This window comes from Conger conger, chromosome 19, assembly GCF_963514075.1.
Source record: "Conger conger chromosome 19, fConCon1.1, whole genome shotgun sequence".
Lineage (NCBI taxonomy): Eukaryota > Metazoa > Chordata > Actinopteri > Anguilliformes > Congridae > Conger > Conger conger.
Window position 1 is genome coordinate 12,321,204 of NC_083778.1, and position 72,089 is coordinate 12,393,292.

A 72,089-nucleotide genomic window follows, 5' to 3' on the forward strand; every position below is an offset into this window, starting at 1 on the left:
ACTCTGACCTTGAAAAAACCTTCAAAGTCATGAAACTGCAACGGGTTAAAACCTGTTCCTGTTAAAGCACCGATGTGTGGATGGGCCCTGCGGTCTGGTATCTGTTAAGGCCGGTTGAATATGATCGGCTAAAAAAGAAAAAAATAGGATGAATCATTAAAATATTATTTCTGTATTTATCGCTGCAGACCACACACGTCATACTGTTTCCCGAGACCTGAACTGGGTGTTTCAGTCCCTTATTGAGAACACAGCCTTGCTTCTTTACTTCAGTGTCTTACGGGGGGGCCGTGACTAATGTTTTACATCTGATCTGCGCCCTGTACATGCACTTTTTTTTTAATCTACACATTAAATTAATCCCATAACCGGTGTTATACAACAACCTCCTCTCCAGATCGACATCAAGCCAATCCATTAAACCCATCCCAATTTCCAAAGCCTTAACACAGATCCGTTTAACCTTTTCAATAACCGTTCAATAATCCGACTCAACAAGCGTACGCTAATCCTTTCAAGGGTGAAATAAAGAAACCCCCCCCAACCACCTCTCCCCACCGGGCCGAGCTGGAGTTTAACGGGGAAATAAACAGGACAGACCAACTCCATTTGGACACACACTCATTCACACACACACACACACACACACACACACACACACACACACACACACACACACATTCTCTTTCACCTGCAGGTCAATAACCTTTCCCACAGATATATGTCTCCTCTCTTATACACACATTCACCTCAGTGAGACACATGCACCTAATACACACACTCTTCTATACACACACACACACACACACACACACACACACACAACTAACACACACACTTTTTTATACACACATATTCACCATACAGACATACGCTACTAATGCACACACACCTTTATATACACACAGATTTACTCTACAGACACACACACAACGAAAACAGACACTCTCATATGCACACACATTAATATGCATTCTCTTTCACAAACACACACACATACACCCACACACACTCACACACATGCTCTCACACATACACACACACACACTTACACACAAACACGTATGTACACACACACTTACACACAGACACACACACACACACACAGACACACACATACACACACATACACACACACACACACACACTTACACACAGACACTCACACACACTTACACACACACACACAGACACACACACACACACACGCACAGACACACACTTACACACACACACATACACACACACACACAGACACACACATACACACACACACAGACACTCACACACACTTACACACACACACCCATACACACACACACACACACACACATACAGACACACACACACACATACACACACAGACACACACACAGACACACACACACACACACATACACACACACAGACACACACACACACAGACACACACTTACACATACACACATACACACACACACAGTAAGTCACACACACACAGACACACACTTGCACACACACACACACACACGTATATACACACACACTTACACACACAGACAAACACACACACACACACACTTACACACACACACACACACACTTACACACACGCACACACAAACACGCTCCGTTTCCACACTTCTGACATCCTTTCGCCACTTCCATCTCCCCCCCCCCCCTCCCCCCAAACTCCGTCCGTGGAGATGAAATCTTTTCCGGGCCCTGTAAGAGGATTAGTCCGCGGCAGATGCACAGCGTAAACTCCTCTCAACTTACATCTCTTACCTGCGTGCTCACCGCGGTACGGCGGCTGCGATAAAGCTCACATGGCTCATGGTCGTCATTCCGCATAAGCGTATCTGATCAACAGGGTTAAACAAAGAAACTACTTCCAGTTGTTGTTGCCAAAACTGTTTTATTGCTGCTTCTTGGTCAGTTAATGTGATTAAGGGTTCAGGTTTTATCTGTGTGATCGCTCCAGCACCTGGAACCGTACTTCTCTCTGGGGTATTCCCGCGCACTTGTCCCTGGTTAGGATTTGCGCTTTGTAGTACGTCGCTGTGGATAAATTTGAGGTTGGTGAAATAACGCCGCACATTAAAAAGACACGGAGAGGTGAAAAGCGAACAGAAAACCGGTGAAAGGTTTCCTCCGTCACCTCGCGGCGCCCGGGGGGTAAACATCAAGCTCGCTGCACTACAGCCAATTACAGCCGTCGTCGTTAACCACCGAAGCGCGGGAAGGCACGCGCATTCCCTCACGCGCCGTCGAGCGCGAAAGCCACGACACGATCGGCCACACCTTTCTACCCCCGTGGGAGACGTTTGAGGAAATGACCTGGGCGGGAGATGAGGGCTTTGTCGGACGATGTAAACATCGACACGTCATCCGCGTGAGGGGCAGTTAGGGTTGACGACTGATTCGATCCGACGTCGCCGAGGACTGGGTTTTCAGGCTTCAGGCTGATCCTTCATTTGGGCGACGGCGTTCCGCGCCCGTTCTGTGGGAAACGGAGAGGCGCTCGCCGTCCGCCGCCTTCTAAATGACCCCGTGACGTTTTTATCCGTCTGTAAGGAGATCAGGGCCGGGGACGTCAGCGTTTATACCTCGCCTCCGCTTCAGCAGACAGGCTGACCCCTCCGTCCCCTGAACCCCCCGTCTCCTCACTCCTCTGTCCTCCTTCTAGAACAATCTCACCGATGGCACATTTTCATATTTCCCTTCTTTTTAATACGGCCTGCAACCATGGCGGTAAACGGGAAATGTGCGTGTGTGTGTGTGTGTGTGTGTGTGTGTGTGTGTATGAGAGAGAGAGAGTGTGAGTGTGAGCACTGCAAAAACCAAAGTCTCAAGTATTTTTGTACTTGTCCTTTTCCTTTTTTTCTGAATAAGAGTTTGAATGTGTTCATGTGCTTATCTGTGCATCTACATGTTCATCTTTGGGTCGAGACACTTAACGAACACCCAAATGCCCCCAATCAGTGTGTTATGAGGTCCACAAACACACACACACACACACACACAGATCAAGAAATGGCCCTGTGCACATGTAATACTTTATCACACACACACACACAGAGATCAAGAAACGAACCGTGTCGGACTTTGACGGACGAGCGGGAGCAGAAAGAGTGACATCACCCCGCCGCTGGCGTCGTGGTTACGCGGCGGTGTGTCACATGACTACCGGAGCAGACCGCTCCTTCACCTCGCCATTGTCTGTCCCGCTGCGCCCCTCCGGCGGATTCCTGCAGCGGCTCGAATGAACTCTGAGGCACCGCCGTCTGGAGCTGTGTACATTACCTTCATGTCCAGCTTCCCCCCCACAGTGAGTCCTCACATGTGGAGGGGAAAACCTCTGTCCTGTAAAAGGGCTGCTTCTCTGTGAACTTTAGTGAGTCCCCGTAAGTTTGAGTGACTCAGTGTGAGTTCGAGTGATTCCACGTCAGTCTGTGGTTCCCCGTGAGTTTGAGTGATTCCCTGTGAGTTTGAGTGATTCCACATAACTCTGTGATTCCCTGTGAGTTTGAGTGATTCCCTGTGAGTTTGAGTGATTCCACATCAGTCTGTGATTCCCCGTGAGTTTGAGTGATTCCCTGTGAGTTTGAGTGATTTCATATAACTCTGTGATTCCCTGTGAGTTTGAGTGATTCCCTGTGAGTTTGAGTAATTCCACATAACTCTGTGATTCCCTGTGAGTTTGAGTGATTCCCTGTGAGTTTGAGTGATTCCACATAACTCTGTGATTCCCTGTGAGTTTGAGTGATTCCCTGTGAGTTTGAGTGATTCCACATAACTCTGTGGTTCCCTATGAGTTTGAGTGGTTCCCTGTGAGTTTGAGTGATTCATAATGACTTTGAGTCATCCCCATGAGACCCAGCAAATTCCCATAATGATTGCATGTGGTAGCTTCCTATCGACCGTAGCCGTTGAAAGAGGTTTCAGTAATTTCTAGCGAGTTGTCATTCCATGAGTTTCAGTGTGGAAGGATTGGGGCAGCAGGTGTAAATTGGCATGGTCCAAGAAGACTGTGGTTTTAAAATATGCAGGGGTGAAATAAGATGTGATAAATTGCAATGTCTAATCCACACTAGTTATACAAATCAGGTTTCAAAGCTCTATGTATGAACATTTAGGGCTTGATACCGTTTTGCTTTTTATTTGTCATCATGTGAACTTTATTGCAAGTTTTAACCATGTGGCACGTTATTGAACATACAGTTCCCAGCGCACATTGCACCAGACAGGCAAGTTTGCAGGGAGGTTCATCACCCAAATGCACTTCCTTTTGCTCAAAAGATGTTCCCCAGATGTGATGTGATCTTACGGTGTGTGGTCGTACTGATGTCAGTGCAGATATGAGTGGATATGGAGCTATGGGGGATGTGGAGGTGACAGCCTTTGTGCAGGTATGCTGGAATTTAACCTATTACTGTCTACCTCTGAACTACTGAAGCCAATTGATGCTACATCTCTCTCTCTCTCTCTGTCTCTCTCCCCCTCTCTCTGTCTCTCTCTCTCCCTCTCCCCCTCTCTCTCTCCCTCTCTCTCTCTCCCTCTCCCCCTCTCTCTCTCTCTCTCTCTCTCTCTCTCCCTCTCCCTCCCCCCCCTCTCTCTCTCTCTCTCTCTCTCTCTCAGTGAGTGCTGCCTTCTCTATTGGCAGGGCACCCAGTGCAGCTTTGCCAAAACATCTGCGTTCCTCTATCTGTGGCTTCTGCCGCTGTCCGTCACCGTCAACGATGAACAGCGTTACAAATCCCAGCGTGCTGACAGAAGCTTTGCGCTCTTTAAAGCTACCACCGTGTTAGAAATAATTTGTGAGCTGCGTCGCTGATATATTCTGTCATCGCCCCACGAGAGTATATCGCTGTGTAGAATAGACTACCAAGTGATGGTAATGTAAAGCAACTGGACTGTTTTAGGAGCTGGTGTGTTGCACAGAAGGGAAATGTGTTTCATAACACCCACAAATGGTGTTTTCCGGTGTCCGATATATTGAGACAGATATAAAGAGGATAAATTGATCATTGGCTCTTGTTCTCCTGGCAGGCTTTGCTTACATTTAAAAAGATACAGTATATAGGGAGTTTGTAACCAATATTTTACTAGTAAGTTCATACCAGTCACGTACAGACTGGATACTTGGTGAATCACTTTACAAAACTATGAAACATATTGGCGGTTTATAAGTTTCCATCGGGGAATGCTGAAATCTAGCCCTCGGAGACAGGAGTACGGGTTTTGTTTTCTACCTGCCGCTTAATTGATTGATTGTAAAGCCGCTGATTGGCCAGATTGCCCCAGGTTAAGTCAGTCCTGATTCGTTGGGAGAATGGAAACCAGCAGGACTCCTGGCCTCGAGAGCCAAAATGGAGTGTCCGTGCCCAATGAATTATGGGTAAATGATGGCAAAGAGGAGTGTATAAAAATAACATGCCTTAGAACACCACATTGCTCCCCGGGCGCTGCACTGTGGCTGCCCACTGCTCCTAGGTAACTAGGATGGGTCAAATGCAGAAGACAAATTAACCCACAGGGTTCAATAAAGGATATCTTATCTTATTATAGAACAGGGGTGGGCAGTTGGTCCAATTGGTTCTGAAATCCAGAAACAGACACGGCCCGCCTTGCCCATCCCTGGTTTAGAACGAAGCTGTGGACAGAATACTGGTCCATGGGGATTCGGGGAGTAACAGCCCACTAACTAAGGGAAAGCCTTAACTCTCAAAACCCCAACACATGCCTCTAATCCCCCCGCCCCCCCGCTATAATATCTGAACTTCTCCTCTGAATGGCCCAGGGTGTGCGTCCACGCGGGCGGGAGGAGCAGGCAGCGGCTTGCAGAAGAATGAGCGCTCAGTCGCCCCGGGCGACCGGCTCAAACACCGCCACACTGTTCACAAAAGCGCCGTACCTCTGAAACGCCAGACGGATCGCTGGGCGAAACGCTCAGCGCTCCCCGCGGTTTTTTCAAAAAAAGGCTTTGAAGCGAAAGGAGAGACCGCGGAGCGTCTTTGACGGCTAACGCCCCGTCTGTCTGTCCGTCCGTGGAGCTGAATGGAAGCTGATTGGCACGTACTGTACCCGCGTGTTGCCGCGGGAACGGCCCGGGCCGTTCCGTCGTCTTTTATCTGAGGCCGGCGCGTCAACGCCCAGCTGTGCAAACCGAACCGCGCCGCGGGCTGCACTTTGAGCCGTCCGTACCCTGTTCCCGATCCGACATCCGCTCCTCAGCGTGGAGTGGCCCAGTACAGAGCTGCAGCTTCCTGCTTACTGTCCGTCGGTTGTTCTAAGGCAGTGGTCCTCACTCCTGGTCCTGGAGAGCCGCAGGGTTTGCTGGGGTCCTCACTCCTGGTCCTGGAGAGCCGCAGGGTGTGCTGGGGTCCTCACTCCTGGTCCTGGAGAGCCGTAGGGTGTGCTGGGGTCCTCACTCCTGGTACTGGAGAGCCACAGGGTGTGCTGGGGTCCTCACTCCTGGTACTGGAGAGCCGCAGGGTGTGCTGGGGTCCTCACTCCTGGTCCTGGAGAGCCGCAGGGTGTGCTGGGGTCCTCACTCCTGGTCCTGGAGAGCCGCAGGGTGTGCTGGGGTCCTCACTCCTGGTCCTGGAGAGCCGCAGGGTGTGCTGGGGTCCTCACTCCTGGTCCTGGAGAGCCGCAGGGTGTGCTGGGGTCCTCACTCCTGGTCCTGGAGAGCTGCAGGGTGTGCTGGTTTGGCTCCCCGGAAAGGGCAAGGAGCCAGTCCCAACAGTCTGACCCTCTTCACCAATATTTCATCAAGTTGTTATTTATCCTAGAGTTCTACGCTCTGGCTAATGCAGATAATGGCTGAACCACCGGATTAACCGACCGATTCATCACCGACAGGAAATGACACGTCCAAAGCACTTGGCAAGAGGATCAGAGTTCCTTGTTGTGCCTTCTGCCACAGTGCGCTGAACGCGGCGGTGTTGAAGTAGGCCGATATCACGCAGAAAAATAATTATCTTGTCTTCCTTCCAAATGGAATCATACCACTCGTATCTGGAGATGATTCATACCAGGAATTAATCCAGAGTGTCAGCGTTGCAACTTCACTGCAGCCATTTCTCATGATTCGAAAAAGGCTTCTTGTGTGTTGTGTTGGAGACTTTTTAGTGGGCCTGAGCAACATGGGTGTGTTGCTCATCGTTTCTTGCAACAGCATGTAGGATTAAATATGTTTTAAATGGACATATGGTTGCGCTGAAACTGAAAAAGATTTTTGTGTTAAAACACTGTTACAGGACCATTGTAAATCCCTTCCTATCATTGAAAAAGGCTCACTGATATGTTGACTCACCCTCTGCCTGTGTTTATAGTCCTTAAGTTCAGGTTTCAAAATATGCAGTTGACGGACTGACACTCCGTACCGAAACAGCTGTACGGTAATTCAAGCTCATTGGGTGAAATTTGGTTCTAATTGCCACAGCCAATGACATTTCAACATCGGGGATAAACAGTGTTGTTTTGAGGGCGTTTGTTGCTGCCATTCCTCTCTTGACCGTTAGGAGAAATTACCTTTTGTACTTTTGAGGAATTCAAATAAATGTACAGAAAAGCCACTGTAAATCTCACCTGAGGGCCTGGTAGAAAGCCGCACATACATTCTCAGCCCAGACTCCGTAAAGGCCGTCGTTCAGGGGAGGGTCTGACAGACGGAGGGGGGGGTAGGGCTCTGCGCTGTTCCGAATCAACTCTCCGGTCTCGATCCACCGCCGTTTCCTGTCACATAACTGCTGTTCTAACTCTGCCGAAGCTAAGCCCCCAGGCTCCCAGTACATATTATCCCTAATGGACTCAAGAGTTCATTAAACGCTGAATGTTTTATTGTGTACTACTGTACACCAATGGGTTCCTTCCAGAAGAACATGCTGGCATTGAAGAGAATGTGAGTGTGTGTGCGTGTGTGAGTGAGAGCATTTGCGCATGCATGTGTGTATGAGTGTGTGTGCACGTGTCAGTGCGTACAGTACGTGTGTGTGTGCACGTGTGCGCATTTGTTTGTGCACGCGTGTATGCATGCGAGTGCCTCCATATGTGTGTGTATGCATGTGTGTGTGTGTGTGTGTTTGTGCGCAGGTGTATTTGCATGTGTATGTTTGTGCGTGGGTGTGTATGCGTGTGTGTGTTCATTGTGTGTGTGTGTTTGTGCGTGGGTGTGTATGCATGTGTGTGGGTGTGTGTTTGTGCGCAGGTGTGTTTGCATGTGTGTGTGTGTGTATGTGTGTGTGTTTGTGCATGGGTGTGTATGCGTGTGTGTGTTCATTGTGTGTGTGTGTTGGTGTGTATGCGTGTGTGTGTTCATTGTGTGTGTGTGTTTGTGCGCGGGTGTGTATGCGTGTGTGTGTGTGTGTGTGTGCATGTGTCTGTGTGTGTGTGTCTGTGTGTGTGTGTGTGCGAGAGAGAGTAATGTCATGGCTTGCCCTGGCTGGATGAGGACAGTATGGGGGCGGTTCAGACACACATAAGAACACTCAGAAAGAGCCACTCTGGCTCCCTGCTCTCGCTACTCTCTCAGACACAAGCCAGGCATCCCATCAGAGCCTGAAATCCACGTCAGGTTTCCTGGAAGAAGGCAATAAATACTTAAAAATGAGCCCAGGGGGAGAGGTTTTTTTGTGTTTGCCGGGTTCAAGGGCTCACCAAGTCGAGACACGTCGATAAACACACAGCACGGCTGCACTCCACACAGAGACTGTGGTGCACTGAGCAGGTAGGTATGAGGTCTCCCACATGCTGAAGACACACCACAGTCCACAGTCTGGAGAATGACCGGATTCCCATGGGTAAGGAATGCCAGCTATGCTCATGCACTTGAGTCTAAAGGTATTCAGCTCGTTTGGATAGAGACGCGTTCTCAGCAAGATTTATAGTGATCTCCTGCCCGCCGTACAGAAATAACATGGAGCGAAACCAACCCTTTTATGCTCAAAGCAGAGTTTGCGTACGCTTTCGCTGCAGATTAGAACGCTTGAAGTTCTGGCAAAAAATATTGTTTATTTCCGAGTGCCTAATACTACCCCCCCCCATCCCCTCCTCAACTGTGGGAGAGAGAAAGAAAAAGATGGAGGGATAGAAAGGAGGGAGGAGGGAGAGAGGGCAGTGTAGGAACCAATGCGTTTTATCACAGAATGGAGAAAACCAGAGTCGCCCGTGTATGTTCCCCGTCCAGGAACCTGGTCCTGGAAGCCGGATCACTGAGTTAACTGGATAACTGCACTGAGTAAAACCTGGAACAGCTCATTTCACTTCAGTCCATGATCCACATTTGCAGGGGGGTCTGGGTTATACTTGATGCAGTTATCCAGCTAACTCAGTAATTCTGCTTTGTGGAACATTACATTACATTACATAACATTATTGGCATTTGGCAGACGCTCTTATCCAGAGCGACGTACAGTTGATTAGACTAAGCAGGAGACAATCCTCCCCTGGAGCAATGCAGGGTTAAGGGCCTTGCTCAAGGGCCCAACGGCTGTGCGGATCTTAGTGTGGCTACACCGGGATTAGAACCACTGACCTTGCAGGTCCCAGTCATTTACCTTAACCACTACGCTACAGGCCCTGATCTAGCTTTCAGCTCAGATTTGGCAGCATACTGTATTTCTCTAAAAGCAGATTTTATCAGCCCTAAATTAAATAATAATTATAATTATACTTTCAGTAAAATTCTCAGTTCTCAGTGTGCACCACTGGAAGGTTGCCCTGTGGGTTTGAATAAAAGCCTTTAGAAGTGAAGGGAATGGGCCCACGGGTTTAATCATTGGCCAGATTATGGCCAGGCCCACTGAACTCAAGATCGGGGGGTGTGTGCTCGCTTTATTCACTGTGTGTGGAAGAAGAGGCGGACCCCTGCAGACGGTTTGCAGCACTCTGACCGGCCCTGTGGTCAGTAGACCTCCTCTCGGGCAGGTGGGCGGGAGGGGGGCCAAATTGGATTTGAGGCTTAGCTCGGAGCAGCCTGGAAGAGGCTTACGGCCTAATGTCTCATCGGCCGCGCGTTTCCGCTCCGACTCCCGATTGTTCCCAATCGCAGAAAAGTGCCACTCCCCCCCCCCCCCAACAAAAAAAAATCATTTCCTCCACCGTTTCCTCAACCTCCTTCCCCACGTCCTGGGCCCACAGTGACATCTACACTTTTTAACTCGGCTTAGTCACAAAGCCGTAAAACACCGTACGTTCGTCTCCCTGAATTCAACAAGGGCCAAAAGGGCCGACAGAAAGAAAAACACTCGGCAGTTCTAGAAAACATAATATTTATTTATTTGCACATTTCACACAGACCATGAGATCCCTGCCCCAGCTGGGAAGGGGCGGGGGGGGGGGGGGGGGGAGGGGAGAGAGTCATTCATATTCATAACATCTTACAGCACAAAAACAAAAAAAACCCTGCGCACGGCAGTCAGTCAGTTCCCGACCCCACCGCCCGTTCAGTGCAAAACCTTCACAGCGACAGTCAGTCAAGCAGCTCGCTAAAGAAGTACACGGTTTCCGCTCGTCACATCCGACATTTCCTCCTCCGGACACTTGGTCTATTTTGTTTGGCACAGTCCGTTCCGTGAGAAACGGCCGGGCGAGGAGCGCTGCCGCTAATGAGCCGTGGCACCTTCGGCGGGAGAGAGCGGTGTCCCGGCAACCGGAGCGCGGCGGATGTTGACACACGCGCCGCGACGCGACGCTACGCGGGAGAACCGCCAGTGACGGAGATGCAGTGTTTGCACGTCCAGAGTTCAGACAGAACGGCGGCGCTGAGCGCGCCTCTGCAGAGGGCTGTGTGGGGCGAACACGCTCGCCGAGTGAGGAAAGCACCCGAGGGGCGATGAAGCCGCACAGTACTGCCAGCCCATCTCAGACATGACAACTGTCACGTTTAAAAAGCGACTGTTTTCAATGGTACAATAGGTTAGATTTTTGTGTTAAAACATTTTAACAAGACCATTGGGAATCCCTTCCTAGCATTGTAGAAGGCTCACTGACATGTTGATTCACCCTCTGCCTGCGTTGATAGCCCTTAAATTCAGGTTTCAAAATATGCAGTTGACAGGCCGGCACTCTGTACTGAAGCATTGTATCGCCGTACAATAATTCAAGCTCATCGGTTCAAATTCCTACAGCCAATGGCGTTTCAACTTCAGCGCGTTCACAGAGAAGGGGGAGGGATAAACAGTGTTGTGGTTTGTTGCTGCAATTCCTCTCTTGACTGTTAGAAGTCTGAAATGACCTATTGTACCTTTAAAGGCTGCCTTAAAACTTTAAAAGTTACTGTTAGTGAACTTCAGAAGAGAAGTGAACTTTATGAAACAAGTTGTTTACACTAACTTGAAATTTGAAGGCATCCAGGAGACCCAACTTATTTAAGCTGTCAAGCTAGAGGCTAGAAACCTTTTTAACCCTTTGGTGGAGTAGATGTTTTTGTAAATTCTTTATCCGTGGCCAAAGCAGGCTGACCCCGCGCCATCTGTGGTCAAGCTCAAGTGGGCTCATGAGATGACCGCGGGCCAACCTGGTTCAGACCACAGGTCTGTTGAGTGACCGCAGGTAGAAAAAATTGTGGGTTCAAAGTCTGTGGGTTCGGTAACTGACTGCAGGTAGACTCGGGTCAGACTGCAGGTTGAGCATGTGACCACAGGACAGACCTGGTCCAGACCACACGGTCGTAGAGAGGTTCCAGAAAGGTCACATCCCTGCAGATTAAACCGACGGAGTCTCGCTTTCTGCATTTCCCCCAACCGGGGCTGAAATGGCTATTTATATACCCTGCGCAGTACGACCCCCCCCCCCCCACCTTCATATATCCAGGACTACCGCGATGGTAGATGAACCTGGACAAACCCTCTTACGGAGGGAGATTACACACTGAAATCCCAGCTCTGCGTGCAGATGGGGTTTAAGACCGCCGTGACATTACACCTGCTATCTCAGGGCCCCGGTCCACGTTCAGTAGTGGCTTTGAGCCTCCTGGTGCCTCACTGTACACTGCAGCTGATACTGGGGCTGTATCGCTCCGTGTGTAAAGGCACAGTGCACGGTTGTCATGGAAGCCAAACCGATGAGCACATTAAAGGGGCAGTTCACCTAAAAGTTTAATCGGGGTATTTTTCCACTTATCTAGAGTCGTATCTGACTGTCCAAGATAGTTTCGCTGAAGTGTGACGAGTTCTCTCGATATTCACTGCAGATCATCCTGATAAAACACCTTGTGGGTCCATCTTCCAAGACAAGTCGCTGCTTAATTTTTTTGGCTCTTTGAGGCCACACAGGTGGATCCACAAGGTCTATTTTATCAGGGTGAGCTCCAGGAAAAAACTCATCACATTTCAGCTAAACTATCTGGACGGACACATACTACTCAAGGTAAGTGGAAGCATACCTTAATTTAGTTTTCGGGTGAACTTCCCCTTTAATCATTCCACATCAGTGAACGACACCATCGATTGTTCAGTGCTTAGAACAATTTAATGTGATTGTGTTTGATTTAATTGGTATTTTTCTCTTCCCTGTCCAGGCCTGTTGAATAAGTGGGTTGAAATTGAATTTACATTGCTTTCTTTGGTTTCAATTTTAGTTTAACTTAGGAATACCTCTGTTGAAGGAATTGATTTATGCATGCAGTCAATTGACATTTTTTCTCACGGAAACTAAATTGGTAGTGAATGGAGCTTTTAAAAAACGCTACTTGCCAGTCAACAGTCGACTGTAGGCTTGTCTGCATATACAAACTGTTGAAATGGCAAACAGACGGTTTTGCCAAATGAATAGTGGTAGAATGGTAGTTTGCAGGCAATGTGTCATTCACTGGCCAACCTGATACTGAACTTCAGTCAGGCCTTCTGCGCGCTTTATTCAGTCATGAAAAGGTTCAATGGGACATTCCAGAAATTCCCGCCAAGTCCCTCATTCCGAAATTCTATCATTTCTAACCGCCTTCCACCTGAAACGTGTCTGCTCACGTTGGCTGAACACATATATTTGCATTTAAATGTCTCCGAGTTAAAAGGACTGCCGTGCGATGTGCCTTTTTCTCGTCTATACACGTACATATAAATACATATACTTGTCATGTTTCATTTGTGAAAGGAGCAGGCTGAAGAGCCAATGGGGTTACAGGTTCTGAGCATGTGCAGTAGAGGGAATGGGGCTACTCTGTACTGACAGCTACAACAGTGTCAGCTAATTTTCCTTGTCGGTGGTCTGTCACACTATGCTGCCCAAATTGGTGTTTGGATGACCAGTACATATTGCTAACGTAGCCATGCCTAGCCTTTGGTTTCGATCAGTTACTTTTCTGATGAGCTTTCCTCGCTGAAGGAACCATTCCAGTTGTGGTCAGAAACTCGGGTGGAAACTTCCTTTGAGAAAACGACACACCTCTCGCACGGCATCTTGAATCATCATCGATCGCCCCCCCCCACATTTCACACATTCATATACAATCTCTCATTCTCTCTCTCTCTCCATCTCTCCACAGTAGCTCCAGGAGGGCTGCATTAGCATCGTTAGCGTGAACGGGATGAGCGGCTGAGCAGCCGCAGCCACTGCGCTAATCGCCTAGCGTCCAGTCGAATGCTCTCTCCCGTTTGTTTAGTCCTGTAGTCCAGAGCTCGGGCTCGAGGGACGCAGAAGCTCGCCGAACGCCGTCCCCAAGTCCCCAGCGAAGGCACGTTGTCCGACCGTGTGACCATTTGATGTCTTCCACAGGATTATGCACTTTCAGGCTTTTCTTTTCGATTTGAATAAATAACACACACACATTTATGCATATATATATATATAAAGTTATGTACTACATGCTGTTCATATAATTTAAATAATTTATATTTGTGGCTCTCCCACACACACACACACACACACACACACTTAAGAACCCTGTCGCATACACACTAAAATGGTCCCTCATATACACACATGGAGGTATTCTCCTTCACATTCTCCCTCAAATACACACAATCTCTGTCAGATACACACTTTTGGGGGCTGTCTCACACACAACTATGGGGACTGTCTCTCACACACATCTATGGGACTGCCTCTCTCACACACACTTATGGGGACTGCCTCTCTTACACACATTTATGGGGACTGTCTCTCACACACACTTAGGGGACTGTCTCTCTCACACACAATTGTGGGGACTGTCTCACACACACACACACTTATGGGGACTGTCTCTCTTACACACTTAGGGGACTGTCTCTCTCACACAATTGTGGGGACTGTCTCTCTCACACACACACACTTATGGGGACTGTCTCTCTTTCACACACACTTATGGGGACTCACACTTATGGGGACCCTCTCTCTCTCTCACACACACACACACACACACACACACACACAAACACACACATACTTATGGGGACCCTCTCTCTCACACACAAACACACACATACTTATGGGGACCCTCTCTCTCACACACAAACACACACATACTTATGGGGACCTTCTCTCTCTCACACACACACACACTTACGGGGACCTTCTCACACGCACACAGACACACACACCCATTACATCCAGACGACGGACCGGACCCTCCCACACAAGAGGGCACTTTGCCACAATCGGCATCTCCCTCACAAAACAACACGCTTAAACACCCCGCCCCCCCCCCCCCCCTCCCCCGCGGACGCGCTCGGTGGCGAGAGTCCGGCCTCCCCCCCTGGCGTCTCACGTCCGGCGCTTCTTGCGCGACAGGGCGCAGACGCAGGACGTGTCGATGCGTATCCAGCGCCAGCCCACGGACTTGCGCTCGGCGGTGAGCGCGCGCACGTAGGTCTGCGCCGTCTTGCACTGCGAGTTCCAGTGCTTGTCGTCCACGCCGCGGCAGCCGCTCCGCGTGGGCCGGGCGTTGCGGCAGTTGGTCTCGTAGAAGTACTGCTTGACCTCCAGCCCGTTGGCCCTGACCGAGCCCAGCACGGTGACCGGGCGGCCGCGGATGTCCGTGGCCGCCGTCTTGTCGGTGACCCACTGGCTCTGCGGGTCGCACACGGAGTACTCGCCCCGGTAGCTGCGGTGCTGGGCGTGGCGGCGGCGCCGGGTCCGGTTCCCCTCCCCGCCGCCCGCGTACTCGTCCATCAGGTAGAGCGGGGGCGGCTGCAGGGGCGGGCGGTCGCTCAGGAGGACGCGGGGCGAGCTGAAGCGCTTGCTCTGCTTGAGCAGGTCGGGGCCCACGTCCCGCGGGGAGCGGCCCTCCCCCTCCGGGTCCCACGCCTCGTACTCGGGCGGGCGGGGCTCCTCGGGCGGCCCCGCCTCCCGGGCGGGGGGCTCGGCCCCCCCCGCGCGCTGCCGGTCGCGGGACAGGCCCTCCTGCAGGAGCTGGATGATGAGCGCGTTGACCGGGTCCTGCGTGGGCGGCCGGCGGTCCGAGGGCATGGCCTGGAATCCGAACAGGTACGCCAGGAACATCAGGTACAGGAGCACGGACATCACAAGGTTCACCTGTAACACCTGGAGAGAGAGAGAGGGAGGGAGAGGGAGGGAGAGGGAGGGAGAGGGAGGGAGAGAGAGAGGGAGAGAGAGAGGGAGGGGGAGAGGGGGGGAGAGAGAGAGGGAGGGGGGAGAGGGGGGGAGAGAGAGGGAGGGGGGAGAGGGGGGGAGAGAGAGGGAGGGGGGAGAGGGGGGGAGAGAGAGGGAGGGGGGAGAGGGAGGGAGAGAGAGGGAGGGGGAGAGAGAGGGAGGGAGAGAGAGGGAGGGGCAGAGGGAGAGAGAGAGGGGGGAGAGGGAGAGAGAGAGAGAGAGGGAGGGAGAGAGAGGGAGAGAGAGAGAGAGAGGGAGAGCGAGAGAGAGAGAGAGAGGGAGGGAGGGGGAGAGAGAGGGAGGGGGAGAGAGAGAGAGGGGGAGAGAGAGAGAGGGAGAGAGAGGGAGAGGGAGGGAGAGAGGGAGGGAGGGAGGGAGGGAGAGAGAGAGAGAGGGAGAGAGAGAGAGGGGGAGACCAGGAGACCAGGTTCAAGGTCAAGTCACGGTCATGCCATACAGAGCAGAGAGGCTAACAATGCTATCATCCTCTCTTTCACATTTTAAATTTACAACCAATTAACTTGAATGAGTTATTATTCTTAAATATTCAGTCAGTTCTAAGATATTTTTAATGGAAACCAAATTGATAGTGAATTCATTTTTTGTATTCAGTTGCTTATAAAATGCTACAGAAAACAATTTTCAGTCTTGTGAATATATGGAATGCATATGGCATATGCCATATAGTATGTGCAACTGCTGAAATGGCAAATGACAAGAGAGAGAGACCGTATGAAAGCTTAAGTCACCGTTAATCCATTCAGTTTACCTGATACACGCAAGTGCAGGCTAACAATGCTATCGTAAATGGTTGGCATTTATAAAGCGCCTTTATCCAAAGGGCTGTACAATTGATGCTTCTCATTCACCCATTCATACACACACTCACACACTCACGGCAATTGGCTGCCATGCAAGGCGCTAACCAGCTCGTCAGAAGCATTTGGGGGTTAGGTGTCTCGCTGAGGGACACTTCGACACAGCCCGGGCGGGGGATCGAACCAGCAACCCTCCGACTGCCAGACGACTGCTCTTACTGCCTGAGCCATGTCACCCCAAATCGTTTAACCACCGCTCAAGATTTGACCAACATTATGACCATGTATTCATTTCCACAGGGACTGAGAGACCTGTTAGGGCAGGGGTGGCCGACCCTCAACCTGGAGAGCCGCAGAAGCAAGGCGTGTTAACTGTGTAATCAACTGCTTAAATTGATCGATTAACTGCTGAGTAACGACAAAAACCAGCACACCCAGCAGCTCCCCAGGACCAGAGTTGGCCACCCCTGTGTTAGGCATTTGGAAGAACTGAACTAAGCATTTAAACATGAAAGCGTAGGCTTACGGAGGCTAATAACTCAAGACAAAATGGAGAAATGTCAGCGGAGCAGCTGTATGACCTCATCAGAGGTTGAGTTCAGTGTTGTTGTTGCCGAGGCCGGGCCAATCCAGAATAACATCCCTCACAGTTAGTCACGGAGCTGCAGCATTTCTCCAGTGTCAAAGTAGCACATCAGTGATTTATTCTGCGATGTTAACACTGTGCTACGGCGCGATAGCATCAGCCGCCCAGTTAACGGGACAGAGACGCATCTACAGACCCACTGCCACTTCTACAGACGCTCTCTGTACAGACCAACACTACAGACGCTCTCTGTACAGACCAACACTACAGACGCTCTCTCTACAGACTCTGTGCTACAGACGCTCTCTCTACAGACTCTGTGCTACAGACGCTCTCTCTACAGACCAACACTACAGACGCTAGCGCTACAGACCAACGCTACAGATGCTCTCTCTACAGACTCTGTGCTACAGACACCCTCTCTACAGACCAATGCTACAGACACTCTCTCTACAGACCAACGCTACAGACGCTCTCTCTACAGACTCTGTGCTACAGATGCTCTCTCTACAGACTCTGTGCTACAGATGCTCTCTCTACAGACTGTGCTACAGACAAACCGCCACAGTAATTTTCTGATTTACCGGACTACATTTTTACATTCCTTCGACTGAATGTAGTTCATTTATAAACGCATATTAATGGCTGACGGACACAAAAAGAAACTAAAGCAGTTTGGTTCAGCTTCAAGACAAAAGACAAAGGAGCATTTTGCTTGATATAAGTGGTTAAGTTCTGAGAGAGTGAGAAAGGGGGAGTGAGAGGGAGAGAGGCGGTGGAGCTTTGAGGGGTTATGTGGGCAGGCGTAACAGTCACTTCCGCTTTGAGAGAAACACGCTGCTGGACCACCCAGTCTCAAATTGAGGGGGAGTCATATTAAATAATTGGGGATGACATGTCTCCCTGTCTTCTTCCTGAGCATGTAGTATGCATCGGAGTCCCCTCGTACCCAAGTAATTTGGGGCAGGTCAAGTCTCAAGCCTTACAGGGCAAGTCCAATGAAAGGATGCAGAATTCCTTCTTCACTCCCATTGGATGGCGCCCAACAAGTTCTCAGTTCTCAGTTCTCTCCTGCACTTCCTCTACTACCGTCTACTACTATGGATTACCTAATGCTTGGAAATCCGTCCTCGAAAGTGCAGTCGACAAGAGATTTTCCTCTTTAGACCCCTTTTCACAATATGCCTTTTGCTGAATCTAGATTGGGCGAATAGCTTTCGTGGTCAAAGGACACCTTTTACTTAAGGAGCGCGTTATAATGTTTTCGGAAGAGGAACACGCACAAAATTCCCATAGGAGGGAAAGGGAATTGTGTCGACTATCCTTCGTCGACCGCGGGCGGAAAATACGGCGACAAAGGCGCCATTTTGTCCGTTCAAGAGCCGCGTTCGTCACTTTGAGATGAAACCCTCGTCGACCCGTTCGTCACGGCTCCGGATTGGCTCCCTTAAACGCCTTCAGCCAATGAAAGGAGCGGCGGAAGGCCGCGGCTCGATGGGCGTAAGACGGCAGCTGTGGACCGCGTGTCCGTAGCGGGGCTTCGCTGAGGGGCTTAGGTGCTGTAATTGTGTAATGGTGATTTACTGCTCTCCGGTCCAGGAGCATATGCTGGGGCCCCTCATGCGAGGGATGAGGTTTTAATGATGTCACAGGGAGACCACTCGCCATCTGCTCAGACGGGTTTGAGGATGGGGGAATGCCTGGATCAGGTGAACTTGTGTACGCGCACGCACACACACACACACACAGACACACACACACACACACTCACATAAACACACACACACACACACACACACACTCGCATAGTGAAAATGCTTCCGTTTTTCATTCTCTTCTGATTTAGTACAAAATTTTTCGTTATAAATTGTGTTATGAGCAGCATGTACATTTGTATTTGGTAGGTCACCCTTTCACTTTAATGGCAACATGCACTCAAACTGGCTCGAGCAATGTGGTCTCGGTTGTTTTGACCCCACTGTACGTACACACACACACACACACAGGCCTACACATGTACACACATGCGCGCTCACGCAGACACACACACACACACACACACACACACTCACATAAACACACACACACACACACAGACACACACACACACACACACTCACATAAACACACACACACACACACACACAGGCCTACACATGTACACACATGCGCGCTCACGCAGACACACACACAAGTCACTTGCTGAAATATAATGAACAATATTTATAGAGTGGCAGCCTTTTGCCCCCTCCAGACCCAGGGTGAGCGTCTGCTCCTCACAGAGTGGTTACCTGCCTGTGCCTCATCCTCCCTGATCATCGGCGTTATGCAATTAGCTTAGCAAAGCCGCGAGACTAGCTTACGCCGTCACATGGCTGATGGCTGGCGGGCGTGGGCATTTTCACCGGGGATGAGAGCGCGGGATTGTCCCCCCCCAAACCCCCCGGGACCTGTTTACCGTCCGCATCGTAACCCCTCTGAGGACGGACTGCCAGAAAGAATGCCACGGCTCCTCATCGAATCGTCCACGTTCTTCGAAAAGCACAAGGGAGCCCTGTGAGAAAACGCTCCTCGTCTCAGCTTGTGCCCCAAAGGTGATTCAAAAATATTCATAATCGCTCCCTCGTGCAACTGTATTTTCCGCGAAGAATCGCTCTGGTACAAACGCGCCGATTATCGCCCCGATGTAGCCGGAGAGGTGGCCGTGGTCGTTTTTTCCAGTTTTTATTTCATGTAACCGAGTCTTGTGATAACACACCACGCGAGCCTCAATAAAAACGTGTTCCAGACTTTTCCGTCTCCCCGGCCGTTCCTCTCCCGGCTCCCGAGGGGGGTTTTTTGTTACAGTCGGGCGCTTTGTGTTTTTGGATTCTGTCCCCGGAGGCGCTGCAGATTTAGTGCTGCTCTCTGACCTGTGCGGAGGGGCTCGCTGAGCCGCCCCGCAGCCCGGTCTGCTGATCCCAGATCAGTCCCCACCGGGTCTTCAACAAAGAGAGCTGTCAATCACCCCCCCCCCCCCCCCTTCACCCTCCACCTTTTCGACTCCAGGCTCTCAGAATCCAGCCATATGTCACTAAATTATCACTGAAATAATTGCCATTGTGTAAAAGTCCCTCTGGATAGGAACATCGACTAAATGCCATAGTGTAATGTCCTCCACCCCACTGTCAGTACTTTACGTTCTGAGGATGTGCTGTACACACAAGCACATGTTGCACGCACACTCTCACACACACGCATGCATTTACCATTTAAGGCTTAAATGGAATGTGGAATGGCATCACTCCAGTTCTGTGTTTGCCTGGTCAATGCACGATGAGCTTGTGCTTATATATAATTGACACAATATCGATTCATACCTGAAGATGTACACATTTTGCTGATTGCCATGCGTCATGCTTATTTCTAGATCAGATCAGACAGCGCTGTTAAATAGCCTTAGTATGACACATTCTGAATACATGAGAAAATTTGTCCATATGATATAGAAACACATGAGAAAAAATGAGTTTGCCACACACAGAAACACATTATTCTCCCACAGATAGAAAAACAAGAGCAATTTAGTCCATCACACATAGGAAGACACGGCAGAGAAACACAATTTAGTCTGTCACACAGAGAAACACACGAGTAATTTAGTTAATCACACACAGAAACACGAGAGAAAATCCGTCATACGCACAAAAACAAGATAAATTTAGTCCATCACACAGAAACACAAGAGAAATGTAGTCTGTCGCACATCGGAACACAAGAGTAAGTTAGTCCTTCACACACAGCAACACGAGTAAGTTAGTCCCTCACACACAGAAACACAAGAGTAAGTTAGTCCCTCACACAGAGAAACACAAGAGTAAGTTAGTCCCTCACACAGAGAAACACAAGAGTAAGTTAGTCCCTCACACAGAGAAACACAAGAGTAATTAAGTCCCTGACACACAGAAACACAAAAGTTAGTCCGTCATACACAGAAACACAAGAGTAAGTTAGTCTCTCACTCACAGGAACACAAGAGTCAGTTAGTCCCTCACACACAGAAACACAAGAGTAAGTTAGTGTGTGACACACAGAAACACAAGAGTAAGTTAGTCCCTCACTCACAGAAACACACATAGCAGACTCTTGAGCAGCAGAACTCTTCGGTGAAAGAGGCCGGTGAAGGAGAGGTCTGTCCCTGTCACCCGTGAATTATGTGCGGAGCGCCACTCCTCCGACCATGTCTAAGAGGACACATGCTTCCACGTCACAGCTGTGAAAGTGCCGGGGAGGGGGGGCTAATCTTACCATCTGCGGGAGAGAACTCCAGGCCCTCGGTGGATCTGAGTGAGATCTCCAGCCAGCTGTGAGAGGGGGGGGGGGAACAGCTGGAGGGGTACCGGCGTACTCGCTGGGCGGCGGGACGCGAGGAGGTGAGAGATCGCCGGTCTCTGGATCAGAAACGGATTACTGGAGGGCGTTAATAATGCACACGGCTCTGAGTCATCGCAGGGCTATGACTGGAGTCTGGAGCGGCGTGGAGGTACTGGCCCGATGGGGTGCTGCTGGGGTTACCCAACGAAACGTAGCAAACAGAAATGGTGTTGCGTTGTCGCAGCTCGTGGGCGGACTGACCGACGAAGTACGGTTTGCGCCTACGGCGTCTGAGAAGGCCGTCTCCGGACTTTATAGCATAGGCCTACGTCATTATTGATTTGGGCTACACCCCCGACACACCCACCAAACGGGAGCGAACACACCTCAAAGCCTCAAGTGAACGTCGCACCCCGTTGGGAGGAAACGCATCAGTCAGCACCGAAACTGTAGCAAAACGATCCGATTAAACGTGCCCCAGGTTATCGGCTGTCATCCTACAATCTCCTCCAATCGGCACTAGACACACCCCTCCTCGAATCAGCACAAGTTATAGTGACCTCATCCGTTGGTGTAACCTGGAGATTATGCTGGACCAACGTGTGGGTTCTGCTTCGGAACCCAACCACACACTCCTCTCATACCTAAACCACACACTCCTCTCCTACCCAAACACACACTCCCCTTGCCCAACTCAACCCACTCAAAACACTGGCATGCACACACACACACACACACACACACACACACACACACTCCCACGCTCTAATAAACAGGCTCCTCCCCTTTTCCTCGAGCGGCCTGGATTCCGGGGCGCATTCCTAGGATTCCGGCCGGTGCCCGTGGGTCCGGCGGGAGACTGACGCAGCCGGCGGGCTAACGCGTGATAAGGACATTCCCGGCAGCGTACGCACGGGGAAACCCCAGCCAGGGACTCCACAGGACCCGGCCATGCAACCAGGAACCTCGCCGACTCCTGGAGTAATCCAGCAAAGGGTCGCCGCGCAAACCTTGACCCCAATTTACCATTTAATCACATTTTACGAGCCATTTAGCCCAGGCTTTTAGCCCAAGGCACTTAGACAAGGTGCCTTTAACATGGTGGGGGATGGAGCGAGAGGTAGAGATGGACAAAGTTACCGTACGGTCAACTCCGCAGAGGAAGCTGCGTGCCTCAGGGCCTAAATCCCGCTTCACGACCATGTAATCCCCACCAGAAAAAATGCACACGGTGACCCCCCCACCCCCGTAAAAACAGAAATGAAAATGTCTCGTTGACGGGCCAGTTTCTATTCTCCCAGTGGTGTCATTTCACCAGGAAACATCCGCTACCGACGCCTGCAGTTCTTTCCGAAAAGCGTTTCTTCTCCGCGATTCAGTTTTCAAACGCAGGTCTACTCAGTCAATGTCAATGCCATTTTCCCAACAAAGCCTCCCCTCCCGCAACCTGCTCGTCATGGAATAACCCAAAGAGCTCTGTCTGTCCTCCAGCTAGAAAAACTTATTAGGGTTGTCCCACGAGACAATTGCAGGGGAAGTTTGCAGATTTATTTTTATGTCGCGGAAAATCCGTCATGGGGGTTTTTGTCAGGTCTTCGAGACACTTTCCCGTAGGAAAGCGCTCAAGTCTGGAATTATTTACACCCAAGTTGTAAAGTGGTGGTTAGAAAAAGTAACTTAGCTACTAAAAACACTGCTAAAACGTTGCTATTCCGTGCAACCTTACCGCAGTGTTGTAATAACGGTGTTGCAACACGGTTTAGCGCGTGCTAGTTTGGACATGCTAGCTTTCACAGAGCATGCTCTGCGGTATGGACAATACCAACATGTGTAATTGTGCAGGTGGAACATGGTACCACCGTTCCCTCAGGCAGGCATTTAACTTGGGCTAAGCTGACGGAAGTCGAAAGACATCGCCTTGGGCATCATTCCAAGATACCACGTGAACCTGGGCCGCCCTGCCCTGTTCCTGGAGATCTACCCTCCTGTAGGTTTTCAGTCCAACCCTCACAAAGTACACCTCATTCAACAGCTAGAGCAGGGCTGCCCAACCCTGTTCCTGGAGATCTGCCCTCCTGTAGGTTTTCACTCCAGCCCGAGCAGACCGCACCTCAATCAACAGCTAGAGATCCCGTTGAGCTGCTAATTAGTAGGAAGAATCAGGTGTGCCACATTAGGGTTGGAGTGAAAACCTACAACATGGTAGGTCTCCAGGAACAGAGCTGGGAAACCTTGCTGCAAACACTTAGTTGGGTTCGGGCAGGAATACTCAATCTTACCCAGAAAGGGCCGGGGTGGGGGCAGGCTTTTGTTCCAACCAAGCAGTTACACCCCTGATTCAACTCATCAAGGTCCTGAACGAACACTCTCGTGGTTGATTAGAGCCAGGTGTGTAACTGCTTGGTTGGAACAAAATCCTGCACCCACCCCGGCCCTTTCTGGGTAAGATTGAGTATCCCTGGGCGATCGTTCGGATCTCTTGATTGAGAAGGTTGTGGCGTATGGATAATGTTGTGTTCCTGGAATCATTGTGCGACTGCTCTGTAGACGAGAACATTGTCATACTGAAAGACACCCCACTCTTACAGCAAAGACACGCTTTTACATGGGGTTACTTTCTGTAGGTGGCAAAGTATGCCTATACATAAGATGTACAAAACCAAGTGCGAGTGGTTTCAGTCACCTCCATTCTCAGCAATGGTTATGAATTTAAAGGGCATGGTATGTCTAGCAGACTTTTTACATTCTGTGTCACAGAAACTGCCCTACTCATCAGGTACAGATGTACTATAACACAGATCAGATACAGCTGTGTGTTAATATTCAAGAAGTACAGCGGTGTTCTGGTCCTCCTGCCGCAAATGGCAGCACAGTCACAAAGCTGTTTCTAATGGCACTCATTCTGCCTCAGACTGTCAACAGCGGAAATTCAACAGGTTCCAGTTTGTCTCTGGGAAATGACCATTTTAGTATCGCAGATATATTCATTCTCCCCGTACAATGGGTGGTTCTTATACTGGAAAATTCACACTTTTACAAGGATTTGTTTCTAAATACATTATTTTAAATAACCACTAAAGATAAATGTGCCTAAGACTAAATACCAGTGGTCCCCAACTTTGGCCAGTTCTAGGTACAAACGCTCCTGATCTCCTGTTAGAACCTCTCCATCTCTCTGTCCTTCTACTCGCCCCTCTATACCTCAACCGACTGATTTCCAACTTGTATTAGGACCTGCTTTTACAGTAAGTTTTGGTGGACTATTATATAACTGGTAACTTCAAAAAAACAAAAAAAAAAACAACCAGACCTTTTAAAAAGTTTCCCAGTCCATAACTTGACCGGGTCCCATAAAGCTCTGCCCTGTGAGTGAGGTCTGTGGGGGGGCTGTGTTTACTCTGTCCAGCCCCTACCCCTGCTCTCAGGGGCTCCATCAATCACATGCCCCTGTGTAAAACGTCCGCCGCTGCCAAAAACAGCCGTGTGAACTGCACGGTTCCCCCCCGGTCCTCCGCCGCGACCGCGACCGCAACCGCGCGTTTGCGGTCAGGCTGGGGCGACGGCGTGCGGGATGCGACCCGCCGCGGTCGGACTCTTAAAACGCGGTTCCCCCCCCCAAAAACGGGGCTGAGCGTCAAGTCTGCGAAGCGGCATCCCGGCGAAGTACCCTGGGGGTTTTCCTGTGGGACTGCTTCTGTGTGTTTTAATGCCACAATGCCGTAAGGAACGCCGGGGGCATCACACAAGTGGTGAGAGAAGGTATGCTCCCTTATAAAAATGCCCACTGCAAGAAATGACCGTCTTCAGTCTTGTAACAGGATCTTTTTTTCTCTTTCTCTCTCTCTCAAGTAGAAAGTATTAGCTTGATTTAAGTTGCTGCTTGCTTGACAAGTCACATTGTCTTCCCCCATTGGCAAATGATTGCCAATATTTTTGTCATGTCTGGCAAAAAAAGTAAAGTAACATGTTAAGTGTCAATATAAGACTAAAATACTTGTTGAGATTTCCATGTTATTTACACTGCCCGGGCCATTGTTCATCTAAGATCTCATCGATGTCTCATAATGAACAAGTAATAGAGCTGATCTAGGATCAGTCTTCCATTTTAGATCATAATTGACGAGGTTAGGCTGTGGACCGGGGACAACTGATCCCAGATCATCACTCTATTCGGACAGGTTTCATGAATATGGCCTCTGATCTCACTGTGGATCAGCACTTCTGCTCTGAGATTGTCATACCCACAGGCGCTGGCTTTTCTGGATCAAACTGAAGTGTGCGGATCCAGGAAACTAAAGCCCTTTGATTATTCGATACTGCTAAAGCAATCGCCACTGTGATGATAGCTTTTGATTTTTGCTTTAACAAAACGGCATTTTATCGAGTCCGTTATGTTATGCAACAGAAGCTGCACATGACAAATATTTTCAAAGATTAAAATCGGTGGCAGGGATTTTCGCTTCAGGGCTCCCAAACTTCAGACGTTTAACATCTGTTAATTTTTCATGTTTTTAGGGATTATTTACCCTGTTGGGCCACATTATGTCAGAAATAGCCACGTCTTTCATGACATAACAGTCCCGCGTTCACATTGTGCTTTTTTGTGTGCTAGATAGCAAGCAATTACATAAAAAGGGGTAATATGCGTAAATATATATATATATATATATATATATTTTTTTTTTTTTACCTGATCAAATGAAAGACTGAGGTGAAACAATTACTGTTGAAAGTACCATCATTTTTTGTGAAAATAAGATGTCACATGAACTGGACATTTTCTCATGATTTCTTTTTTTTTTTGCCATGTGTGAACTCCAATTTTCACATGTGAAAACTAAACATGTGATTTGAAATGCCATAGGTTACCTCTTCATGCTCTCCTCTTATAAGTTGGATTCTTTTCTAGTTTCACGTGTGTGCTCTTCACATGTTGGGTGTTCACATGTGGTTTTTGAACATATGATTTTTTTGCCGTTGTGTATGGACAGCTGGAAACTAAAACTAACCATTTTAATGAAAATGAAGAACTAAAACACAAAGCCAAACCTGCAGTGTGTTAATAAATTTAAGAACATTTAAATTAGGCTAAAATTTAAAAAAGATAGCCTAAAAATAACATGTTTAACAACCTTAACTGAGCAAGAGATTGGCCGTTTTCCACAGGACAAAGTTTACGTCTGCCCCATGTGTTCTTAAACTACAGCTTGAACAGTCCCAATGCTGACAAAAACACCGCGCGACAGCTCGTCTGTAAATGGCACTGTACAGAAACTACTGACTGATGATGTCATTGCAATGTACATACGCTGGTGTGATATCCTACGGAAATACAAACACGCGTAACCTCATGGAAACCAGGCCGCTGCAAGTTGCAGCGCCAACACTCTGACGCTGATAAATAAACTGCAAGGGGTTCGTTTAATCTGTTTAACGAGTCCGCCTTACGCAGTATATTCATAGGTTTAATGGGAACAATTAAAGTGAATACGGGGTCACAGTCCACGTGCAAGATACGCGCCATTACGGAAGCTTTGTTTTACGAAATGCTATGGCCTAAATGTGATTTTCAATTTGGTTGGCCTTTTCATATTTGTTGTTTTGAGAAAATGTCATTCTAGCAGTTGTCCCAGCTGACGTTGACGTTGGAACGACAAATTAAGGATGCTGTGATTTACAAAAAAATATTTAAATACATATTACCGATATTTCACCATGCATTAAAACCGATTCTTTAGTCAATGCTGATCTGAATTATTTCGCGTCTTTCATTGAAAAAGTAAACAAACACTGGACTTCCCAGCCCTTGTCGAGGGAAGGGGACGTTGAGAAGTAGGTTGAGAAATAACAGAACCGTTGTAGAACAAACAGGTGCAGATCATTCAAGTGCAGGTGCATGAAAGTCCTGTAAACGCCATGCCGAACATCCGTCATCAACAGCTAGCCTGTTGTAGCCCGGTGTGTTTGGCGACAGAAGTCTTCGGTCAGAAACGCAATCAGCTTCTGAAATGGGAAATGTTTCAATTCCTCTTCATTGTACTTTGTAATGAACTGGAAAGTACATAACTTGAATATTCCCATTAAAGTACATTTTGTCTCGCCAACAAGACAAAATTAATTATATATACTGATATAACAGTTCAAAGAGCGCGCACGCAAATAAATGCCGTGTGCGCAAATCAGCTTGATATTGCCTTGGAAATACTTTTATGTTTTGAGAACATTTTATGTTCTTCTTTGAGAACAGATGTATTTCTGACACTTCCACACAAGTCTATATACTGATCAACCACAAAAGCAAACCTGGACAAAAATGTATATATTGGCACACGCATCTGTGCTGAAATTACATTCTCTCGGAAGACACTTGGGAGGAAAAGTTTGAGGAATTAGTAGAGTCGGGGGTAGACTTTTTCCGACCTGTGGCGGAGCATTCCCGGTAAATTGGGGAACAGCGCCCGTACTGGTTTTAACTTCACCCCGGGGCAGCTCTCGATGCGCAAAGCTTTGCATTCCATCTGGATTTACACCAACATGTAGCCCAAAAGAGTGTGTGGAACTGTATAGAGGCGCAAAAACAGAATAACAGGACCCGACAGCAGATCGGCCAAGTTGACGTCAAAAATAGTTCTCTTGAAAGTGTTATCTACCTCTTAAATAACATATAGCCCGTCTATACCACAAATTCCATGTTGGGAGACTAGTCTACGAATCCAGTAGCGGTGCTACCCATATTAGTTCAGTAGCGCCTCTTAAACCTCAGTGTGCAATTTTCAAATCATCATTACAAATGCACCACAGAGCTGAGTCCTATCATTCACAAACATAAGCTTCACATTTCCACAAACGCAAAATAATTGCGCAGAAAATCAGGATATGCAAACATACTAGAGGAGACCCTACCGTAATAAAGGTAACCATATCATCGGTGTGCGCGGATCCAGAAGAGCCGACATTAAGATAGTATTTTTTATTTTTTATTTTTAAACGGAGGTTTCTTTAGAAACTTCTGTGTGTCTCGACCACCTCGTACGCGCTGCAAAAGTCCTAGGAGCGTTCACTAAACTCTCTCTCTCTCTCTCTCTCTCTCTCTCTCTCTCTCTCTCTCTCTCTCTCTCTCTCTCTCTCTCTCTCTCTCTCTCTCTCTCTCTCTGTCTGTCTCTCTCTCCCTCTCCTGCAGACATAATCTGCCGTTCTTTACCCATCCAGAGGAGTCAGGTGGCTCACTGCGTGCTTGTTCTTCATGCCGTGGGCGGTACATACCGGAATCACAAAAGGCTTTGAATATTTCGTCTGACAGGCGCTCAATAATAATAATAATAATAGTAATAAATACGAACTAATATAGCACAGTGTAGTCTGTAGGTATTTGGACAGTATTTGGACAGTGACAAAACATTGTATTTTTTGGCTCTGTGTCCACCACATTGGATTTGAAATCAAACAATGAATATAAAGTGATTAGATTAGAGTTTTCTTAAGAAGTACAAACTGTTGAGTTCTGGAAGTCTTATGGAGATCAGACGAGTATAAACCTGTGCCAAAGTATTGAAAAGAGGGAAGTGTGGAGAAAGAGAGTAACTGCGTGTGATCCAGGTGTACAGGTGTGACCTCAAGTATATTGCTGAAACAACCGAGGGCCAAAACAGGGACTGGCCAAGTCAATCACCTGTCTTGAATTAAAAGATGGGTGCAGTGCAGGCCTGGCAGAGCATCACCAGGGAAGGTTACCTATTGTCTAGTTCTGTCTGTTGGCCACAGACTTCAGGAAACTGTCATAGAATGCAAAGGAGTACTAAATATGATGGTTTACAAATGCAAATACGGGATCTAGAATCAGTTCTAGACCTTCTGGATAGCTTTTTGTGCATTAGGTAATGATGCAGTGACACAGTTGGCAAATAAATCGCCAAACGGGCAGTTGTCCAATTACTTTGGGCTGTGTACACAAAGTGCTGGATTACAGAAGCTAAGGAACAGAAAATGTGCCACTGTCCAAATACTTCCAGACTGCCTTGTGTTTTCATTAGTTGTGGTGTTGTAGCTATAATTGTGCTCATATTAACGGTTTGGGCATGTGCCACAGCAATGGCTGTGTCTTTCCATTGTGTAAGAGGTTTTGGATTGGGTTTCCTTGAGGAGTTTTAACTTGTCTGAATGACTTGATGATTGACGGAATGCAGGGCTTATTTTTGATAATAAGCCTAACATTCCATGCTGGGCTTACATACCTGCCAGCTATTTAATTGATTTTTTTTTTTCCGCTTAATGAATTAAACATGGAGTCATAATTGTGAAAATAGCAGCATAAATGTACGTATGTAGACAATTAAATTCATAAAGAATTTACATACTGTATTTTTGTTTTGTTTTATGTTCAGTATTGCTTGGCTGAAAGCTTGATATCAGAAAAGGCAATTCAATGTTGCAGTATCAGTGGATATACTTCAATTTATCCGTGTGTGTGTGCGTGTGTGTGTGCGTGTGTGCATGCATGTGTGGGTGCGTGCGTGTGTGTGTGTATGTGTGTGTGCGTGTGTGTGTGCGTGTGTGTGTGTGCGTGTGTGTGTGCGTGCGTGCGTGTGTGCATGCGTGTGTGTGTGCGTGTGTGTGTGTTTGTGCGTGTGTGTGCGTGTGTGTGTGTAACCCCTTTGCCGTTACCCCTCTCTCACACACGTACCCCCCATGCATGGATGTCTTTGTCCTGAATCAGCCTCCCCTCCGACACACACCAGTACAGCCCAACGAGAGTTCCGTCTGCAGGGTGCAGACTGCTACACCCTCAAGAAAGAGAAATATCTTGTGTAAATACGGTCCTGTGCTCAGAGAGAGGAGGTCCACTGCAGGCAGATTTAGTCTGGGCCCATGCCCCTCACCATGGCACCACACTGCCAGCGTACAGCGCTTCCTGCCCCCTGAGGTCCAGGGTGAAACCTCAGGTAGGGTAGCACCTATGTGTCAGATTTCACCCTGGAGCCGTCGACACGGCGACCTGGGCACTGTGAAGTCGGCCCTCATCTTGCATGCGTTCATACGCTCAATGGTGTTCTCTCCTCTCTGTCACAGGGAAACGCACGAAGGAGGTAGCCTTTATTAACCGATGTTAAGTGATCTGTGACATCTTTTACTTGATTCATTTTTGAGTCATTCGCTGTTGCATGGTACAATGAGAACTGAAGGGATAGGATGGTCATCTCATAATGAACGCACACAACCCAACAGGCACAAAACCACCACCCCTTCTGTCATAATGGCATAATAACTCTACTTTCTCTCACAATAACCCCCCCCACACACACATATCATGATGACATAGTAGCCCTGCTCTCTCAAAATGGACGGCAACAACAAGCAAAATGGACGCCAACAACAATAATCCTTCCCTATCTATCATCACACGCAGACCAACTCTCAAACAAGAAAGTGCTTTTATCACCGCCAGGCCCGCGAGCTGATTGGAGGAAACCCCCGTCACTCATCGGGTGAGGCCCTGCGGACCCTCCCACCCGAGATCCCTCCCTCTGGATGTTCTTGTTCTGGTTTTCCACTGAATGTTGTGATGACAACTTAACAATTTCAGGTTCAAGTTGAGAAGTGCCGTAATATGATCTGAAGTGCATTTTTAAAGCAGCGGGGAGCAGTCGCCATGCAGTAACACGTTGCCAAGCGCAATTAAAGACAGGGGCCCCTGAGCTGCGGTCCGTATCCATAGACAGAGCTCTGCGTTTCTCAGAACATGCATTATCTGTGCAAATGTTCTGCCTGACTGAGCCCTCAGGTACGGTAAATACATAGCCTCCGCGTTCTAATTTGTCAATAAATCGGCGAAGGAATGAATATTTTAGGGCCTGAGCAGTACGGTGACAGAGTGATGGATTGACCTCTTAAGACCCAGCAATTCGCGTTTGTCTCCTCTAGGGGACATGCGTCTCTCAGGAACTAAACGCACCACAAAAAACTGACTTGCTTAACAAATGTCTTGGTCTTGTTAGTAAGACTTAAGTTTTTGTTTTTTTCCTCACAAGTCGCTTGTTTTGAATTACCGTTTGTGAAATTCTTGAAATGAGTCCAACTGTCCTCCCTCACTGGCAATATTTCCATCTTATTTAGCGAAAAAAAATAAAAGAAACAAGAGTCTGAAATACTTGCCGAGACTTATTTTTGGTTTTTGCAGTGCATTCTACTTTGCCGAAACCTCCACTACTCAGATGTGAATAGGCCGTATTGCACTGTGGAGTATTGATGGCACTGTGCTCAAGCCCTACAGCGCCCCCTGTGGGTGTCTGGGGGCGCTGTCAGGACCCCACACAGCCCCCATCCCTCCTCCCTCACCTCTACGCAGTCTCTCTGTGCCGTGGTCTGCTCAGGCACTGATCTTACTGTACTGTATTTATTTATTTTATTTTATTTGTAGAGCGTGTTTTACAGCAGACCGCCACAGAGCTGCGTCACAGAGCAAACGGCGGGAGCCCCTGGTGAAGAAACGGCAGGTTGGAGAAGGAGGATGGTCTGGGGTGTGCTGTGGCTTGTGGGGGTCTGTCAGCGCTGGCAAGCATCCATCTGTCATCCCTAAATATGACAAATGAGCCAATTCCCTCGGCTGGAAGACCCTGTTCTGAGCTCAGAACACTCACGGAGCCAGAGTTTTCAAGGGCTATTTTTAATTTGTTAGTAAATATATTGAGAGGGGAGGTGCGCTCCCAATGTATTTGTCCCAGGCCTGATAATTCATCGCTGCAGCCCTGGGCTTACTGGCAAGATTTAGCATTGGGTTTGAATTATAATAGGAATGTCTGTCTCTGCGTGTCTGTCTCTGCGTGTCTGTCTCTACGTGTCAATCTCTAAGTGTCAGTCTCTACGTGTCTGTCTCTGCGTGTCTGTCTCTGCATGTCTGTCTCTGTGTGTCTGTCTCTGCGTGTCTGTCTCTGTGTGTCTGTCTCTGCGTGTCTGTCTCTGCGTGTCAGTCTCTGTGTGTCTGTCTCTGTGTGTATGTCTCTGTGTGTATGTCTCTGGGTGTCTGTCTGTGCGTGTCAGTCTCTGCGTGTCAGTCTCTACGTGTCAATCTCTAAGTGTCAGTCTCTACGTGTCTGTCTCTGCGTGTCTGTCTCTGCATGTCTGTCTCTGTGTGTCTGTCTCTGCGTGTCTGTCTCTGCGTGTCTGTCTCTGCGTGTCTGTCTCTGTGTGTATGTCTCTGCGTGTCTGTCTCTGTGTGTCTGTCTCTGCGTGTCTGTCTCTGCGTGTCAGTCTCTGTGTGTCTGTCTCTGCGTGTCTGTCTCTGCGTGTCAGTCTCTGTGTGTATGTCTCTGTGTGTATGTCTCTGGGTGTCTGTCTCTGTGTGTCTGTCTCTGCGTGTCTGTCTCTGTGTGTCTGTCTCTGTGTGTCTGTCTCTGCGTGTCTGTCTCTGCGTGTCAGTCTCTGTGTGTATGTCTCTGTGTGTATGTCTCTGGGTGTCTGTCTGTGCGTGTCAGTCTCTGCGTGTCAGTCTCTGCGTGTCTGTCTCTGCGTGTCTCTGTGTGTCTGTCTCTGTGTGTCTCTGTGTGTATGTCTCTGTGTGTCTGTCTCTGTGTGTATGTCTCTGTGTGTCTGTCTCTGTGTGTATGTCTCTGTGTGTCAGTCTCTTCGTGTCAGTCTCTGTGTGTCTGTCTCTGCGTGTATGTCTCTGGGTGTCTGTCTGTGCGTGTCTGTCTCTTCGTGTCAGTCTCTGTGTGTCTGTCTCTGCGTGTATGTCTCTGGGTGTCTGTCTGTGCGTGTCAGTCTCTGCGTATCAGTCTCTGCGTGTCAGTCTCTGTGTGTATGTCTCTGTGTGTCTGTCTCTGCGTGTCAGTCTCTGCGTGTCAGTCTCTGTGTGTCTGTCTCTGTGTGTATGTCTCTGTGTGTATGTCTCTGGGTGTCTGTCTGTGCGTGTCAGTCTCTGCGTGTCAGTCTCTGTGTGTCTGTCTCTGCGTGTCTCTGTGTGTCTGTCTCTGTGTGTCTCTGTGTGTATGTCTCTGTGTGTCTGTCTCTGTGTGTATGTCTCTGCGTGTCTGTCTCTGTGTGTCTGTCTCTGCGTGTCTGTCTCTGCGTGTCTGTCTCTGTGTGTCTGTCTCTGTGTGTCTGTCTCTGCGTGTCTGTCTCTGCATGTCAGTCTCTGTGTGTATGTCTCTGTGTGTATGTCTCTGGGTGTCTGTCTGTGCGTGTCAGTCTCTGCGTGTCAGTCTCTGTGTGTCTGTCTCTGCGTGTCTCTGTGTGTCTGTCTCTGTGTGTCTCTGTGTGTATGTCTCTGTGTGTATGTCTCTGTGTGTCTGTCTCTTCGTGTCAGTCTCTGTGTGTCTGTCTCTGCGTGTATGTCTCTGGGTGTCTGTCTGTGCGTGTCAGTCTCTGCGTATCAGTCTCTGCGTGTCAGTCTCTGTGTGTATGTCTCTGTGTGTCTGTCTCTGCGTGTCAGTCTCTGCGTGTCAGTCTCTGTGTGTCTGTCTCTGCGTGTATGTCTCTGGGTGTCTGTCTGTGCGTGTCAGTCTCTGCGTGTCAGTCTCTGCGTGTCAGTCTCTGTGTGTCTGTCTCTGCGTGTCTCTGTGTGTCTGTCTCTGTGTGTCTCTGTGTGTATGTCTCTGTGTGTATGTCTCTGTGTGTCTGTCTCTTCGTGTCAGTCTCTGTGTGTCTGTCTCTGCGTGTATGTCTCTGGGTGTCTGTCTGTGCGTGTCAGTCTCTGCGTATCAGTCTCTGCGTGTCAGTCTCTGTGTGTATGTCTCTGTGTGTCTGTCTCTGCGTGTCAGTCTCTGCGTGTCAGTCTCTGTGTGTCTGTCTCTGCGTGTATGTCTCTGGGTGTCTGTCTGTGCGTGTCAGTCTCTGCGTGTCAGTCTCTGCGTGTCAGTCTCTGTGTGTATGTCTCTGTGTGTCTGTCTCTGCGTGTCAGTCTCTGCGTGTCAGTCTCTGCGTGTCAGTCTCTGTGTGTCTGTCTCTGCGTGTATGTCTCTGGGTGTCTGTCTGTGCGTGTCAGTCTCTGTGTGTCTGTCTCTGTGTGTATGTCTGTGCGTGTCTGTCTCTGTGTGTATGTCTCTGGGTGTCTGTCTGTGCGTGTCAGTCTCTGCGTGTCAGTCTCTGCGTGTCAGTCTCTGTGTGTATGTCTCTGTGTGTCTGTCTCTGCGTGTCAGTCTCTGCGTGTCAGTCTCTGCGTGTCAGTCTCTGTGTGTCTGTCTCTGCGTGTATGTCTCTGGGTGTCTGTCTGTGCGTGTCAGTCTCTGTGTGTCTGTCTCTGTGTGTATGTCTGTGCGTGTCTGTCTCTGTGTGTATGTCTCTGTGTGTCTGTCTGTGCGTGTATGTCTCTGTGTGTCTGTCTCTGTGTGTATATGATGTGTCTACATTATATGTCATGGTATGGTTTCCTAAGGGTTAAGTTCAGAGCATAATGCCCACAAGACTGTTTTGTCATTGTGTGAGCACACCACCCCTCAGAAAAGAACATTTGAATTGTCAATAGTGTGTCCAAACAACACTCGACAACGAAAGTCAAATAAAGCAAGACCATTTCATTTCTCATTAAATGCTTGAATTTACGAAAAGAAACACTATTAAAAATAAAACATGTGGTGCTTCTCATTTTTACAGCACTTTAACTTTAGTGCTCTTCGTCTTAAAATAGTTTTTAATATTTATAAATTAATTCATATTTATAAAAAATTGCATTTGCTACATAAGCTGGGAACATTGCCAGTGATGAAGACTGTTTGAACTCCATTGCCGTCAGATATCAGGAGTGATGATGACATTACATCAGGATTACCATGTTCAGTTAACATTGTCACAACTGTACAGTCCGTTGCAATCACATAATTGTCTTCTTGCACCTTAAAGGGTTAAGGAGACTGGGAAAAGGAATGCTCTCGGTGTGTGTGAGCTGTTTGTGCGGCACAACGTGCAGCGTTGTCTGGGTTTGTGTGTTCAGGAGCTGGGGGTGGGAGACGGTGGGTGCACGTGGTGTTCTTTCTAAAAACGGTTCAGTGACTGAGAACGGCCGCGGGCTCCGTCACATTGCGGTTTCCACTTTAATGGCGCAATTATCTCCCTTTTCTGAGATCGGTCTGTTCAGATCCGCGCCTGGCGGAGCTCACCGGCGACGTCATTCATTCTGACGGGGAAAACACCCTCCAAAAAAAGCCACGCCCCAAAGCGTCGGACGCCCTGAGCGGCAGGTGCCCTGGGGACCGACCGGCGAGGAGAGCGGAGAGCCTGAGGTCTGCGGAGCCAAAATGGAGGTTGGCGGTAAAGCCGTCCAAGGGCCTGACTTACTGAGACCTTTAGCACGGGCAAAAACCAATAACATGACGAATGATTGGTGCATAACAAATACCACGACCAATTATTGTCATGTTATCGGTTTTGCGTCGCCCTAAAAGGTTTTACACATGCTAAAGGTCTTAGTAAGTCAGGCCCTCGGTGACGTAAAGGCTCAGTGGCTCACAAGTTTCCAGAGAACGGTGGTTCCTATAGGTCCGTGGTCCTCACTCCTGGTCCTGGAGAGCCGCAGGGTGTGCTGGTTTTTGTTTTCACCTTAATATCAGCAAACAATTCAGACCTAAGAAACCAGGCGAGGTGAGTTAACCGTGTAAATAACCGCTTTAATTGATTTAATTAAGTGCTGAGTAACAACAGCCAGCACACCCTGCAGCTCTCCAGGACCAGGAGTGAGGACCCCAGCACACCTTGCGGCTCTCCAGGACCAGGAGTGAGGACCCCAGCACACCCTGCAGCTCTCCAGGACCAGGAGTGAGGACCCCAGCACACCCTGCAGCTCTCCAGGACCAGGAGTGAGGACCCCAGCACACCTTGCGGCTCTCCAGGGCCAGGAGTGAGGACCCCAGCACACCCTGCGGCTCTCCAGGACCAGGAGTGAGGACCCCAGCACGCCCTGTGGCTCTCCAGGACCAGGAGTGAGGACCCCAGCACGCCCTGCGGCTCTCCAGGACAAGGAGTGAGGACCCCAGCACACCCTGCAGCTCTCCAGGACCAGGAGTGAGGACCCCAGCACACCCTGCGGCTCTCCAGGACCAGGAGTGAGGACCCCAGCACACCCTGCGGCTCTCCAGGACCAGGAGTGAGGACCCCAGCACACCCTGCGGCTCTCCAGGACCAGGAGTGAGGACCCCAGCACACCCTGTGGCTCTCCAGGACCAGGAGTGAGGACCCCAGCACACCCTGCAGCTCTCCAGGACCAGGAGTGAGGACCCCAGCACACCCTGCGGCTCTCCAGGACCAGGAGTGAGGACCCCAGCACACCTTGCGGCTCTCCAGGACCAGGAGTGAGGACCCCAGCACACCCTGTGGCTCTCCAGGACCAGGAGTGAGGACCCCAGCACACCCTGCGGCTCTCCAGGACCACTGCTCCAGGGCTTCCATTCCAGGCCGGATCACAGCAGTGGTGCCTGGCAGGCAGTTGGCTGTGGTGTTGGTTACCTGCAGTCAGCCCTCCCCTGCATTTTCCAACTGGCCCCACCCCACCTTATCATGCACCGCCGAACACACCTTCCTGGAATTAAGATGGACTATAAAGCACATTTATTCCCCGTAAACATAAAAATAAAACCGCCGTGGCATAAAAATCCCAAGTCTATCAAGGAGTCCGTCTCATTACATAACTCACGGACAGAGTCCCCCTTTGTCCTGAATTAAAAGCGGAGTTCAAAGAAGCGCGACGCTAATAATAGCCACATTTATAAAGAGGGGGAAGCCACATGGAATCTGTTTCCTCACAGGCCTGTCTGCCCTGTGCGTGGAGTACAGTAAGCACACAGGAAACTGCGTAATACAGGAGACTGTGTCCGTCAGCGGTGCTTCAGGGGGGAGAATGGGAGAAGGGGCTTTATCACGGATGCTGTAACCTCACGGCTGTGGAACGGATCAATTGGCTCGCCCCCTCGTCAGCGCTGAACCAGGGACCTCCACGTCCGACTCCACGTGACTGTGGATTTTCATCTCAGACCTGCAATAATGACCAGCGATCACAGCCCATCACACACGGTCATTTTTCAATGGATGTCATAGATACCACCATTTCAGCATTTCTTTTTATTATATCTACTCTAGTATACACGTGATCCAAATCAACTCCTAGTCCTGTTCCAATTTCCGAATCCAAACAATAATTTCAAGGGAAACGATGGCATGCTGAACGCAATGCTGCAGACCTGACTGACGTAGGTACAGTTCGCTACAGTGGTGTCTGAGAAGGACGTTTGGGCCTGAAAGCATAAACCTACATCATTATCGAGTTGGGCTAAACCCCTGACACACACCCCAAATGGGGGCACATGTACCTCAAAGCCTGTGGCAAAACTTGCCCCAGATGCCGCCACAGACACCATAGATGCCACCAGAGATACCATAGAGTTCACCTTTCACGACCACATCTCTTGCACACACCGGACCACTTCAGAAAAAGGCCCTGTCGTGGCATAGACCGGGGCAAACACTCATCTGTTACCACTGTCAGGCAGCAATGGGACCCAAGGGTACATATTTGCAGGGAATCTTTGCAGTAATCTTGGTAATATGAGTAGTTTGAATGAATGTTTTTAAAAGCAGGTTTGTGCAACCACTTTCTCAGTGCTTTTAATGTGGGAGTGTACAGAAGATGAGGGCACAAAAACAAGAAAAACACAGAGTGATTATGGAGAAGTGGGGGAAAGAACCAGCGTTGTTTTGCCGTGTGCAAGCCAGACACAAAGGTGGGAAGTAATTCAAATGCACATTTTCCCCAGCAGATTTAATAGTTTGATTATTTTCATTTGAGTAAGAAAATGTATTTGATGTGCATTTACAATCCTTGTCTGCCCAAATCACACACACCGTGCATAATGAAAGCAGAGGAGATCATTGTTTTCTGAAGTGCATTGCTGGTTGCTTACTGAGAAGAAAGACATTCAAACACAAGACGATTTTGACCCAACTAACCACCTTCACACACACCTGTAAGTGGTTGCATTTTTGACCCCGTTAATTAAGCCAACCGATTGGATGGACCTTTCGGTCACCTGTTGCTCGAGTCACAAATGCACTGGAACCTAAAGCTTTCACAAAGTAGCTCGTGTGTTTGGCTATGGTGTGGTTTTGTGTTTGCAACATAGCTTTTTCATAGTGTTTTGAAATTTAAAAAATGCATTTTTGAGATTTTCATCTAAGTTTTTATGTTTAAAGCATGATGACGCCATTCTATCTTCCCCCATTTCACTCCCTCCAGAGGAATCACCATCCCCTGTTCCCCTTCTTCCTGCGGCTGCATCCTTTTCTTCAGCACTACTGCCACCTCCTGGTCCAGCTCACACACAACCGCTGAATTAAAAAAATAAGTTAAACACACTGCTGGAGTGTGGATTGAGTTTACGATCACCGGGTTGACAACCACCACTGCAGAGATCAGGCTGTAACATTGAGTCTCGTGACCTGTCTAATTGGGTTATTAAACATTTTGGACATATGGAGGACATGAAAGGCACAGCCGCGGGATCAAACCGCCGACCTTGCGGGTCCCAGTGATGCACATTAACCACTATGTTCACTGCAGTAAAACGAAGTTCTATCAGACAGGGGCCACACTCGATCAGCACTGCAGTAAAATGAAGTTCTGTAAGTTCTGCACTGATAGCAGGGAGCGTGACGTCTGAGATAAATCAGTGGTTGTAAATTAACTGTGCATGCCACACAGCCGTAAAAATCCCTTCTGGTGTGAGAAACACCCCACCAGATCAGTCCTTTTGACACCTGCAAACCCGCACTTCAGTTCAGTGCTTTGTTTTCCCTACTTCAGAAACTTGCCAGGCAGCAATAAAAAAAAAAATAATAAAAAAGCAGTAAAACACAAAACAACAACGAAGCACACAATCTCCAGATGGAATAACAAAAACCCGGAAGTTGAATGAAATAACCAGTAGTTGAATAAAAGACCGAAACGGAAGCGGAATATACGAACGGAAACGGAATAAAAGAACGAAAACTAAAACGGAATAAAAGAACGGAAACAAAAACGAAATAAACGAATGGAAACTAAAACAAAATAAAAACCGTCAACGAAAAAGGAAGAGACGAACGGAAACAAAAACGGAATAAAAGAACAGAAACGAAAACGGAATAAAAACTGTGAATAAAAATGGAATAAAAGAACGGAAACGGAATAAAAACAAAAACGAATTGGCATTTGAAAAACTGCCATTTGAGAAACTGCCATTTGAGAAATTGGCATTTGAGAAATTGGCATTTGAGAAATTGGCAGTTGGGAAATTGGCAGTTGGGAAATTGGCAATTGGAAATTGGCAGTTGGGAAATTGGCAGTTGGGAAATTGGCAGTTGGGAAATTGGAAATTGGCAGTTGAGAAATTGGCATTTGAGAAATTGGTATTTGAGAAATTTGCAGTTGGGAAATTGGAAATTGGCAGTTGAGAAATTGGAAATTGAGAAATTGGAAAATGGCAGTTGGGAAATTGGCAATTGAAAAATTGGCAGTTGGGAAATTGGCAGTTGGGAAATTGGCAGTTGGGAAATTGGCAGTTGAGAAATTAGCAGTTGGGAAATTGGAAATTGGCAGTTGGGAAATTGGAAATTGGCAGTTGAGAAATTGGAAATTGGCAGTTGGGAAATTGGAAATTGGCAGTTGAGAAATTGGAAATTGAGAAATTGGAAATTGGCAGTTGAGAAATTGGCAGTTGGGAAATTGGAAATTGGCAGTTGAGAAATTGGAAATTGGCAGTTGGGAAATTGGCAGTTGAGAAATTGGCAGTTGGGAAATTGGAAATTGGCAGTTGAGAAATTGGAAATTGGAAAATGGCAGTTGGGAAATTGGCAATTGAGAAATTGGCAGTTGGGAAATTGGCAGTTGAGAAATTGGCAGTTGGGAAATTGGCAGTTGGGAAATTGGCAGTTGGGAAATTGGCAGTTGAGAAATTGGCAGTTTGGAAATTGGAAATTGGAAATTGAGAAATTGGAAATTGAGAAATTGGAAATTGAGAAATTGGAAATTGAGAAATTGGAAATTGAGAAATTGGAAATTGGCAGTTGGGAAATTGGAAATTGGAAATAGAGAAATTGGAAATAGAGAAATTGGCATTTGAGAAATTGGCAGTTGGGAAATTGGCAGTTGGGAAATTGGCATTTGGGAAATTGGCAGTTGGGAAATTGGCAGTTGGGAAATTGGCATTTGGGAAATTGGCAGTTGGGAAATTGGCATTTGAGAAATTGGCAGTTGGGAAATTGGCAGTTGGGAAATTGGCAGTTGGGAAATTGGAAATTGGCAGTTGGGAAATTAGAAATTGGCAGTTGAGAAATTGGAAATTGGCAGTTGGGAAATTGGCAGTTGAGAAATTGGCAGTTGGGAAATTGGAAATTGGCAGTTGAGAAATTGGAAATTGAGAAATTGGAAAATGGCAGTTGGGAAATTAGCAATTGAGAAATTGGCAGTTGGGAAATTGGCAGTTGGGAAATTGGCAGTTGAGAAATTGGCAGTTGGGAAATTGGCAGTTGGGAAATTGGAAATTGAGAAATTGGCAGTTGAGAAATTGGAAATTGGCAGTTGAGAAATTGGAAATTGAGAAATTGGAAATTGGCAGTTGGGAAATTGGCAGTTGAGAAATTGGCAGTTGGGAAATTGGAAATTGGCAGTTGAGAAATTGGAAATTGGCAGTTGAGAAATTGGCAGTTGGGAAATTGGAAATTGGCAGTTGAGAAATTGGAAATTGAGAAATTGGAAAATGGCAGTTGGGAAATTGGCAATTGGGAAATTGGCAGTTGAGAAATTGGCAGTTGGGAAATTGGCAGTTGGGAAATTGGAAATTGGCAGTTGGGAAATTGGAAATTGGCAGTTGAGAAATTGGAAATTGGAAATTGGCAGTTGGGAAATTGGAAATTGGCAGTTGAGAAATTGGAAATTGAGAAATTGGAAATTGGCAGTTGGGAAAATGGCACTTGAGAAATTGGCAGTTGAGAAATTGGCAGTTGGGAAATTGGCAATTGAGAAATTGGCAGTTGGGAAATTGGCAGTTGGGAAATTGGCAGTTGAGAAATTGGCAGTTGGGAAATTGGAAATTGGCAGTTGAGAAATTGGCATTTGAGAAATTGGCAGTTGAGAAATTGGCAGTTGGGAAATTGGAAATTGGCAGTTGGGAAATTGGAAATTGAGAAATTGGAAATTGGCAGTTGGGAAATTGGAAATTGAGAAATTGGCAGTTGGGAAACTGGAAATTGGCAGTTGGGAAATTGGCATTTGGGAAATTGGCAGTTGGGAAACTGGAAATTGGCAGTTGGGAAATTGATTTCCAATTGGTTTCCAAAAATATACGTCACTTCCGGTTTACAAAAATATACGTCACTTTCGGTTTAGGGAAATATACGTCACTTCCGGTTTCGAGAAACATGCGTCACTTCCTGTTTTCGGAACCGGAAAGACGTATTTACTCGTAACCGGAAGTGACGTATATTTCCTGAAACCGGAAGTGACGTATATTTTTGAAAATCCAAAGTGTTTTTTTTTTGTTTTTGTGGGATAGCATAGGAAGGCGGAGTTATAGAACAGCATAGAAAATGAATATGAGATAATTTTTCACACCTGAGAAACATTTGCATCTCACACCTTGCTCAGTTGAAGCAACCCTATTCATCACTGTCAAAAAAAATTAATTTCTAATCGCAACATATTAATGCTTTATAATGTACGTTGGTGCGCATTGTATTCACTCTATTTAATTAATGGGGGTTAGGTGCTTCAAACAACACTGAGAACATTTACTGGTTCTGCTTTTCCCACTGAATCCACTAATACCAGATCGTATGCAAAACGTCTTCACTGAGGGAAGGCAATCCGAAACTTGGTGAAAGCGCTGTAGGAGCGTACTATAGTCATATTTTTTTTGCTTGATGGTGAAGTACAAGCAAATTTATTTTCTCCAGCCTGTGATGTCCGTCATTTATTTAATTCCATACAAGAATGCTTTCCCCTAAAGATTTTTTGGTATTTTGTGAAATAAAACAATTGCTCACACATACGTTTCATATGTCCAATAATTAAGCTTAAATAAACAATCCTAATGTTGTGGAGATAACGCTTTGTAACGCCAGTACATAAGTAAAGGCATCAAAAGTAAAGCGACCATTAAATTAAACTCGAGTAAATAGGGGTTGCCCAACCGTGACGCAATGTTTATGTTTTTGAAAACGCAAATGGGTTTGTAGCTCGACGCGATTGGTGAAGCCGACGAGACGTTGGACTTCATTTCCCATTGTCGAAAAACACCTCCAAATACCATTTCTGCCGTGCTCCAGGAAGGTAAATTCGTTACATGCTTTGCAGTTAGCCATTGTGAACTATGTAATGTTTCTGAGTTAATTAACTATGCTTTGAAAATACTGCTTTGTATGCTTCGTGTGTGATACCTGACAACATCCAAACATAGAACCATGCTTGCAAGATGCGGTTCGCATCGATAAATAAACAAACTAGCCAAGCTAGATGGGCTATGTAGATACAGTAACACTGTTAGTAACACTCAGTTAGCTGCTTAGCCATCAATGAATGAACAAGCCAGCAAACGTTGGCAAGCTTGATTAGCTTACTGTAAGCAGGGATGAATTGGTTGGTTTGAGATTTTTGTAGTTTATTTTGCAGGCAAACTATCATGTCTATCATATAATTTATCCCATGATACTGTTTCTAGTATAGGACCCTGCCATACTGCATGGCTGGTGTTCTGTTTGGGTTTTCACCAAAGTGTTTCGCATTGTGGCTGAAGATTTCACTGTTGTTTTTTTGAGTAAGGCATTCCTTATTGCCACCCTGCTACACAGGCCAGAGTTGTGGAGAGCTTTGGAGTGCTGTCACAGGCACACATTGACCAGTCTTTGCCATAAAGGACTGCAACGGCAATTCTTTAAAAGCTGCCATTGGCCTCTTGGTGGCCTCCCTGAGCAGTCCAAGGTCGTTAGTTTGGAGGAAGGAATCTAAGGCCTAAGCCGTCCACTTGTTTATGATGGTCTTGACTGTGCTATTTACAACGTTCTTTGATATTTTTTTAGACCCATTTCTGGACTTCATAGTTTGTTCATTACAGTGTGTGCTACCGTACAGAGGAAGCCTACGGGAACAGTTGATTTGATTCTGAGATAATCTGAATCACTATAACTGAACCACTCTATGTGGTGGGGCAGAACAGTTATCATACATTTTTATTTTTCATTTATTTTGAATTGGACATTGTTGGATAGCTTGTGTAAATAAAGTTGGGACTGTAATGCAATAAAAGGCTAGTGCAGGGGTGTCAAACTGAATCCCCAGGGGGCCGCAGTGTCTGCGGATTTTTGTGGTTTCCTCTCAATCAGCTGCCAATTAAGGCCAATTAAGGCCTTGAGAACAAGGCGTGTGGATTCTTTAACCAATCAATGACTTGAATGAACCCAGAACACCCCCAAAAACCAGCAGACACTACGGCCCTCCAGGACTGGAGTTTGACTCCTGTGGGCTAGTGTGTGGGCTTCCTCTAGTCATGATGTGTGGTGAATGCTGGTGAAAATGTATGAAACATAGCCTACATGTAATTGAAAATGAGGATAACATGAATGTCATATGTTATATGTTCGCATCTTGATGCAAATAATTAAAATGACAGTGAGAAGGGCCACCACCTTAGATCTGCACAGGGGGAATGTACAGTCATAAGGGCGTGCCCATTTTTACAGATATTCACTCCTACCAATAATGCTCGATGTCATGTCCCTGGGGAGGGACATGGTAGCCATGCAACCCTGTCTCTTTAGGAGGGGGGGCTTCTTGATGGTGGGGGCTACAGCGCTCTCCTGGGCATTTTGGACAATTGGAACATAGTGGGGAAAGCATTTGGGTTCTTTTGGGAGGCAAATTCAGAAAAAACTAACAGAAAACATTTATCCAGTATGCTTTATGTTTGCATTTAGCCAGTATGTTTGTTTTGTTGTGTCAAACCATAGCTTGGACAACTGCTGGTGATTTAAAATGTCTCTGTGGCCAGGTGGGACCGGGGCTTCCTCCGTCTCCCAGAACAGATCACTGCCGAGGTCCTCTCTGACTGCTGAGAGCATCCTCTACGGGCCAACCGGGGGGAGTCAGAACAGCCAAGCTCCAGAGTCGGTGGAGGATCTCTAGCCTGGTGAAGCAGTTCCTGTGGGACACATAGCTCCAGAGTCAGTGCATGAGAGGAGACAGAAGCAACTTTTTAGTTCTAACCCCTGACACCACCCTGACTGCCCAAGAAGTCAGGGCCAAAAAAGCAAACGCGCCCCTTCTTTCTCCTCCCCTGCTCCAACACCCCCCACTTTCCTCCTCCCCACCTCCAGGGGGCCAGGATGAAAATAATAAAGAATAAGAATGGTTTCAGTTGCAGTACATCTTTATTATCCCCAAAAGGTCAATGTTGCGCAACATTAAAAATCTGCATACATCTGACAACCACAGGAAGAAGAAAAAAAACTTAGAAAAGTGCTGTGCTGTAAATCCTTTTTCTGTCCAGCAGAGGGAGCAAAATCCCTCACCTGGAGCGCCCCTGCAATGATTCCATCGATACGCTCCACCGCAAAGAACCAACTCATCTTAATCAAAGATGGACTCCGTTAAAACAAGCATTTAAATAATTAAACCACGACATGCAAAGTCAGATCTATATGTACTGTGTGTTTAGGTAAAATATTAGGTTGCGTGTAATTTATTTTGCATCATACATACAGCGACCCCAAATCGTGTCATTAAGTATATCCAATAGAGTATTAACTTGGTTGTAACAAAACTATTTCCATAACACCTGGTTTTACGTGTTTTTTTTTTTTTTTTTTTCCAATAATCCGAATTGACGTAAGAACCCACTCTAGAAAAGTGATGAAACACGAAGAGTTCCTTTTAGTCTCCAAACTGCAACACGCCGTTCTTCTCAGCGCGTCATCCGATGGCTCTGTTCACAGTCCAGTTGCAAACAAAAAATCCCACGTGTTTCCCAAACATCTTTAAACGCCCAGCCTAAATTACCAATCTTTGTCTCGATAATTTACGAAAACAACATCCAGTTCACTGCCTGCTGACTTTTCCAATGCGTAGTTTTAAAAGGCCAACCAAATTTACTTAATTACTTCATTGCATCAATTGAAAGACTGAACAACCCGAAAGGACTTGCTTGCAGCCATGTTCTCTACAGAACTGAGTTTTGCATAGGTGGGGCAGGTGGGACGTATTCTCGGTAACACATCCTGCTTCTGCTCGCGTCACGTCAAATGTTTACTTCATGACATGCAGACATGTGGTTGGCACGGTTTCTCATCTCCTCCGCGTACAGTAAGTGATTATTTTTGCTTGCAGTGTTGCAGAGATAGCTGGGAATTGTATTATTTCATTGCTTTTTCGGAAATACGAGAAATATCCGTTTTTAAATATGAATCAAGTTATGGTGAAGGGTGGATGTTTTCGCTTATCGTGGTCAAAGTAAACTAAACTCGAGTAAGTTACCTAAGCAACGATGTTCTGTTTCCATCATGTTTAGCGATTCAATGGTCGTTAATATAGAAACGTCTGTTCTGGTTTGCGTTCTGATGATTTGCTAAAGGCGACCGAAATGTAACTTACTTGGTCGCTATTTTTGGTTAAACTCTGTATTGGTCTTTGTGTGTTAGCCCTGCTTGTGTTTTTACATCATTTTTAATCAATCAGACATTATAGTCTTTTGCAGAACTGTTTGTTTGTAAGCTTTGTTTATTTTTAAATAGTTGTTGGATTGTTTATTGACTTTCAAATATGTTCATATATGGTGGGAGCGAAGCCACTTCTAATATATGTCTTTCTGAACAAGAAATCCTTTGATTGATAGATTAAAACATGTTGCGAATATCTATGTTTTCATTTGCTTATGTTGTGCTCATATGCAACAACTGTTTTCCCCGTTTTTCACTCCAGCTTATCTGCAGCCCCACAAGCAATTGTGGCCCGGCCTTTCTGTGCAGAAACCCAGTGCGTACGTTCTGAAGTGCGACAGTGTCCCAGGCACTGGGGTATGTACATTTTACCTCTCAGACTCAGGTACCAGGACCTCGGTGTCACGACTCTGGGCTGGTGCCCAAGGCTTAGATTCTCTAGCATCCAAATCCATGTCATATGGACTAGGCGTGCTACAGGTCCCGAGACTTGTGAGATCCACGGCAGATACAAGTCTTACGCCCTCTGACAGTGCAGCCACCGGCTGCAACAAGTCGTAAGACCGTCTGGAATCTGCCACAGGTGGACTCAAATCCCAAGACCTTGTAGATCCACTGCAGATGCAAGTCTTAAGACCTCTGAGAGTGTGGCGCCCTGCTGCAACAAGTCTTAAGACCGTCTGGAATCTGCTACAGGTGGTTGCATGTCTCAAGACCTCTAGATGCACGGCAGGTACAAGTCTTACGCCCTCTGAGAGTGCAGCCACCGGCTGCAACAAGTCGTAAGACCGTCTGGAACCTGCCATAGGTGGATCCAAGTCCCAAGACCTCTGCAATGTGTCCTGTCCTAAGACCTCTGTGTTTCTCATATGCTAGAGCTAAGTTCAAAGATATCTGACACTCAGCCCAGTGTGTGTACCAGTACCAGGTCCTGACATCTGATTGGTAGGTATGCTGCCCAGCACCAAGGTGTACGCGTGAGGGTAGCACTGTGGCCGTCTAGCAGATGAGCTGACCATGCGGAGGAGAAGCAGGAAGTCCCCAGATGGAGGAGCTATGTAAGTATGAGTTTTTTTTATTTTTTATTTGTACTATGCACCACATTTGGTGTAGATTAGTGTATTACTACAGACAGTCTTACATACTTCTACCTTTATGCAATCAAATCGAGTTTGTTTTCCCAAACAGACTGATTTGATTGTGTAGGAGTATGGGGGACTGTCTGTAGTAATGCACTAATGGAGGGTGGGGCCTGGACCAAAGTTCATTTTTTCTCTCTTACAGCTAAAAATTTTAATTCTCCAAAAAAATAGCATAACCCCCATTTTGTGTTCTTCAGGTTATTGGGGGGGCCAGACTCGCCACTTCCCCTTCACTCCGCCCTTCGATGCCGTCTCTCCCCCACCCTTGGGGACCACCTCTCTGTCGCCCTTCGGTACCGTCTCTTCCCCCGCCCTTGGGGATCACCTCTCTGTCGCCCTTCGGAACCATCTCTCCCCCACCCTTGGAGACCACCAACGTTGCTCAGGTGCGACGCTCGGGGATTCGAACCAGCAACCTCTACCTCCTGAGGTGCGGTCTTATCGCTTACGCCACAGTGTCCTTCGCATTTTCTTCTAATTTTTTCCTAATACTTAAACATTACTATGGTCAAAAGCTGCGCAAACTGAAAGGAGAGAGTGGGGTTTGAACTCCGGACCTTGCTGTTGCATGGCGAGAGTCATTCCTCAACGCCACACTGACTTGTTGTCTTTTTCTTGTCTTTTCAGTATTGAACTGAATTTGTTGAGACATCAGAAATGGAAACACAAAAGGGGGAATTGGGGTTCGAACCCTCAAGCTCATCGTTCAGAGCCCATGACACTACCTTCACGCCACCATCACATTCTGTCTTCCGCCAGATGCAGCAGTAGATAGAATATGACACTACAGAAATGTAAGAGAAGTAAAGAGATAGGAATGGATTTGAACCCAGGAGCTTCGGGTTTATAGGCAGGGACTTTATCTTTGTGCCAATGTCTCTGTAGTGTTTAGTGTCGCTCTGCAGTGTTTAGTGTCGCTCTGCAGTGGACTGAAGAAGATGAGACCACAGACACTCAAAGTAAAGATGAGGGTGCGGGGTTGGAACCCACAGCCTCTTGATCCCGAGACGATGACAATACCATTACGCCACTGCTGCCTTTACTTTTTTTTTTGTGATGTAGTAGACTGATGATGATGAGCTGACAGAGCCATAAGAGAGAAGTAAAGAGGAGATTCGAACCCTGTTGCCTTGCACTCGCAGACAATGACGTTACCATTGAGCCAACCACACATTGCGGCTCGTTAGCTGAATATGATAGAATTTGATGATAATGTTGAAACACAAGAGAAGTAAAGACAATGGGTGGGGCTTGAACCCTTGACATCGGGGTCTGTAGACAGAAACCATTCCGTTACGCCACAGCTGCCTTACAGTTCTGCTGTGGTGTAGAAGACAGAAGATGATGAGCTGACAGAGACACAAGAGAAAGAAAGAGAGGGGTTCGAACCCTCAACCTCTTGGTCCAGAGACGGTAACTCTACCATTATGCCACGGCAACCTGGTTGCCACTGCAGGTTCCACACATTCTTAAGCAACTTTAATGACAACCTTCAACTACAGGAATTTCCACAAAGTCATTTTCTGTTGCATTATTGTTGTTTGTATTTTTTTTTTTTTTTTTTTTTTGGGGAATCCAATTTTTCAGCGGGACACATCCAGAAGCACAACCGGTTATGTATACAAGCACTACAGATTAATAACCACGCACGAGTGATGACCCGGGATTCGAACCTGTGACCTACTGATTACAAATCCAGTTCTTTAACCATTACACTACAGAAACAGTAGACAAGATACACCTCAGGGTGACTATCTACTACACTCCCATGACAGTGGGCTTAATGCCTATTACATTACATTACATTACATTACATAGCATTTAGCAGACGCTCTTATCCAGAGCGACGTACAACGAAGTGCAAATCAAACACAAGTATAAGTGCAAAGAGGACCTGAGAGGACAGTACAGTTCCGGAGTCCTAGTGTAAACATACAGATAATCAGAACCCTTGAAGAATACAATCAACTTCCAAACTAGCATACCACAGTTGGCAGCTAGAATACCCTGAGTACAAGTAACAATATCTATACAATCTATACATAAGTGCCATTACAGTCTATGGCATATATAAGGCTAATCATGATGGTGAGTTAGGGAGGGAAAGGTGTAGCCTGCACTTGAAGGAGGTCAGAGACTCTGCCGTTCTGACATCCACCGGGAGGTCATTCCACCACCGTGGGACTGGGGCTGCAGCATTCTGGATGAGTTGTAGGGGTCTGATGGCAGATGCTGGAACGCCAGCCAGCAGAGAATTGCAATAGTCCAGGCGGGACAGGACCATTGCTTGAACAAGGAGCTGAGTGGAGTAGGTGGTGAGAAAGGGTGGATTCTCTGGATGTTGTACAGGAAGAACCTGCACACCCGGGTCACCGTAGCGATGTTCTCGGAGAAGGACAGCCTGTTGTCCGTCACCACTCCAAGGTTTCTTGCACTAGGGGATGAGGTCACTGTGGTATCCCCTAGTGAGATGGAAAAATCAGAGGGGCTTATGAGAGTGCTACGACACTGCTGCTACAGTGGTCTTAATGCTTATGAGAATGATGCAGTGCTACACTGCTACTACAGTGGGCTTAATGCTTATGAGAATGATGCAGTACTACACTGCTGCTACAGTGGGTTTAATGCTTATGAGAGTGATGCAGTACTACACTGGTGCTACAGTGGGCTTAATGCTTATGAGAGTCATGCAGTACTACACTGGTGCTACAGAGGGCTTAATGCTTATGAGAGTCATGCAGTGCTACACTGCTGCTACAGAGGGCTTAATGCTTATGAGAGTCATGCAGTGCCTTTCCTGCTTGGATTACTGCAACTCCCTCCTAGCCGGTCTCCCAGCTTGTGCCATCAAGCCCCTCCAGCTGGTCCAGAATGCTGCAGCCCGCCTGATCACCAGTCAGCCCAGGTCGGCTCATGTCACCCCACTCCTCTTTGGCCTCCACTGGCTTCCTATTGCCACACGCTTCCGCTTCAAGGCCCTAGTGTTGACATTTCAGGCTGCTAAGGGGACTGCCCCACCTTACATCCAATCCTTAATCACTCCCTACTCCCCAGCTAGACCAGTCCGGTCTGCCAGCTCTGGTCGCCTTATGGTTCCCTCTCTACGTGCACCTGGCGGTCGAGCTGCACGTTCACGCCTGTTTTCCGTTTTGGTTCCGCAGTGGTGGAATGACTTGCCTACCACTGTCAGGACAGCAGAATCCCTCCCCCTATTTCGACGCAGACTCAAAACACACCTTTTCAAACTCTACCTTAGTCCTCCCTCCTGATTCCCCACCCCTTTCCGATTTCCCTCCTTGTCTAACCCCAAAAAAATATAGATATATTTGCACTTTCGATGACTGTATTTTTTGTTTAGAGCAGCACCTCATGTGTACTTTCCTAGTTATGGATGTGATGTTTTAACTTGTGGAAGAACCTATGCACTTGTAAGTCGCTTTGGATTAAAAGTGTCTGCCAAATTACTAAAATGTAAATGTAACAGTGGGCTTTATGCTTATGAGAGTGATGCAGCGAAACACAAGAGAAGCAAGAAGAAATGGTTTGAACCCAAAAGCTCTAAAAACCACAGCCTCACATACAGAAGCTACTTTGTGAAAGCTTTTGTGATTTCAAGTGCCATCCAATCAGATGACCTAATTAACAGCTTCAAGGTGTAATAGGTCACAGGTGTGACTTTTTATGCTTTTAAGTGTTTTATTTCATGATGATCGAATGATAGACCGCCAACCTAGCTACCAATGTACTTGAGGAAGCACTCATTTCTCTGTCTTTGTGAAATGCAGTGTATGTACATGTGGGGGGAGGGGGGCAGGGTTTGAAAAAGCATATTTTCATTTAAATAAAGATAGTTGTATGTGCCTTGGAGTTGTATTCTACATTAAATTTCAGCCTTGAAAGTTTTGAATTGTGCTCAATAAAAAAAAAAAAATGCAATAACTGTTTCAGAAGAGCTTCATTATCCACGTCCACATGCATTTCAAAGCTAAAACACAAGAAATGACGGACATAATACACTTGATATTTTTTTAATCCAATTTTCTCTGCTGTCCAGACGTTTTTTGAGCAGCAGAGGGAGGCAAACCCCTCATGTGAAGTGCATCGCACTGATTACACTGATTCATTCCTTCCTATTTCTTCAAGCCCAAAGATGGGCCCAGTTAAAACAAACATTTCTTTTTTAATTTTATTTATTGACGGGGGGATCTGTGGGATATCTTTTAACAGTTAACAGATGCCTTCGAAATATTAAATTCAAAATCAGCTAATAATTGTTCTGTGAAGTGCATTTTTCCGAGATGTCTCTGAAATCTTCCCGAAAATAATCAGAATTTTATGATTTTTATCCCCCAAATGGGGAGTTTTTGAGGAAAAACTCGGCATCTGGCGCCCCTAGGTTTTCGAAAGTCAGGGACGCCAGATGCCTACTTTCTTCTCAAAAATACCCCATTTGGGGGAATCAAACTTCCAACCCCCCCAAAATGGGGATTTATTTTTGGAAGATTGCTTTGTTTTAAGAGAAGAGTGGGCGTATTTTGGGGTCAAGGTTTGTAAATTAACAACATTTTCATTTACATAGTGAACGATAACTCCGTTTGCGTTTTAGAGGGCCATGATATTTCAACCATGAAAGTTGAATTGTGCCATATTAATGTGCAATAAGAACAGCTTATAATATCCCCAGAGGGCACAGCGTAGGCAACACGAAAGCTCCACATATAAAACATACATGTGTCGTTCAAAAGTACCTCATTTTAATAAAACGACGCCGTTATTTTTATTATTGTGACCCGCGGTGGCAGATTTGATAATTGTTATTCCGACTTGCTCTGCTGTAATGACATTTTTTTTCCAGGAGAGGGAGGCAAATCCCCCACTTGAAGCGCCCTGCATTATTTCCACCGATGCATTCATTCATAAAACATTTATTTTATGAACAAACGTACTATATTTACTATATTTTGGTACAGATAATCTACATCGTATGTGTTTAGTTAGCATCATACACAAAACTGAGGAAAAAACAAGTGTGGGAAAAAAACAATAAAACAAAGATATGAACTGAATTTGTTGAGACATTAGAAATGGAGACACAAAAGGAAGAACTGGGGTTCGAACTCTCAAGCTCATCATTCAGAGTCCATGACACTACCTTCACGCCACCATCATGTTCTGTTTTCTGCTGGACGCAGCAGTAGATAGAATATGACACTACAGAAATGTAAGAGAAGTAAAGACAAAGGGATGGATTTGAACCCAGGAGCTTTGAGTTCACAGGCAGGGACTTTATCTTTGTGCCAACATCTCTGTAGTGTTTCAGTTTTCTCTGCAGTGGACTGAAGAAGATGAGACCACAGACACTCAAAGTAACGATGAGGGTGCGGGGTTTGAACCCACAGCCTCTTGATCCCGAGGCAATGGCAATACCATTACACCACTGCTGACTTGGCTTTTTTTTTCAGTGATGTAGTAGACTGATGATGATGAGCTGACAGAACCATAAGAGAGAAGTAAAGGGGTGATTCGAACCCTGTTGCCTTGCACTCGCAGACAATAACGTTACCATTGAGCCAACCACACTTTGACACTTCCAGTTGGAATATGATAGAATATGATGATAATGTAGAAACACTTGAGTACTAAAGACAGAAGGTGCGGTTTGAACCCTCGACATATGGGCCTGTAGATAGACACCATTCCGTTCCACCATAGTTGCCTTACAGTTCTGTTGTGGTGTAGAAGACAGAAGATGATGAGCTGACAGACACAAGAGAAAGAAAGAAAGAAAGGGAGGGAGGGGTTCACACCCTTGACCTCTTGATCCAGAGTCAGAGACTCTACCATTTGAGCCATGGGAACCTGTATGCCTCAGCAGCTTTAACAGCCTCATAAACTACATCATACTATAAGAGATATTTTTTTAGCAACAGTATTCATGCATTTTTAAATTTTTGAAGTGGCATGCAATATACATCTCGGGATACATTCAGAAGGACTACCAGTTATGAATACCAGTGCTGTAGACTAAGCATGAGTAGACCGTGGAGTCGAACCACCAACCTACTGACTGCAAAGCCAATGCCTTAACCACTACACTACAGACACAGCAGAGTTATTACATGTGGTGATGATGTTGTTCTACACTGGGCTTAATGCTTATGAGAGTGACGCAGTACTACACCGCTGCCCACAATGTCATACACAACAGTCATGTTACAATTATTTTTTGTTGTGGAATTTACATTTAAGGCAGGACAATACTGATTACATTACATTATATCACTTCAAGAAGCACTCTAGATTAATAACCAAGCAACAACCCAGGGTTCAAACCCGCAACCTACTGACTACAAATCCAGTTTGCTAACCATTACACTACAGACACAGCAGACATGATACACCTCAGGGTGACTAACTACTACACTCCCACTACAGCGAGTTTAAGGGTTATGAGAGTGAGGGTGGACTAAGGTAGAGTTTGAAAAGGTGTGTTTTTCGTCTGCGTCGAAATAGGGGGAGGGATTCTGCTGTCCTGACAGTGGTAGGCAAGTCATTCCACCACTGAGGAGCCAGAACGGAAAACAGGCATGAATGTGCAGCTCGACCGCCAGGTGCTCGTAGTGAGGGAACCATAAGGCGACCAGAGCTGGCAGACTGGAGTGGTCTCGCTAGGGAGTAGGGAGTGATTAAGGATTGGATGTAAGGTTGGGCAGTCCCCTTAGCAGCCTGAAATGCCAACACTAGGGCCTTGAATCGGATGCGTGTGGCAATAGGAAGCAGTCAGTGAGAGGTCAATTGTCGGAGAGGACTTTGCAGGGATGTAGAGAAGTTCAGTCTTGGCAAGGTGGTGGGAAGTCATCCACGCAGAGATACCAACCAAGCAGACAGAGATCTGTGTGGTGACCTGGGTATTGGGGAGGAAGGAAAGAAAGAGTTGGGTGTCATCGGCGTAAAAATGGCAACAAAAGCCATGAGAAGAGATAATAGAGCCAAGAGACATGGTGTATAGAGAGAAGAGGAGAGGACCAAGAACAGTTTGTAGGGGGTGAGGGTCAGAGACTGAGCCCCTCCAAGTCACCTGGTAGGAACGACCAGAGAGGTAGGAGGAAAACCATGTCAGTGCCGATCCTGTGACACCCATCCCAGTCAACGATGATGTACACTGCTGCTACAGTGGACTTAATGCTTATGAGAGTGATGCAGTGCTACACTGCTGCTACAGTGGACTTAATGCTTATGAGAGTGATGCAGTGCTACACTGCTGCTACAGTGGGCTTAATGCTTATGAGAACGATGCAGTGCTACACTGCTGCTACAGTGGGCTTAATGCTTATGAGAACGATACAGTGCTACACTGCTGCTACAGTGGGCTTAATGCTTATGAGAACGATGCAGTGCTACACTGCTGCTACAGTGGGCGTAATGCTTTTGAGAGTGATGCAGTGCTACACTGCTGCTACAGTGGGCTTAATGCTTATAAGAGTGATGCAGTGCTACACTGCTGCTACAGAGGGCTTAATGCTTATGAGAGTGATGCAGTACTACACTGCCGCTACAGTGGGCTTAATGCCTTTGAGTGTTCACAATGATCGAATGATAGACCGGCAATCTAGCTACTAATGCACTTGAGAAAGCACTCATTTTCTCTGTGAAATGCAGTGGGTGTGTTCGGGGCAGGTTTATAAAAAGCACATTTTCATATAAATAAAGATAGTTGTTTGTGTTTCGGAATTTTATTCTCCATTAAATTTCAGCCTTGAAAGTTTTGAATTGTGCTTTCATTGCTCAATAAAAATAATATGAAGAAGAACTGTTTCAGAAGAGCTTTATTATCCACAACCACATGGATTTGAAAACCAAAACCCAAAAAAAGAATAACACAACAGACTGTACAGACATTCTTTGTGCAGCAGAGGGAGGCAAACCCCTCAAGTGAAGTGCACCACACTGATTACACCAATCCACTCCTTCCAATTCCTTCAAGCACAAAGATGGGCCCAGTTAAAACCAGCATGTATTTTTTTACAAAAAAATGTATTGGTGGGGGATCTGTGTGATATCTTTTTACGACTGACAGATACCCAAGAAATATTTCACTCAAAATCCCGCCTGAAAGCAGACAATAAGTGTCTGTCTGAAAAATTACGCATCTTACAAAATAAAAGATAATTTAGTGAGTTTCATTCTGCCATTATATTTCAACCTTGAAAGTTGAATTGTGGCATATTAATGTGCAATAAGAACAGTTTCACGATATCTTTATTATCCCCAGAGGGCATAGCGTGGGCAACACGAAAGCTGAAATTATAAAACATATATTTGTCGGACAAAAGTACTTCATTTTAATTGAAGGACGGAGGTGTTACGACCTAAGGCTCGATTTGGCCAAAACATAAAATGGACAGCAACAACAAGGTGAAGGAATTTACTAATATTTATGAATTACCTTCTTTTATGAAGACTTAGGCAAGCCTTTTAAACAAGTGTCAAAGCACACAACCAAATACAGGCCTTTTGGACAAGTGTAAAAGCCAACAACCAAACACAGGCCTACTTAACAAGTGTCCAAGCCAACAATCAAACACAAAACACAATGGCAGCGCGAGGAAAGAGCATTCGCTGTCCAGCCTTGAGCTAACGTGAGCTGTGTCCAGAATGGTGAAGCTGTGGTTTTAAACCCCCAGCTTCCAGGTGCGTCAAATCCAACAATCAGCGCTGGCTCAGTTCTCCTAGTTCCACCCACCTTTCGGTTCCTGCAATCAGAGAATACGGGCAGAGAGAAAAACCCAGAGCGGATCGCGAACCTGGGTCGTAACAGGAGGGCTGTTATTTTATTTATTGTTATTTGGCATTTTATTCTGCCATTATATTTCAGCCTTGAAAAACGTGCGGCCACTGCTCAAAAGAAAAAGTGTATAATACGAACATTTTCACTTTAGGGATATTTTTAGGGTAAATTGTGTGTAACGGAAAAATCTACAAACGTTTGACAGCCGTAAAAAAAATAAAACAAACGCGAACGCTGTTACTTATTTCGCCCGACATGCCGTGCTTGGGGATTTTCTTCGGGGAAATGAAATTGGAATCTTGGTCAGCATGCACCAGAGAACACTGATTGTGTGCTTTGGAATTATATTCTGCCATTCAAATTCAGCCTTGAAACGTGCTGTCATTGCTCAATAGAAATAAGATACATTAAGAACATTTTCACTTTCTTTATTATTCCCAGAGGGTAAATTGTGCGCAACATTAACAATATAAACATTCGTCAGCAATCACGAACACACCTACCGTGCTGTTATTTTTTAACTCGACTTGCCGTACTGTAGAGCCATTCTTTGTCCAGCAGAGGGAAGCAGATCCCACACCGGAAGCGCCGTGTACTTACGCCATGTGTCCAACTCCCTGTAATTACGTTAAAACTCCCACGGAGCATTTAGAAAACATTAAGAAAACAATAAAACAAGTTCATAATAAAAGCACAGTATGTGAAGGCAAATGTGTGTATACTGTATTTAGGTACAATCTGTGTCAGCTATTTTCTGCAATTTCGTTTACTGGCTAGGCAACACGTAAAACAAAAAATACGTCGATTTGCACACGCTGAAAAGCATTAATGGTGATTAATGACAAGTGCGCGGACAACCAGTTACTCTGTTGTAGATACGTTGTATGTCCGCCAGAGGGAGCCAAATCTCCCCTTCTAATCCGCTTAATGCAGAAAACCAGGGCTTTAAAACAATAATTGATTAAATATCACACAACAGTACCATACTTTAAAATGATACCACAAGATGTGGGTAACGAAAGTATGTGTTGATGCCCTCTCATTAATGCAACAGTGACAAACCCAGATGGACAATTAGCCTGAGAATGTATTATCATCAAACCAAGATGTGTGCATTGAATGACTTTGAATGATAGCTTCTCAGTGATAATCTGGTGCAAGATACAGGCAATTTTCATGTTATGTATGTGTCAGCATCCTACGCGAAACCAAACAAAATCAATTTCAGTCTGGGGATTGTTGTCTGTGCTCCTTTTCATAGGAGTCCTGACATGAGATTTTAATTACCTACACTTTGCAAAGATGACAGTTTCCAATGTCACACCCTGGAGAAGTGGTAACTCAGTTTAACAGACAGACTTCGACACTGAAATGTCCTCAGGTAAGATATTCAATCCCACAATAATCACCAAGTGAAGATAATCAACTCCCTCAGCAATAGGTCTTCAGCTAAGACATTCAAGACCACACGAAACACAAGGAAAGACAATCAACTCCCTCCGCAATACGTATTCAACTAAGATATTCAAGACCATACTGAACACCCAGTAAAGATAATCAACTCCCTCCGCAAAACGTCTTCAGCTAAGATATTCAAAACCACACGTAACACACAGTAAAGATAATCAAATCCCGCAGCAATACGTCTTCAGCTAACATATTCAAGACCACACTGAACACCCAGTAAAGATAATCAACTCCCTCAGCAATACGTCTTCAGCTAAGATATTCAAGACCACACGAAACACCAAGTAAAGACAATCAACTCCCTCCGCAATACGTCTCCAACTAAGATATTCAAGACAACACTAAACACCCAATAAAGATAATGAACTCCTTCAGCAATACGTCTTCAGCCAAGATATTCAAGACCATACTGAACACCCAGTAAAGATAGTCAACTCCCTCAGCAATACATCTTCAGCTAAGATATTCAACACAATACTAAACACCCAATAAAGATAATCAACTCCCTCAGCAATACGTCTTCAGCTAAGATATTCAAGACCACACTGAACACCCAGTAAAGATAATCAACTCCCTCCGTAATACGTCTTCAGCTAAGATATTCAAGACCAGACTGAAAACTCAGTAAAGATAATCAACTCCTTCCGCAATACGTCTTCAGCTAAGATATTCAAGACCACACGAAACACCCAATAAAGATAGTGAACTCCCTCAGCAATACGTCTTCAGCTAAGTTATTCAAGACCACACTGAACACCCAGTAAAGATATCCAACTCCCTCCGAAATACGTCTTCAGCTAAGATATTCAAGACCACACGTCACACCAAGTAAAGACAATCAACTCCCTCAGCAATACGTCTTCAGCTAAGATATTCAAGACCACACTGAAAACCCAGTAAAGATAATCAACTCCCTTTGCAATACGTCTTCAGCTAAGATATTCAAGACCACACTGAACACCCAGTAAAGATGGTTAACTCACTCCACAAAACGTCTTCAGCTAAGATATTCAAGACCACACTAAACACCCAGTCAAGATAATCAACTCCCTCAGCAATACGTCTTCAGCTAAGATATTCAAGACCACACTGAACACCCAGTAAAGATAATCAACTCCCTCCGCAATAAATCTTCAGCTAAGATATTCAAGACCACACTAAACACCCAGTAAAGATAATCAACTCCCTCAGAAATACGTCTTCAGCTAACATATTCAAGACCACACTGAACACCCAGTAAAAATGGTTAACTCACTCCACAAAACGTCTTCAGCTAAGATATTCAAGACCATACTGAACACCCAGTAAAGATGGTTAACTCACTCCACAAAACGTCTTCAGCTAAGATATTCAAGACCACACTAAACACCCAGTCAAGATAATCAACTCCCTCAGCAATACGTCTTCAGCTAAGATATTCAAGACCACACTGAACACCCAGTAAAGATAATCAACTCCCTCAGCAATACGTCTTCAGCTAACATATTCAAGACCACACTGAACACCCAGGAAAGATGGTTAACTCACTCCGCAATACGCCTTCAGCGAAGATATTCAAGACCTCACTAAACACTCAGTAAAGATAATCAACTCCCTAAGCAATACGTCTTCAACTAAGATATTCAAGACCATACTGAACACCAAGTAAAGACAATCAACTCCCTCAGCAATACGTCTTCAACTAAGATATTCAAGACCATACTGAACACCCATTAAAGATGGTTAAGTCACTCCGCAATACATCTTCAGCTAAGATATTCAAGACCACACTAAACACCCAGTAAAGATAATCAACTCCCTCAGCAATACGTCTTCAGCTAAGATATTCAAGACCACACTGAACACCCAGTAAAGATGGTTAACTCACTCCACAAAACGTCTTCAGCTAAGATATTCAAGACCATACTGAACACCCAGGAAAGATGGTTAACTCACTCCGCAATACGCCTTCAGCTAAGATATTCAAGACCACACTGAACACACAGTAAAGATAATCAACCACCTCCGCAATACGTCTTCAGCTAAGATATTCAAGACCACACTGAACACCCAATAAAGATAGTCAACTCACTCCACAAAACGTCTTCAGCTAAGATATTCAAGACCATACTGAACAACCAGGAAAGATGGTTAACTCACTGCGCAATACGTCTTCAGCTAAGATATTCAAGACCACACTAAACACCCAATAAAGATAGTCAACTCCCTCAGCAATACGTCTTCAGCTAAGATATTCAAGACCACACGAAACACCCAGTAAAGATAGTCAACTCCCTCAGCAATACGTCTTCAGCTAAGATATTCAAGAAAACACGAAACACCAAGTAAAGATAATCAACTCCCTCAGCAATACGTCTTCAGCTAAGATATTCAAGACCACACTGAAAACCCAGTAAAGATGGTTAACTCACTCCACAAAACGTCTTCAGCTAAGATATTCAAGACCATACGGAACACCCAGTAAAGATAGTCAACTCCCTCAGCAATACGTCTTCAGGTAAGACATTCAAGACCACACGAAACCCCCAGTAAAGATAGTCAACTCCCTCAGCAATACGTCTTCAGCTAAGATATTCAAGACAATCCTAAACACCCAATAAAGATAATCAACTCCCTCAGCAATATGTCTTCAGCTAAGATATTCAAGACCGCACGAAACACCAAGTAAAGACAATCAACTCCCTCCGCAATACGTCTCCAACAAAGATATTCAAGACGACACTAAACACCCAATAAAGATAATGAACTCCTTCAGCAATACGTCTTCAGCCAAGATATTCAAGACCATACTGAACACCCAGTAAAGATAGTCAACTCCCTCAGCAATACATCTTCAGCTAAGATATTCAAGACCACACTGAACACCCAGTAAAGAGAATCAACTCCCTCAGCAATACGCCTTCAGCTAAGATATTCAACACAATACTAAACACCCAATAAAGATAATCAACTCCCTCAGCAATACGTCTTCAGCTAAGATATTCAAGACCACACGAAACACCAAGTAAAGACAATCAACTCCCTCCGCAATACGTCTTCAACTAAGATATTCAAGACCATACTGAACACCCAGTAAAGACGGTAAACTCCCTCAGCAATACGTCTTCAGCTAAGATATTCAAGACCACACTGAACACACAGTAAAGATAATCAACCACCTCCGCAATACGTCTTCAGCTAAGATATTCAAGACCACACTGAACACCCAATAAAGATAGTCAACTCACTCCACAAAACGTCTTCAGCTAAGATATTCAAGACCATACTGAACAACCAGGAAAGATGGTTAACTCACTGCGCAATACGTCTTCAGCTAAGATATTCAAGACCACACTAAACACCCAATAAAGATAGTCAACTCCCTCAGCAATACGTCTTCAGCTAAGATATCCAAGACCACACTAAACACCCAGTAAAGATAATCAACTCCCTCCGCAATACGTCTTCAGCTAAGATATTCAAGACCACACGAAAATCCCAGTAAAGATAGTCAACTCCCTCAGCAATACGTCTTCAGCTAAGATATTCAAGAACACACGAAACACCAAGTAAAGATAATCAACTCCCTCAGCAATACGTCTTCAGCTAAGATATTCAAGACCACACTGAAAACCCAGTAAAGATGGTTAACTCACTCCACAAAACGTCTTCAGCTAAGATATTCAAGACCATACGGAACACCCAGTAAAGATAGTCAACTCCCTCAGCAATACGTCTTCAGCTAAGATATTCAAGACAATCCTAAACACCCAATAAAGATAATCAACTCCCTCAGCAATATGTCTTCAGCTAAGATATTCAAGACCAAACTAAACACAGAGTAAAGATAGTCAACTCCCTCAGCAATACGTCTTCAGCAAAGATATTCAAAACCACACTGAAAACCCAATAAAGATAATCAACTCCCTCCGCAATACGTCTTCAGCTAAGATATTCAAGACCACACTAAACACCAAGTAAAGACTATCAACTCCCTCCGCAATACAACTTCACCTAAGATATTCAAGACAACACTAAACACCCAGTAAAGATAATCAACTCCCTCAGCAATACGTCTTCAGCTAACATATTCAAGACCACACTGAACACCCAGTAAAGATGGTTAACTCACTCCACAAAACGTCTTCAGCTAAGATATTCAAGACCATACTGAACACCCAGTAAAGATGGTTAACTCCCTCAGCAATACGTCTTCAGCTAAGCTATTCAAGACCACACTGAACACCCAGTAAAGATAATCAACTCCCTCCGCAATACGTCTTCAGCTAAGATATTCAAGACCACACGAAACACCCAATAAAGATAGTCAACTCCCTCAGCAATACGTCTTCAGCTAAGATATTCAAGACCATACTGAACACCCAGTAAAGATAATCAACTCCCTCAGCAATACGTCTTCAGCTAAGATATTCAAGACCACACTGAACATCCAGTAAAGATGGTTAACTCACTCCGCAATACGTCTTCAGCAAAGATATTCAAGACCATACTGAACACCCAGGAAAGATAATCAACTCCCTCAGCAATACGTCTTCAGCTAAGATATTCAAGACCACACGAAACACCAAGTAAAGACAATCAACTCCCTCCGCAATACGTCTTCAACTAAGATATTCAAGACCATACTGAACACCCAGTAAAGACGGTTAACTCCCTCAGCAATACGTCTTCAGCTAAGATATTCAAGACCACACTGAACACACAGTAAAGATAATCAACCACCTCCGCAAAACGTCTTCAGCTAAGATATTCAAGACCACACTGAACACCCAATAAAAATAGTCAACTCACTCCACAAAACGTCTTCAGCTAAGATATTCAAGACCATACTGAACAACCAGGAAAGATGGTTAACTCACTGCGCAATACGTCTTCAGCTAAGATATTCAAGACCACACTAAACACCCAATAAAGATAGTCAACTCCCTCAGCAATACGTCTTCAGCTAAGATATTCAAGACCACACTAAACACCCAGTAAAGATAATCAACTCCCTCCGCAAAACGTCTTCAGCTAAGATATTCAAAACCACACGAAAAACACCCAGTAAAGATAGTCAACTCCCTCAGCAATACGTCTTCAGCTAAGATATTCAAGAACACACGAAACAGCAAGTAAAGATAATCAACTCCCTCAGCAATAAGTCTTCAGCTAAGATATTCAAGACCACACTGAACACCCAGTAAAGATGGTTAACTCACTCCACAAAACGTCTTCAGCTAAGATATTCAAGACCATACTGAACACCCAGTAAAGATAGTCAACTCCCTAAGCAATACGTCTTCAGCTAAGATATTCAAGACCACACGAAACCCCCAGTAAAGATAGTCAACTCCCTCAGCAATACGTCTTCAGCTAAGATATTCAAGACAATCCTAAACACCCAATAAAGATAATAAACTCCCTCAGCAATATGTCTTCAGCTAAGATATTCAAGACCAAACTAAACACAGAGTAAAGATAGTCAACTCCCTCAGCAATACGTCTTCAGCAAAGATATTCAAGACCACACTGAAAACCCAATAAAGATAATCAACTCCCTCCGCAATACGTCTTCAGCTAAGATATTCAAGACCACACTAAACACCAAGAAAAGACTATCAACTCCCTCCGCAATACAACTTCACCTAAGATATTCAAGACCACACTAAACACCCAGTAAAGATAATCAACTCCCTCAGCAATACGTCTTCAGCTAACATATTCAAGACCACACTGAACACCCAGTAAAGATGGTTAACTCACTCCACAAAACGTCTTCAGCAAAGATATTCAAGACCATACTGAACACCCAGGAAAGATAGTCAACTCCCTCAGCAATACGTCTTCAGCTAAGATATTCAAGACCATACTGAACACCCAGTATAGACGATTAACTCACTCCGCAATACGTCTTCAGCTAAGATATTCAATACCACACTAAACACCCAGTAAAGATAATCAACTCCCTCAGCAATACGTCTTCAGCTAAGATATTCAAGACCACACTGAACACCCAGTAAAGATAATCAACTCCCTCAGCAATACGTCTTCAGCTAAGATATTCAAGACCACACGAAACACCAAGTAAAGACAATCAACTCCCTCCGCAATACGTCTCCAACTAAGATATTCAAGACAACACTAAACACCCAATAAAGATAATGAACTCCTTCAGCAATACGTCTTCAGCTAAGATATTCAAGACCACACTGAACACCCAGTAAAGATAATCAACTCCCTCCGCAATACGTCTTCAGCTAAGATATTCAAGACCACACGAAACCCCCAGTAAAGATAGTCAACTCCCTCAGCAATACGTCTTCAGCTAAGATATTCAAGACTATCCTAAACACCCAATAAAGATAATCAACTCCCTCAGCAATATGTCTTCAGCTAAGATATTCAAGACCAAACTAAACACAGAGTAAAGATAGTCAACTCCATCAGCAATACGTCTTCAGCTAAGATATTCAATACCACACTAAACACCCAGTAAAGATAATCAACTCCCTCAGCAATACGTCTTCAGCTAAGATTTTCAAGACCACACTGAACACCCAGTAAAGATAATCAACTCACTCCACAAAACGTCTTCAGCTAAGATATTCAAGACCACACTGAAAACCCAGTAAAGATAATCAACTCCCTCCGCAATGCGTCTTCAGCTAAGATATTCAAGACCACACTAAACACCCAGTAAAGATAATCAACTCCCTCAGCAATAGATGTTCAGCTAAGATATTCAAGACCACACTGAACATCCAGTAAAGATGGTTAACTCACTCCGCAATACGTCTTCAGCAAAGATATTCAAGACCATACTGAACACGCAGGAAAGATAGTCAACTCCCTCATCAATACGTCTTCAGCTAAGATATTCAAGACCATACTGAACACCCAGTAAAGACGGTTAACTCACTCCACAATACGTCTTCAGCTAAGATATTCAATATCACACTAAACACCCAGTAAAGATAATCAACTCCCTCAGCAATACGTCTTCAGCTAAGATATTCAAGACCACACTGAACATCCAGTAAAGATGGTTAACTCACTCCGCAATACGTCTTCAGCAAAGATATTCAAGACCATACTGAACACCCAGGAAAGATAATCAACTCCCTCAGCAATACGTCTTCAGCTAAGATATTCAAGACCACACGAAACACCAAGTAAAGACAATCAACTCCCTCCGCAATACGTCTTCAACTAAGATATTCAAGACCATACTGAACACCCAGTAAAGACGGTTAACTCCCTCAGCAATACGTCTTCAGCTGAGATATTCAAGACCACACTGAACACACAGTAAAGACAATCAACCACCTTCGCAATACGTCTTCAGCTAAGATATTCAAGACCACACTGAACACCCAATAAAAATAGTCAACTCACTCCACAAAACGTCTTCAGCTAAGATATTCAAGACCATACTGAACAACCAGGAAAGATGGTTAACTCACTGCGCAATACGTCTTCAGCTAAGATATTCAAGACCACACTAAACACCCAATAAAGATAGTCAACTCCCTCAGCAATCCGTCTTCAGCTAAGATATTCAAGACCACACTAAACACCCAGTAAAGATAATCAACTCCCTCCGCAAAACGTCTTCAGCTAAGATATTCAAGACCACACGAAACACCCAGTAAAGATAGTCAACTCCCTCAGCAATACGTCTTCAGCTAAGATATTCAAGAACACACGAAACACCAAGTAAAGATAATCAACTCCCTCAGCAATAAGTCTTCAGCTAAGATATTCAAGACCACACTGAACACCCAGTAAAGATGGTTAACTCACTCCACAAAACGTCTTCAGCTAAGATATTCAAGACAATACTGAACACCTAGTAAAGATAGTCAACTCCCTCAGCAATACGTCTTCAGCTAAGATATTCAAGACCACACGAAACCCCCAGTAAAGATAGTCAACTCCCTCAGCAATACGTCTTCAGCTAAGATATTCAAGACAATCCTAAACACCCAATGAAGATAATAAACTCCCTCAGCAATATGTCTTCAGCTAAGATATTCAAGACCAAACTAAACACAGAGTAAAGATAGTCAACTCCCTCAGCAATACGTCTTCAGCAAAGATATTCAAGACCACACTGAAAACCCAATAAAGATAATCAACTCCCTCCGCAATACGTCTTCAGCTAAGATATTCAAGACCACACTAAACACCAAGAAAAGACTATCAACTCCCTCCGCAATACAACTTCACCTAAGATATTCAAGACCACACTAAACACCCAGTAAAGATAATCAACTCCCTCAGCAATACGTCTTCAGCTAACATATTCAAGACCACACTGAACACCCAGTAAAGATGGTTAACTCACTCCACAAAACGTCTTCACCTAAGATATTCAAGACCACACTAAACACCCAGTAAAGATAATCAACTCCCTCAGCAATACGTCTTCAGCTAACATATTCAAGACCACACTGAACACCCAGTAAAGATGGTTAACTCACTCCACAAAACGTCTTCAGCAAAGATATTCAAGACCATACTGAACACCCAGTAAAGACGATTAACTCACTCCGCAATACGTCTTCAGCTAAGATATTCAATACCACACTAAACACCCAGTAAAGATAATCAACTCCCTCAGCAATACGTCTTCTGCTAAGATATTCAAGACCACACTGAACACCCAGTAAAGATAATCAACTCCCTCAGCAATACGTCTTCAGCTAAGATATTCAAGACCACACGAAACACCAAGTAAAGACAATCAACTCCCAACGCAATACGTCTCCAACTAAGATATTCAAGACAACACTAAACACCCAATAAAGATAATGAACTCCTTCAGCAATACGTCTTCAGCTAAGATATTCAAGACCACACTGAACACCCAGTAAAGATAATCAACTCGCTCCGCAATACGTCTTCAGCTAAGATATTCAAGACCACACGAAACCCCCAGTAAAGATAGTCAACTCCCTCAGCAATACGTCTTCAGCTAAGATATTCAAGACAATCCTAAACACCCAATAAAGATAATCAACTCCCTCAGCAATATGTCTTCAGCTAAGATATTCAAGACCAAACTAAACACAGAGTAAAGATAGTCAACTCCCTCAGCAATACGTCTTCAGCTAAGATATTCAATACCACACTAAACACCCAGTAAAGATAATCAACTCCCTGAGCAATACGTCTTCAGCTAAGATTTTCAAGACCACACTGAACACCCAGTAAAGATAATCAACTCCCTCCACAATACGTCTTCAGCTAAGATATTCAAGACCACACTGAACACCCAGTAAAGATGGTTAACTCACTCCACAAAACGTCTTCAGCTAAGATATTCAAGACCACACTAAACACCCAGTAAAGATAATCAACTCCCTCAGCAATACGTCTTCAGCTAACATATTCAAGACCGCACTGAACACCCAGTAAAGATGGTTAACTCACTCCACAAAACGTCTTCAGTTAAGATATTCAAGACCATACTGAACACTAAGGAAAGATGGTTAACTCACTCCGCAATACGTCTTCAGCTAAGATATTCAAGACCACACTAAACACCCAGTAAAGATAATCAACTCCCTCAGCAATACGTCTTCAACTAAGATATTCAAGACCATACTGCACACTAAGGAAAGATGGTTAACTCACTCCGCAATACGTCTTCAGCTAAGATATTCAAGACCACACTAAACACCCAGTAAAGATAATCAACTCCCTCAGCAATACGTCTTCAGCTAAGATATTCAAGACCACACGAAACACCCAGTAAAGATAATCAACTCCCTCCGTAATACGTCTTCAGCTAAGATATTCAAGACCAGACTGAAAACTCAGTAAAGATATCCAACTCCCTCCGAAATACGTCTTCAGCTAAGATATTCAAGACCACACGTCACACCAAGTAAAGACAATCAACTCCCTCAGCAATACGTCTTCAGCTAAGATATTCAAGACCACACTGAAAACCCAGTAAAGATAATCAACTCCCTTTGCAATACGTCTTCAGCTAAGATATTCAAGACCACACTGAACACCCAGTAAAGATGGTTAACTCACTCCACAAAACGTCTTCAGCTAAGATATTCAAGACCACACTAAACATCCAGTCAAGATAATCAACTCCCTCAGCAATACGTCTTCAGCTAACATATTCAAGACCACACTGAACACCCAGTAAAGATGGTTAACTCACTCCACAAAACGTCTTCAGCTAAGATATTCAAGACCATACTGAACACCCAGTAAAGATGGTTAACTCACTCCACAAAACGTCTTCAGCTAAGATATTCAAGACCACACTAAACACCCAGTCAAGATAATCAACTCCCTCAGCAATACGTCTTCAGCTAAGATATTCAAGACCACACTGAACACCCAGTAAAGATAATCCACTCCCTCCGCAATACATCTTCAGCTAAGATATTCAAGACCACACTAAACACCCAGTAAAGATAATCAACTCCCTCAGCAATACGTCTTCAGCTAACATATTCAAGACCACACTGAACACCCAGGAAAGATGGTTAACTCACTCCGCAATACGCCTTCAGCGAAGATATTCAAGACCACACTAAACACCCAGTAAAGATAATCAACTCCCTCAGCAATACGTCTTCAACTAAGATATTCAAGACCATACTGAACACCCATTAAAGATGGTTAAGTCACTCCGCAATACATTTTCAGCTAAGATATTCAAGACCACACTAAACACCCAGTAAAGATAATCAACTCCCTCAGCAATACGTCTTCAGCTAAGATATTCAAGACCACACTGAACACCCAGTAAAGATGGTTAACTCACTCCACAAAACGTCTTCAGCTAAGATATTCAAGACCATACTGAACACCCAGGAAAGATGGTTAACTCACTCCGCAATACGCCTTCAGCTAAGATATTCAAGACCACACTGAACACACAGTAAAGATTATCAACCACCTCCGCAATACGTCTTCAGCTAAGATATTCAAGACCACACTGAACACCCAATAAAGATAGTCAACTCACTCTACAAAACGTCTTCAGCTAAGATATTCAAGACCATACTGAACAACCAGGAAAGATGGTTAACTCACTGCGCAATACGTCTTCAGCTAAGATATTCAAGACCACACTAAACACCCAATGAAGATAGTCAACTCCCTCAGCAATACGTCTTCAGCTAAGATATTCAAGACCACACTAAACACCCAGTAAAGATAATCAACTCCCTCCGCAATACGTCTTCAGCTAAGATATTCTAGACCACACGAAACACCCAGTAAAGATAGTCAACTCCCTCTGCAATACGTCTTCAGCTAAGATATTCAAGAACACACGAAACACCAAGTAAAGATAATCAACTCCCTCAGCAATACGTCTTCAGCTAAGATATTCAAGACCACACTGAAAACCCAGTAAAGATGGTTAACTCACTCCACAAAACGTCTTCAGCTAAGATATTCAAGACCATACGGAACACCCAGTAAAGATAGTCAACTCCCTGAGCAATACGTCTTCAGGTAAGACATTCAAGACCACACGAAACCCCCAGTAAAGATAGTCAACTCCCTCAGCAATACGTCTTCAGCTAAGATATTCAAGACAATCCTAAACACCCAAGAAAGATAATCAACTCCCTCAGCAATATGTCTTCAGCTAAGATATTCAAGACCACACTGAACACCCACTAAAGATAATCAACTTCCTCAGCAATACGTCTTCAGCTAAGATATTCAAGACCACACTAAACACCCAATAAAGATAGTCAACTCCTTCAGCAATACGTCTTCAGCCAAGATATTCAAGACCATACTGAACACCCAGTAAAGATAGTCAACTCCCTCAGCAATACATCTTCAGCAAAGATATTCAAGACCACACTAAACACCCAATAAAGATAGTCAACTCCCTCAGCAATATGTCTTCAGCTAAGATATTCAAGACCACACTGAACACCCAGTAAAGATAATCAACTCCCTCAGCAATACGTCTTCAGCTAAGATATTCAAGACCACACGAAACACCAAGTAAAGACAATCAACTCCCTCCGCAATACGTCTTCAACTAAGATATTCAAGACCATACTGAACACCCAGTAAAGACGGTTAACTCCCTCAGCAATACGTCTTCAGCTAAGATATTCAAGACCACACTGAACACACAGTAAAGATAATCAACCACCTCCGCAATACGTCTTCAGCTAAGATATTCAAGACCACACTTAACACCCAATAAAGATAGTCAACTCACTCCACAAAACGTCTTCAGCTAAGATATTCAAGACCATACTGAACAACCAGGAAAGATGGTTAACTCACTGCGCAATACGTCTTCAGCTAAGATATTCAATACCACACTAAACACCCAATAAAGATAGTCAACTCCCTCAGCAATACGTCTTCAGCTAAGATATTCAAGACCCCACTAAACACCCAGTAAAGATAATCAACTCCCTCCGCAATACGTCTTCAGCTAAGATATTCAAGACCACACGAAACACCCAGTAAAGATAGTCAACTCCCTCAGCAATACGTCTTCAGCTAAGATATTCAAGAACACACGAAACACCAAGTAAAGATAATCAACTCCCTCAGCAATACGTCTTCAGCTAAGATATTCAAGACCACACTGAAAACCCAGTAAAGATGGTTAACTCACTCCACAAAACGTCTTCAGCTAAGATATTCAAGACCATACGGAACACCCAGTAAAGATAGTCGACTCCCTCAGCAATACGTCTTCAGCTAAGATATTCAAGACCACACTAAACACCAAGTAAAGACTATCAACTCCCTCCGCAATACAACTTCACCTAAGATATTCAAGACCACACTAAACACCCAGTAAAGATAATCAACTCCCTCAGCAATACGTCTTCAGCTAACATATTCAAGACCACACTGAACACCCAGTAAAGATGGTTAACTCCCTCAGCAATACGTCTTCAGCTAAGATATTCAGGACCACACGAAACACCAAGTAAAGACAATCAACTCCCTCCGCAATACGTCTCCAACTAAGATATTCAAGACAACACTAAACACCCAATAAAGATAATGAACTCCTTCAGCAATACGTCTTCAGCCAAGATATTCAAGACCATTCTGAACACCCAGTAAAGATAGTCAACTCCCTCAGCAATACATCTTCAGCTAAGATATTCAAGACCACACTGAACACCCAGTAAAGATAATCAACTCCCTCAGCAATACGTCTTCAGCTAAGATATTCAACACAATACTAAACACCCAATAAAGATAATCAACTCCCTCAGCAATACGTCTTCAGCTAAGATATTCAAGACCACACGAAACACCAAGTAAAGACAATCAACTCCCTCCGCAATACGTCTTCAACTAAGATATTCAAGACCATACTGAACACCCAGTAAAGACGGTTAACTCCCTCAGCAATACGTCTTCAGCTAAGATATTCAAGACCACACTGAACACACAGTAAAGATAATCAACCACCTCCGCAATACGTCTTCGGCTAAGATATTCAAGACCACACTGAACACCCAATAAAGATAGTCAACTCACTCCACAAAACGTCTTCAGCTAAGATATTCAAGACCATACTGAACAACCAGGAAAGATGGTTAACTCACTGCGCAATACGTCTTCAGCTAAGATATTCAAGACCACACTAAACACCCAATTTAGATAGTCAACTCCCTCAGCAATATGTCTTCAGCTAAGATATTCAAGATCACACTGAACACCCAGTAAAGATAATCAACTTCCTCAGCAATACGTCTTCAGCTAAGATATTCAAGACCACACTAAACACCCAATAAAGATAGTCAACTCCTTCAGCAATACGTCTTCAGCCAAGATATTCAAGACCATACTGAACACCCAGTAAAGATAGTCAACTCCCTCAGCAATACATCTTCAGCAAAGATATTCAAGACCACACTAAACACCCAATAAAGATAGTCAACTCCCTCAGCAATATGTCTTCAGCTAAGATATTCAAGACCACACTGAACACCCAGTAAAGATAATCAACTCCCTCAGCAATACGTCTTCAGCTAAGATATTCAAGACCACACGAAACACCAAGTAAAGACAATCAACTCCCTCCGCAATACGTCTTCAACTAAGATATTCAAGACCATACTGAACACCCAGTAAAGACGGTTAACTCCCTCAGCAATACGTCTTCAGCTAAGATATTCAAGACCACACTGAACACACAGTAATGATAATCAACCACCTCCGCAATACGTCTTCAGCTAAGATATTCAAGACCACACTTAACACCCAATAAAGATAGTCAACTCACTCCACAAAACGTCTTCAGCTAAGATATTCAAGACCATACTGAACAACCAGGAAAGATGGTTAACTCACTGCGCAATACGTCTTCAGCTAAGATATTCAATACCACACTAAACACCCAATAAAGATAGTCAACTCTCTCAGCAATACGTCTTCAGCTAAGATATTCAAGACCCCACTAAACACCCAGTAAAGATAATCAACTCCCTCCGCAATACGTCTTCAGCTAAGATATTCAAGACCACATGAAACACCCAGTAAAGATAGTCAAGTCCCTCAGCAATACGTCTTCAGCTAAGATATTCAAGAACACACGAAACACCAAGTAAAGATAATCAACTCCCTCAGCAATACGTCTTCAGCTAAGATATTCAAGACCACACTGAAAACCCAGTAAAGATGGTTAACTCACTCCACAAAACGTCTTCAGCTAAGATATTCAAGACCATACGGAACACCCAGTAAAGATAGTCAACTCCCTCAGCAATACGTCTTCAGCTAAGATATTCAAGACCACA

General features: G+C 45.5%; 1 protein-coding gene across 1 annotated transcript; it reads right to left on the bottom strand.

Moving 5' to 3' along the window:
* Positions 1–14,667: 14,667 nt before the first annotated feature.
* LOC133119242 (neurotrophin-3-like) lies at positions 14,668–28,291 on the bottom strand. Its single transcript, XM_061229756.1, has 2 exons — positions 28,177–28,291; positions 14,668–15,447 (listed from the first exon to the last, which is right to left on the bottom strand). Exons 1-2 carry the CDS (start codon positions 28,192–28,194, stop codon positions 14,668–14,670), a joined length of 798 nt encoding a protein of 265 aa, XP_061085740.1. The 5' UTR covers positions 28,195–28,291.
* Between the last annotated feature and the right edge of the window lie 43,798 nt (positions 28,292–72,089).